Raw genomic sequence first — 72089 nt, 5'->3', positions numbered from 1 at the left:
CCCAGGTGGCTCCCACAGCCAGGGAGGTGACTGTAGTGGTGGCTCTTGGAGCACAGGGCACAGGGCTCCAGCATCAGGTCCGGGCACATAGATCTCAGTTTTGACAGGGCAGACATGCAAAGCCTCCTGCAGGGTGGAGCACCTGTCAAGTGGTTCTGGCTGGGTGGGGCATGGGGCATGCAACAGCTCTGGCAGTGTGAGGCGTGCAGTGTGTGTCTCTGGCAGGCAGAGCACAGAGCGTGAGGTACCATCAGGGTTGGGCACAGGGCCCTTGGTTCTAACAGGGTGGGGTGCGAAGCTCGCAAGCCTCCTCCCGCAGCTGTGCTGCACTTTCTCAGAGCCAAGCTTGACAGCCTCCCCCTGTTTGTCTGTACTACTGCTGGGCACACTATAACAGTGCAACTTTTCTACCAGGGCTCTTGCAGTGCCCTGACCTTGCAATGAACCGAAGACATTCCAGTCTCTGCAGGAGTTAGGTTTCTGGACCATCAAGTGAGGGAGGAAAGGTGGACTGGAAGTTCAAAATGGCAGGGAAAACGTTATCCCAACTTTCATGCCTGGCAAGAGAGTTCTCAGGGTCACAGTAGGGTCCCTCTGGAGAAGTAGTCCCCACTTCCTGCAACTCTCTCCCACAGGATGCAACAAGAGGTCCTCAGTTCACGGCTCACCTATTGAAAACCTACAGTAAGAAATAAACAGGAAAGAAAAGAAAGTAAGAAAAGAAAAACAACCCTCTTGGGGGTATGGATGGACACTTTTCCTTTGGGATGAGTTTTGTACCTGAAATTTGCTTTCTTGGAGTTGCAACCTGCCTCAGCAGAGGTGACATGCACTCTTCTCTCTCAGCTCGGCTCCCAGTCTTTAGCTTTATTGGTTACTTTCTGGTCATTATTATTCCCTCTGGAAGGGAGCTTCTGTTGAAATCTGGCTCCATTCAGCCATCTTGCCCCTCCTCCTCCATCGCATAGGTTTTAATCTGTTGTGTTTTCATTCTTGTTTGTTTCTAGAAATTTTAAATTCCTACTTAATCTCTTTATTGAGTTCATTATCATTCAGGATCATATTGTTTAATTTTCACGTGTTTGAACTATTTTCCACAGCTTCTCAGGCTATTGATTTCTAGTTGTATTCTATTGTGGTCGGATAAAATACTTGATGCAATTTCAATCTTTGAAAAGTTTGAGACTTGTTTTGTGGCCTAACATATGGTCTATTTGAGATTGATCCATGAGCTAAGGAGAAGGTGTATTTTGCAGCTGTTGGATGAAACCTGTAAATAATCTATCAGTTCCTTTAGTGCAGATTAAGTCCAATGGTTTTTGTTGTTTTTCTGTCTGGATAATTTGTCTAGTTCTCAAATAGGGTAGCAAGGTCTTCAGTGATTGCTGTATTGGGTTTCTTCTGTCTCTTTAGCTCTGATATTTACTTTTTTTATTTTTTATTTCAGATTAATATGAAGGTACAGCTGAATAGATTACATTGTTTGCTTTTAGGTTAAGTCCAAGCTGTAGTTTTGCCCCTCCCCCAGGAGGTGCACCATGTACCCTTAAATTGTGCCACTTAAGTAAATGCACACCAATTCCCCTTCCTCCTTGCCTCTTTCCCTTCTTCCCACTTACATTTAATTATTCTTTTCTCTTATATGGCCATGTATTTGTTCATTGATTGCTTTCATATTAGTAGGAAGTACATGCAATGCTTGCTTCTTCATTCTTGTGATACTTTACTAAGGAGAATGTTTTTCAACTCCATCCAGAGTAATAGAAATGGTTCAAGTGTCCATCTTTTTTATGACCGAATAGTATTTCATGTTATACATATACAATAGTTTGTTAATCCATTCATGGGTTATGGCCACGTGGGTTGATTGCACATCTTGGTGACTGTGAATTGAGCTACAATAAATATTCTAGTTCAAATGACCTTATAATAAAATGATTTTTTTTCTTCTAGGTAGATACCTAGTAATGGGATTGTGGGACCAAACGGAAGGTCTACTTTTAGCTCTTTGAGTATTCTTCATACTTCATCCAAAGAGGCTGTATTAATTTGCAATCCCACCCACAGTGTAAAACATCCCTTTTCTCCACACTCTTGCCAGCATCTTCAGCTTTGGGAATTTATGATGTGGGCTATTTCCACTGGGGTTAGGTGATATCTCAAGGTAACTTTGATTTGCATTTCTCTGATGATTAAGGACAATGAGCAGTTTTTCGTATGTTTATTGGCCATTTGTCTGTCTTCTTCAGAAAAGTCTCAGTTCATATAACTTATCCAAAAATAGATGATATTGTTTGCTCATTTTTGTTAATTTGACTTCTCTGTAGATTCTGTTTACCAATCTTTTCTCAGATTCGTAGCACGCAAATATCTTTTACCCTCTGAAAGTGTTCTGTTTTCTTTTATTGTTATGTCCTTAGACGTGCAGAAGCTTTTTAGCTTAAATAAATACCATTTTTTTATTGTTGTGATTGCCAATGGAGTCTTCTTCAAAAAATATTTCCCCATGCCAATATCATCAAGAGTTTTTCTCATTTTTTCCTCATGTTTATGTCATTTCATGTCTTAGATTAAAATCTTTTATCCATCATGAGTCAATCTTTGTAAGTGGTGAATGGTGTGGGTCCAGTTTCAGTCATTTACATGTGGTTATCCAGTTCTCCAAGCACTATTTGTTGCATAGGGATTCTTTTCCCCATTGTATGTTGTTATTTGTTTTGTCAAAGATCAGATGGTAATATGAAGCTGATTTTAGCTCTAGGTTTTCTATTCTGTTCCATAGATCTAGGTCTCTATTTTTGTGCCAATACCATGCTGTTTTGATCATTGTGGACTTGTAATATAACTTGAAGTTTTGTGAGTAATGCCTGTGGATTTGTTTTTATTACTAAGAATAGCCTTGGCTATACAGAGTTTTTCTGGTTCCATACAAAAGAAAGAATTACTTTTCTGAGTTCCTCAAAGTATGATGTTGATATTTTAATGGGGATTGCATTAAATATGTAGATTGCTTTGGTTAGAATGCACATTTGAAAAATGTTGATTCTTCCCAGCCAAAAGCATGATATATTCTCACATTTGTTGTTGTTTTCCGCTATTTATTTTCTAAGGGCTTCATAATTCTCTGTGTAGAGATCCTTCCTGTCCTTTGTTAGATATATTCCCATGTATTTAATTTTCTTTGAAGCTACTGTGAAGGTTATTGTGCTTGTGATTTCCTTATTGGTTTGATTGTTATTGGTGTATACAAAGACTACTGATTTGTAGACATTGATATTTACTTTTTATATCCAGGTGCTCCTATATTAGATGCATATATATTTAGAATTGCTTCACTAAGGAATCAATCTCTACCTGAATTGACTCCTGTATTATTAAATAATAATCTTTTATGTCTCAGTTTTGTCTTAAAATAAATGTATTTGGTAGAATCATAGCTATTTATGTTCTTTTGTGAGTTCTATTTGCATGGAATATATATTTCCATCCCTTCATTCTCAGTCCACATGCATCTTTATAGATGAAGTGCACTTCTTGCAGATAATGCATACATAAATTTTTGCCTCCTTTTCTTTTGTATACACTCAGCCACTCCATGTATTTTGATTAGAAAGCTTAGTATATTCATATTCAATGTTGTCATTGATAGGTTAGTGCCATGTTGTTATATTATTTGTGGTTGTTTAAAGTCTTTCCATCTTCCTTCCTGTCTTCCTTTGTTAAAAGTGATTTTCTCTGGAAATGTGTTTTAACTTCTTGTATTTTGGGGGTTATGTGTGTGTCTTTATCTGTTATAGGTTTTTTGATTTGATGTTATCATAAACGTGGTAAAAATATTTTATTACCAATTATTTTAAACATAGGACATCTCTGCTTATAAACAAACAAGCAACAAGAAATCTAACAGAATGTACCCTTCAACTCCGTGCCTCACCAATATTTTAACTTCTTATTGTGTCCATCTGTACCTTTTTCTACTATCTATCTCTAACAAAATTATTGTTGTGTTTGTCTTTTCATCTTTCTGCTTTAGATATAAGTGATTTATGCACAATCATTACAACAATAAAAGGTTATGTATTTGTGAACTTACTGTTAACCATATGTTGTATACCTTTAGATGATTTATTTTCTTCATTAACATCTTTTTCTTTCAGATTGAAGAACTCCTTTTTAGCATTTCTTGTACAGTAGGTCTCATGGTGAGGAAGTATCTCTACTTTTTGTTTGTCTGGGTAAATCTTTATTTCTCCCTCATAGTTGAAGGATATTTTTTCAAAATATAATATTCTAGTATTAAGGTTCTTTTCCTTCATCACTTTGAATATGACAACCTAGTCTCTCCAGGCCTGTAAGGTTTCTGCTGAGAAGTGTGCTACCAGATGTATCAGAGCTCCTTTATATGTCATTTTTTTCTTCCCTTAGAATCTATTCTTTATTTATGACCTTTGGGAGCTTTGTTATTCAGTGCCTTGAGCGAGCCTTGTTTGATTTAAATCTGCTTGGTGTACTATGATCTTGAGGGACCTGAACATTTGTATTTTTCTGTAGGTTTGAAAAGTTCTCTGCAATTATTCTTTTGAATACACTTTCTACAACACTATCACTGTCTATCTCCTATATAAGGCCAATAATTCTTAGATTTGCACATTGCAGGCTATTTTGTAGATCTTGTAGACATGTTTGATTTTTATGTATTCCCTTATCTTCTTTCTCTTCTGACTATGTATTTTCAAATAGCCTGTCTAGAAGTTCACTATTTTTTTTCTTTCTTCTTGGTCAAGTCTGCTGTTGAGAGTATCTGATAAACTTCTCAGCATGTCAATTTAATTCTTCAGCTCAATTTAATTCTTCAGCATTTTTTCAGAATTTCTGTTTGATTTTTTTTTATTAAATCAAAGCTGTGTACATTAATGTGATCATGGGGCACCATACACTGGTTTCATAGACCGTTTGACAGATTTTCAACACACTGGTTAACATAACCTTCCTGGCATTTGCTTAGTTGTTGTGCTAAGACATTTAAATTCCACATTTACTTAGTTTCACATATACCCTTGAAGATGCACCGCAGGGGTAATCAAACCAATCTCCCTCCATCTGCCCACCTCCTCCCTCCCTCCCCTAAATTTCCCCTTCCCCCTATTCTTAGGTTGTAACTGGGTTATATCTTTCATGTGAAAGCCATAAATTAGTTTCACAGTAGGGATGAGTACATTGGGTACTTTTTCTTCCATTCTTGAGACACTTTACTAAGAAGAATATGTTTCAGCTCCATCCATATAAACATGAAAGAGGTAAAGACTCCATCTTTGTTTAAGGCTGCATAATATTCCATGGTGTACATATACCACAATTTATTAATGTATTCGTGGATCGATGGGTACTTGGGCTTTTTCCATGACTTAGCAATTATGAACAGGGCTACAATAAACATTCTGGTACAAACATCTTTCTTATGATGTGATTTTTGGTCTTCTGGGTATATGCCTAGTAAAGGAATTATAGGATTGAATGGCAGATCTATTTTTAGATCTCTAGGTGTTCTTCAAACATCTTTCCAAAAGGAATGTATTAATTTGCATTCCCACCAGCAGTGTAGAAGTGTTCCATTTTCTCCACATCCACGCCAACATCTCTGGTCTTGGGATTTTGTGACATAGGCTAATCTTACTGGAGTTAGATGATATCTCAAAGCAGTTTTGATTTGCATTTCTCTGATGATTAAAGATGATGAGCATTTTTTCATATGTCTGTAGGCCATGCACCTGTCTTTTTCAGAGAAGTTTCTCTTCAAGCCCTTGCTTAGCCTGTGATGGGATCACTTGTTATTTTCTTGCTTATACGTTTGACTTCTCTATGGATTCTGGTTATTAAACCTTTGTCGGAGACATAGCCTGCAGATATTTTCTCCCATTCTGAGGGCTGTTTGCTTGCTTTACTTACTGTGTTCTTGGCTATGAAGAAGCTTTTTAGTTTGATCAGGTCCCAGTAGTGTAGTAGTGAAGTAGTGAAGCTGCTTCAATTGCCCGGAGGGTCCTCCTCATAAAATACTCGCCCAGACAGATTTCTTCAAGGGATTTCCCGGCACTCTCTTCTAGTATTTTTATAGTTTCTTGTCTTAAATTTAAATCTTTAATCCAGTGAGAGTCTATCTTAGTTAATGCAGAAAGGTGTGGGTCCACTTTCAGTCTTTTACAGGTTGCCAGCCCGTTCACCCAGCACCATTTGTTAAATAGGGAACCTTTTGCCAATGAATGTTTTTAATTGGCTTGTCAAAGATTAAATAACGGTAAGTAGCTGGATTCATCTCTTGGTTCTCTATTCTTTTCCAACATCTACTTCTCTGTTTTGTGTCAGTACCATGCTGTTTTGATCACTATCGATTTGTAATATAGTGTGAGGTCTGGTAGCGTTATTCCTCCTTCTTTGTTTTTATTTCTGAGTAATGTTTGGATATTCGAGGTTTTTTTTCTGATTCCATATAAAATGAAGTATTGCTTTTTCAAGATCTTTGAAGTATGACAGTGGAACTTTAATAGGGATTGCATTAAAATTATATATTGCTTTGGGTAGTATGGACATTTTAACAATGTTGATTCTTCCCAGCCATGAGCATGGTATATTTTTTCCATTTGTTAACATTCGCAGCTATTTCTTTTCTTAGAGTTTCATAGTTCTCTTTATAGAAATCTTTCACGTCCTTTGTTAGATAAACTCCCAAATATTTCATCTTCTTTGGCACTACTGTGAATGATGGTATAGAGTCCTTAACTGTTTTTTCAGCTTGGCTATTGTTGGTATATATAAAGGCTACGGATTTATGAATGTTGATTTTGTAACCTGAGACGCTGCTGTATTCCTGGATCACTTCTAAGAGTTTTGTAGTGGAATCCCTGCTGTTTTCCAGATATACAATTATATCATCTGCAAAGAGCAAAAGTTTGATCTCTTCTGACCCTATATGGATACCCTTGATCACCTTTTCTTTGCTAATTGCAGTGGCTAAAGGATCTATTACAATGTTAAAGAGCAATGAAGTCAATGGGCAACCTTGCCTGGTTCCTGATCTATGTGGAAATGATTTCAATTTAACTCCATTCAATATGATATTAGCTGTGGGTTTGCTGTAAAGGGCCTCTATCACTTTGAGAAATGTCCCTTCTATACCAATTTTCTTAAGTGTTCTGATCCTGAAGGGATGCTGTATATTACCAAAATATTTTTCTGCATCAATTGAGAGAATCATATGGTCTTTGTTTTTTAATTTGTTTATGTGGGAGGCAGAGCATGAGGGCAGACAGGACGGACGTGTAGCCCACCTCTCCCAAGCCATCAGGTGAGAGGAAAGGGGGTCTGGACCTTCCCTGTGTGTGGATTATTGGAGTGGACAGACAGCTGGAGATGCCCAACGAACTGGCGGATTGCTATATATGAGGGATAATTTAAAACCACAGACTCTGTTGTAGAGATTCTTCCCTGCTTGGCCATGCCGGCCAGTAGGCCCCTCCCGTACAGAGGTCAGCAGCTTGTAAATGCTGACAAAACCCAATTGACAAATATTTATTCCTGAACTGAGGGAGGCATCCGAAAGGAGAGCTACTCAAAACCACTGGGAGCTGGGCAAACTGTTGGACAATTGAAGGGAAGGGATCCTCCCCGGGGAAACAGACATTTTGAACTACCCAAAAGGGCAGGCACGTTTCCTCCAGGTGTTGGAGGGGGCTGGCTGTTCACTCTGCACGGCGAACTGGTGGGTGCTGATCCAAAAGGGAAACTCTGAACCATAAAACTCAGAATAAGTTCCCCAAATGCTGCAACCACAGGAACTAGCTACAGGTGCTGAAGCCACGAACTTGGCTTCAGCCCCGGGAACCAGCTACAGCAGCTAAAACTGCAAACCCGCCAGAGAACGAGCGAACTCAGCATCACTCCCCCCACAGCCAATTGCAGTCACCAGTTTGCAGGAGAACCTGGGAACAGAGTGGAAAGACTTAAGAAGCGTGGACACCTGCACTGAGTGGGAAGGCCAGTCGCAAGTCCTGTCTGGAAAAGAACAGCTGAGGTTACATAATTCTTAGGCGACAAACTTTTACAGAAATTCCAAAATGGTGATCGGCCATGGAAGGTGGTTACCACGGTAACAGTATAAACTATAAATCAGTTATAAGCCTCGGAACCACTCACAGCGCCACCTGTTGTCCAGAAAGTATATTGCAGTATGAATAAATTCCTACGAAAGTTGATCCCTACAGCAGAGATATAGATATATATAGCTATATTTCTACAAGCAAGAATATTTTTGTATTTGGTGAGTTTTTTTGTTTTGTTTTGTTTTGTTTTTGTTTGTTTGTTTTGTTTTGGTCTGTTTTTTCCTCACCATTTTCTTGGAGGAGATTTTGATAATTTTTTATTATCACTTTTTATATAGATATATTTTTATTTCTATGTTTTGTAATTTTAATTTCTTCTTTCTTCTCTTTTAACATTTCTACTAACACCACTTTTTTCTCTCTTTTTCTTCTTTCTTTCAATTATTTTATGATTATCACTATTTTTATTGCAGTTGTTCTTATATTGCTGTTGTTGTGGCTGTTGCCTGTATGTCTATGTGTTTCCGTCTGTCTCTGTATCTATGGGCCTGTGTGCCTGGTAACCTTTGCATCTGTTTATTTGTTCATTTGGTGTCAATGGGCTTGGTGTTACGATCTGCAACTCTGAGCTCCTAGCACTCCCCTCCACTCTCACTCCGTGATCTGGAGACCTGCCCCCCCAGGAGTCCAGATTCTTGGGTGAACTCTCGAGAGGGGTAGACAGGACCTGGACTGCAGCTGGCCAGTGCTGAGTCTGCAGCAAAGGAGCAATAAGACGACGGTCAGCTAAGAGGGAATCACACTGGAGCGGTGGTGCCCTGAGGTGCAGAGCAGCAGCCGTCTTCAGCAATAACAAAGCCCACCCCCAGATATCCCATAGCCTCTCCTCCTGTCTTCCTGGGCAACCAGATGAGACTGAGCATCTTCTCAGATGGCAACCACCATGGAAAAGACCTGGGACTGAAACACAGGCCCCGTGAGTAAAGGGATTGCCTGAGGCGGCACTGTCCTGGGTGGAACACGGGACTAGAAAACACACCCGCAGAGTGGGGAAATTCCCAGGGTGGAGCTGATCCAGAGAACTGCTTTACTGAGCCTAAGATGCAGCTGGCCCTCAGGGGATCACCAGCCTATAGACAAAGGAGGCCAAGAGGCTACAATTGACAACTAATCGTGCTGCAAATACAAACCCACAGGACTAAAGACAGGGCCTGAGGCACAGGTTCTGGGAACTCAAATCAGCCTCTCCTCTGCAGAGGAATCTAGCAGGGTCAGAAACAAACTCCCACAGGGTTGTTCTGTTCACCCAGTAACATAAACTAAGGGTGAGGCTGGAACTAAGTGAACACCTTCAGCCTCCATCAAGTGCCCGAGGTTGACAGGCCACACCACACTGTGCTGGATAAAGACAGAGACTAAGTGGCCTAGAGGAGCATACACAGACTACCCTGTGACTTAGGCAGGTGCAAACATCTCGAGTATCTGCTTACTGCAAACAACTGACTGAGTCATAGCCCTGTGGAGCTAGCAGCGATTGGGTGTGACACAGCTTCAAGGTGGGGAAGGAGGCATCAATCTTCTCAGACTGATCTATTTACTGGGTGGCTCCTCCTGACTACACGCAGCACTGGAGCAAGCCATATTAGAGCAGTCACCAGTCCCCTGTGACCCAGTTCCCAGGGACCTCTTGAACTCTCCCACCCGAGGCAGCTGCTGACTGAGACAATTGACTTGGACCTTTTGAACTGAGTCACTCACCTGGGGAATATCCAGGTGGTGCCCTGGGTGTGTGGTTGTAGGAAGGTTTGATTTTCCTTTTCCATTTGTTGCCTGTGGTGGGTGGGGTGACTTAATTGCTGGTATTTCTCCACAGCTGAGACTTCAACCCAGAGTAACTGTTTCACTAGGGTCACATAGAAACCAGCTGAAAACAAGTCAGAACCACTTAGCCCCTCTACACCAAACAGGGTCCCAGTTTCTCAGGCCACGGCACTGTATGGGTCCTCGACAAAACACCAGAGGAAAATCAAAGGGAGTAAAACAATCATGGGGCGGAATCAGCGGAAAAACTCTGGTAACATGAATAACCAGAATAGATCAACCCCTCCAAGGAAAGATACGGCAGATGTAATTGAAGATCCCATTCACAAACAACTGGCTGAGATGTCAGAAATCGAATTCAGAATTTGTATGGCAAACAAGATTAACAAAATGGAACTAGGAATTCGTGGAGAAATTCAAAAGCTGTCTCAAGAATTTAACGAATTTAAAGACAAAACCACGAAAGACTTAGACACACTGAAGCAAGAATTTGCAGCCCTCAAACATATGAAAAATACAGTAGAATCCCTTAGCAACAGAATGGACCAAGCAGAAAAAGGATTTCTGACATTGAAGATAAAGCCTTTGAATGCTCCCAAACTCTCAAAGATAAAGAGAAATGGAGAGCAAAAATGGATCATTCTGTCAGCGAGCTCTGGGATAACTCGAAGAAGGCAAATATCCAACTCATAGGAATTCCTGAAACAAATGAGTGGCCTCACTGGGCACAGAGACCCTTCTCTATGAAATTGTGAAAGAGAATTTTCCAGACATGCCTAGAGAACCTGAAATTCAGATAGAAGATAGCTTCACAACCCCAGCATGACTCAACCCCAATAAGACATCCCCCAGGCATATCATAGTTAACTTCACTAAAGTTAATATGAAGGAGAAAATCCTCAAAGAGGCCAGGTGAAAGAAAACTATTACCTTCAAGGGGAAGCAGTAGAATGACTTCAGATCTCTCTGCTGAAACTTTTGAAGCCAGAAGAGGGTGGTCATCAACTTTTAATCTCCTAAAGCAAAATAACTTTCAACCCCGGATCTTGTACCCAGCTAAACTGAGTATCATTTATGAGGGAGAAATTAAATACTTTAATGACATTCATATGCTGAAGAAATTTGTCATAACCAAAGCAGCTGTTCAGGATATTCTAAGACCTATCCTCCATAATAACGAACCCAATCATCTACTACAAAAGTAAACTCACTCAGAAACTTCTGATCAAACTCCAACTTCCACAATGGCAAAAGTATTAAAAATGTTCACTGGACTTTTGAAAAACTCAATGCCCAAAATGTCACCAAACTTATCAATACTCTCCATTAATGTGAATGGCTTAAACTGCCATCTAAAGAGACATAGGTTAGCTGACTGGATACAAAAACTCAAACCAGATATTTGTTGCATACAAGAGTCACATCTTAACTTAAAAGACAAATACAGACTCAGGGTGAAAAGATGGTCATCCATATTTCAGGTAAATGGTAACCAGAAAAAAGCAGGTGTTGCAATTTTATTTGCGGATACAATAGGCTATAACCAAAAAAAGTAAGGAAGGACAAGAAAGGTCACTTCATATTTGTTAAGGGTAATACTCAATATGATGAGATTTCAATTATTAATATCTATGCACCCAACTAGAATGCACCTCAATTTATAAGAGAAACTCTAACAAACATGAGCAACTTGATTTCCTCCAACTCCATAATAGTCGGAGATTTTAACACTCCTTTGGCAGTGATGGATTGATCCTAAAACGAAAAGCTAAGTAAAGAAATTCTAGATTTAAATCTAACCATCCAGCATTTAGATTTAGCAGACATCTACAGAACATTTCATCCCAACAAAACTGAATACACATACTTCTCATCAGCCCACGGACTTAATCCAAAATCGATCACATCTTAGGTCACAAGTCTAATCTCAGTAAATTTAAAGGAATAGAAATTATTCCATGCATCTTCTCGGACCATCATGGAATAAAACTTGAGCTGAGTAACAACAGGAATCTCATACTCATACAAAAACATGGAAGTTAAATAACCTTATGCTGAATGATAGCTGGTAAGAGACAAGATCAAGAAGGAAATTGCCAAATTTTTGGAACAAAACAACAATGAAGACACGAACTATCATAACCACTGGGACACCACAAAGGCAATTCTAAGAGGAAAATTTAAAGCACTGGAAGCCTTCCTCAGGAGAATGGGAAGAGAGGAAGTAAGCAACTTAATGGGACATCTCAAGAGACTGGAAATGGAAGAACACTCCAACCCCAAATCCAGTAGAAGAAAAGAAATAACCAAAATCAGAGCATAACTAAATAAAATTGAAAACAAAAGAATAATACAACAGATAAATAAAACAAAAAGCTAGTTTTTTGAAAAGGTCAAAAAAATAGATAAACCTTTGGCCAACCTAATCAGGAAAAAAAAGAGTAAAATCTCTAATCTCATCAATCAGAAATAACAAAGACGAAATAACAACAGACTCCTTAGAAAACAAAAAAAATCCTTAATAACTATTACAAGAAACTTTAGTCTCAGAAATATGAAAATCTGAAGGATATTGACCGTTACTTGGAAGCACATCACCTTCCAAGATTTAACCAAAATCAAGTGGAAATGTTGAAAGGCCCATATCAAGTTCGGAAATAACATCAACCATACAAAATTTCCCCAAAAAGAATAGCCCGGGACCAGATGATTTTACGTCAGAATTCTACCAAACCTTTAAAGAGGAATTAGTACCTATATTACTCAACCTGTTCCAAAAGGTAGAAAAAGAAGGAAGACTACCCAACACGTTCTATGAAGCAAACATCACCCTGATCCCCCAACCAGGAAAAGACCCAAAAAGAAAAGAAAATTATAGACCAATATCACTAATGAATATAGATGCAAAAATATTCAACAAGATAATAACAAACAGAATACAGCAACATATTAAACAAATCACACATCATGACCGAGTCAGTTTTATCCTAGGGTCTCAAAGCTGGTTCAATATACGTAAATCTATAAATGTAATTCAGCACATAAACAAATTAAAAAACAAAGACCATATGATTCTCTCAATCGATGCAGAAAAAGCTTTTGATAACATCCAACATTCCCTCATGATCAGAACACTTAAGAAATTGGTATAGAAGGGACATTTCTTAAACTGATAGAGGCCATCTACAGCAAACCCACAGCCAATATCATATTGAATGGAGTTAAATTGGAATCATTTCCACTCAGATCAGGAACCAGACAAGGCTGCTCATTGTCTCCATTGCTCTTTAACATTCTAATGGAAGTTTTAGCCACAGCAATTAGGGAATAAAAGGCGATAAAGTGTATCCACTTAGGGTCAGAAGAGATCAAACTTTCGCTCTTCGCAGATGATATGATTCTATATCAGGAAAACACTAGGGACTCTACTACAAAACTCCTAGAAGTGATCAAGGAATACAGCAGCGTCTCAGGTTACAAAACCAACATTCATAAATCGGTAGCCTTTATATATACCAACAATAGTCAAGTTGAAAAAACAATTCAGGACTCTATCCCATTCACAGTAGTGCCAAAGAAGATGAAATACTTGGGAGTTTATCTAACAAAGGACTTGAAAGATCTATGTAAAGAGAACTATGAAACTCTAAGAAAAGAGATATCTGAGACTGTTAACAAATGGAAAAATATACCATGCTCATGGTTGGGAGAATCAACATTGTTAAAATGTCCATACTACCCAAAGCAATATATAACTTCAACGCAATCCATTAAAGCTGCTCCACTGTCATATTTTAAAGATCTTGAAAAAACAATACTTCATTTTATATGGAATCAGAAAAAACCTCGAATAGCCAAGACATTATTCAAAAATAAAAACAAAGCAGGAGGAATCATGCTACCAGACCTCAGACTGTACTACAAATCAATAGTGATCAAAACAGCATGGTACTGGCACAAAAACTGAGAAGTAGATGTCTTGAACAGAATAGATAACCAAGAGAAGAATCCACCTAATTACCGTTATTTAATCTTTGACAAGCCAATTAAAAAGATTCAGTGGGGAGATGATTCCCTATTTAACAAATGGTGCTGGGTGAACTGGCTGGCAGCCTGTAGAAGACTGAAACTGGACCCACACCTTTCAACATTAACCAAGATAGACTCTCACTGGATTAAAGATTTAAACCTAAGACATGAAAATATAAAAATACTAGAATAGAGTGCAGGGAAAACCCTTGAGGAAATTGGGTTGGGCGAGTTTTTTATGAGAAGGACCCCCCGGGCAATTGAAGCTGCTTCAAAAATACACTATTGGGACTTCATCAAACTAAAAAGCTTCTGCACATCCAAGAACACAATAAATGAAGCAAACAAACAGACCTCAGAATGGGAAAAGATATTTGCAGGTTATGTCTCCGACAAAGGTTTAATAACCGGAATCCACAGAGATGTCAAACGCATTAGCAAGAAAAGAACAAGGGATCCCATCACAGGCTGGGCAAGGGATTTGAAGAGAAACTTCTCTGAAGTAGACAGGTGCACAGTCTTCAGACATATGAAAAAATGCTCATCATCTTTAATCATCAGAGAAATGCAAATCAAAACTAGTTTGAGATAGCATCTAAATCCAGTAAGACTAGCCTACATCACAAAATCCCAAGACCAGAGATTTTGGCGCGGATGTGGAGAAAAGGGAATACTTTTTCACTGCTGGTGGGAATGCAAATTAATACATTCCTTTTGGAAAGAGATATGGAGAACACTTAGAGATCTAAAAATAGATCTGCCATTCAATCCTGTAATCCCCCTACTGGGCATATACCCAGAAGACCAAAAATCACATCATAACAAAGATATTTGTATCAGAATATTTATTGCAGCCCTATTCATAATTGCTAAGTCATGGAAAATGCCCAGGTTCCCATCAATCCAGGAATGAATTAATAAATTGTGGTATATGTACACCATGGAATATTATGGAGTCTTAAAGGAAGATGGAGACTTTACCTCATTCATGTTTATATGGATGGAGCTTGAACATATTCTTCTTAGTAAAGTGTCTCAAGACTGGAACAAAAAGTACCCAATGTACTCACCCTTATTATGAAACTAATGTAGGATTTTCACATGAAAGCTATAACCCAGTTACAACCTAAGAATAGGGAGAAGGGGGAAAGGGAGGGGAGGGAGGGGGATTAATGGGATTACACCTGTGGTGCATCTTACAAGGGTATATGTGAATCTTAGTAAATGTGGAATGTAAAGGTCTTTGCAAAACATCTAAGAAAATGCCAGGATAGCTATGTTAACTAGTGTGATGAAAATGTGTCAAACGGTCTTTGAACCAAGTGTATGGTGCCCCATGATCATACTAATGTACACAGCTATGATTTAATAAAAAATAAATAAATAAAATAAAAAAAAGAATGAGCAGTAACCAATGTTGAGCCAATTTCAGAGCCAGTGAGATTAAATGGTGGGATTTTTGCTCACACACACAAAAAATAATAATAATTTGTTTATGTGCTGAATTATACTTATAGATTTACGGATATTGAACCATCCTTGAGACCCTGGGATAAAATCAACTTGGTCATGATGTATAATTTGTTTGATGTGTTGCTGGATTCTGTTTGTTAGGATCTTGTTGAATATTTTTGCATCTGTATCATTAGTGATATTGGTCTATAATTTTCTTTTCTTGGAGATGTGGGTGATGTTTGCTTCATAGAACGTGCTGGGTAGTCTTCCTGCTTTTTCTACATTTTGGAACAGGTTGAGTAATATAGGTACTAGTTCCTCTGTAAAGTTTTGGTAGAATTCTGACGTGAAACCATCTGGTCCCAGGCTTTTCTTTTTAGGGAGGTTTCGTATGGTTGATGCTATTTCTGAACTTGAAATGGGCCTGTTCAACATTTCCACTTGATTCTGGCTAAGTCTTGGAAGGTGATGTGCTTCCAAGTATTGGTCAATTTCCTTCAGGTTTTCATGTTTCTTAGAATAAAGTTTCTTGTAATATTCATTAAGGATTTTTTTAATTTCTGAGGACTCTGTTGTTATTTCATCTTTGTTGATTCTGATTGATAAGATTAGAGATTTTACTCTTTTTTTCCTGACTAGGTTGGTCAGTGGTTTATTTATTTTATTGAACTTTCGAAAAATCAACTTCTTTATTTATTGTTCTGTTGTATAATTCTTTTGTTTTCAATTTCAATTAATTCTGCTCTAATTTTGGTTATTTCTTTTCTTCTACTGGGTTTGGGGTTGGAATATTCTTCCTTTTCTAGTTGCTTGAGATGTCCCATTAAGTTGTTAACTTCCTGTGTTTTCATTCTCTTGAGGAAGGCTTGAAGTGCTATAAATTTCCCTGTTAGGACTGCCTTTGTTGTATCCCAGAGGTTCTGATAATTCGTGTCTTCATTGTTGTTTTGTTCCAAAAATTTGGCAATTTCCTTCTTAATCTCATCTGTGACCCAGCTATCATTCAGCATAAGATTATTTAACTTCCATATTTTTGTATGAGTATGCAGATTCCTATTGTAACTGAGCTCTATTTTTATTACATGGTGGTCTGACAAGATGCAAGGTATAATTTCTATTCCTTTAAATTTACTGAAGTTAGACTTGTGACCTAAGATCTGATCGATTTTGGAGTATGTTCCATGGGCTGATGATAATTATGTGTATTCAGTTTTGTTAGGATGAATTGATATGTAGATGTCTGCTAAATTCTAATGTTGGATGGTTAGGTTTAAATCTAAAATCTCTTTGCTCAACTTCTTATTGGAGGATCGATCCAACACTACCAAATTAGTGTTGAAATCTCCGACTATTATGGATCTGGAAGAAATCAAGTTGCTCATGTCTGTTAGAATTTCTCTTATAAATTGAGGTGCATTCTGGTTGGATGCATAGATATTAATAATTGAAATCTCATCATATTGAATATTTCTCTTAAGAAATATGAAGTGAACATTCTTATCCTTCCTTACTTTTGTTGGTTTAAAGCCTATTGTATCTGCAAATAAAATTGCAACCCCTGCTTTTTTCTGATTACCATTTGCCTGAAATATGGATGACCATCTTTTCACCCTGAGTCTATATTTGTTTTTTAAGCTAAGATGTGACTCTTTTATGCAACAAATATCTGGCCTGAGTTTTTGTATCCAGTCATCTAACCTATGCCTCTTTAGAGGACAGTTTAAATCATTCCCATTAATGGAAAATATTGATAAGTCAGGTAAGATTTTTGGTGTCAAGTTTTTCAAAAGTCCAGTGAACATTTTTAATCCTTTCACCATTGTGTAAATTGGAGTTGAATCCAAAGTTTCTGAGTGAGTTTACTTTTGTGGTAGAGGATTGGGTTGGTCATTATGGAGGATAGGTCTGAGAATATTTTGAAGAACTGGTTTAGTTATGGCAAATTTCTTCAACATATGAATATCGTTAAAGTATTTAATTTCTCCATCATAAATGAAACTCAGTTTAGCTGGATACAGGATCCGGGGTTGAAAGTTATTTTGCTTTAGGAGAGTAAAAGTTGATGACCGCCCTCTTCTAGGTTGAAAAGTTTCAGCAGAGACATCTGCAGTCATTCTAGTAGTCTTACCTTTGTAGGTAATCTCTTTCTTCCATCTGGCTGCTTTGATAAGTTTCTCCTTCATATTAACTTTAGTGAAGTTAATTATTATATGTCTGGGGGATGTCCTATTGGGGTTGAGTCATACTGGGGTTCTGAAGACTCCTGCTATCTGAATTTCAAAATCTCTAGGCATTTCTGGAAAATTCTCTTTCATAGTTTCATGGAGACGGTCCTCTGTGCCTAGCAAGGCTACTTCATCGGTTTCAGGGATTTCAATGAGTTGAATATTAACCTTCTTTGAATTATCCCAGAATTCTCTGAGAGAATGATCCATTTTTGCTCTCTTCATTTCTCTTCCTCTTTGAGAGTTTGGGAGCATTGAAAGGCTTTGTCTTCAATGTCAGAAATTCTTTCTTCTACCTGTTCCACTCTGTTACTGAGGGATTCTACTGTATTTTTCAGATCTTTGAGGGCTGCAAATTCTTGCTTTAGTGTGTCTAAATCTTTGGTGGTTTTGTCTTTAAATTCGTTAAATTCTTGAGCCAACTGTTGAATTTCTCCTCGAATTCCTAATTCTGACTTTTGAATTGCTGCTTGAATTTCTAATTCCAAACTTTCCTCCACTTTATTAAGCTTGTTTGCAATTCAAATTCTGAATTCGATTTCTGACATCTGGGCCAGTTGTTTATGAATGGTATCTTCAGACACTTCTGCCATATGTTTCCTTGAGGGGGTTTGCTCTATTCTGGTTATTCATGTTACCAGAGTTTATCAGCTGATTCCGCCCCATGATTTTTTTACACCCTTTGATTCTTCCCCTGGAGCTTTGTCAAGGCCCTGTACAGTGCTATGGCCTGACAAACTGGGGCCCTGTTTAGTGTGGTGGGGCTAAGTGGTTCTGTCTTGTTTTCAGCTGGTTTCTGTTAAACCCTAGTGAAACAGTTACTCTCCGTTGAATGCTCAGCTGTGGAGAAATACCAGCAATTATGTCACCCCACCTACCACAGGCAACAGTTGAAAAAGGAAAATCAAACCTTCCTAAAACCACACACCAAGGGCTCCACCTGAATAGTCCTCAGGCATTTGTCTCAGTTCAAACAGTCCAAATCAATTGTCTCTGTCAGCACCTGTCTTGGGTGCAAGCGTTTAAGAGGTCTCTGAAAACTGAATCACAGGGGTCTGGTGACTACTCTGACATGGCTTGCTCCAGTGCTGCATGGAGTCAGGAGGAGCCACCCAGCAAATAGATCAGTCTGGGAAGGTTGATGCCTCCTTCCCTACCTTGCACCTCTTTCACACCCAGTCTCTGATAGCCCTGCAGTTGACTGACCCGGTTGCCTGTAGTGAACAGATACTCCAGGGCTTTGCACCTGCCTTAATCACAAGGAAATCTATTTCTGTTCAGTCATGCTGCTGCGCTCTGCCTCTACCTAGCAGGAAGAGGTTAGACCTGCCAACCTCAGGCACTTGATGAAGGCTGGGGGGTGTTCACTCAGTTCCAGCCCTGCCCCTGATTGATGTTACTGACAGAACAGAACAGAACAACTTTGCGGGGGTTTTATTTCTGTTCCTGCTATATTCCCCTGCAGAAGGGAAGCTGTTTTGAGTTTCCAGAGCCTGCGCCTCAGGCCCTGTCTTTGCTCCTGCAGGTTTGTATTTGGTTACTTGTCAGTTCTATCCTGCTGCCTTCCTTTGTCTATAGGCTGACGATCCCCTCAGGGTGAGGTGCGTCTTAGGCTCAGTAAAGTGTTCCTCTGGGTCAGCCCCACCCTGGGAACTTCCAGGGCCTGAGAGTGTGTTTCTAGTCCCTGTGCTCCACCCAGGTTGGTACCGCCTCAGGCAAATCCTTTACTCACTGGGCCTGCTTTTCCATCCCAGATCTGTTCGTGGTGGTTGCCGGCTTCCTCTGGTTGCCCAGGGAGACCGGGGTTGTGGCTTCAGAATATCTGGGAGTGAGCCATATTGTTGCTAAAAGACGGCTGCTGCTCTGTGCCTCAAGGAACTGCTGCTCTGGTGTGGTTCCCTCTCAGCCGACCATCCTCTCCTCGCTCCCATGCCCCAGAGTCAGCAGTGACCAGCTGCAGTTTAGGCACTGTCCACACCCCTCAAGAAATCACCCAAGAATCTGGAGTCCTGTGGGACAGGCCTCCGGCCCTCAGAGTGAGAGTGGAGGGGAGTGCTGGGAACTGCGAATTGCAGGTAGAGAATATATACAGTTTTATACAGTTTTATGCCTGGCAGGAGAATGCTGTGGCACCCTAGTAGGGGAGGTAGGTCCAGTTTTTAGAGGGTCTCTCCTGTGGAGTGTAGTGGGAGGACCTTTGAACTCTGCCCATTCGTTTGTGGGGCACTCCAAGGCATTCTCATGGGGGAGGGAACTCCTGTCCACTTAGTGATGGATTTTGTACCTTTTGTTTGTATCCTTGTGGTTGCAGCTCGCCTCAGCGGGGTTGATGTGCGTTCTTCAACCTTCTCTCTTGGTGCAGCTCAAATCCACCAGGTTACTTGCTAAATTTCTGTCCTTTAACTCTCCTTCTGGACGAGAGCCTCTGTGGAAAGCTGGCTTCAGTCAGCCATCTTGTCTCTGCCCCCTGATTTTTTAAATTGTTTCTATCTCTCCTAAATTTCTCTGATAGCTTCTGAATTCCTTCTCTATGTTGCCATGATTTTCATTGAGCTTTTTCAGGATAGCTATTTTGAACTATTTGTCTGAAAGATTACCTATCTCCAAAGCTCCAGGATACAGTACCTGATATAGGCAATTTGGTGAGGTCGTGTCTTCCTGGATATTCTTTATCCTTGTGGATATGCATCAATGTTTGAGCATAAAGAGTTATGTAATTATTTTAATATTTTCAGTCTGGGTTTATTTGAACCTATCCTTCTTCAGAGGGTTTTCCAGATATTCAAATAATATTGATTATTGTGATCTAAGTTGTTGGTCACTGCAACCATATCAGCATTGGGTTTGTCTCAAGCCAAGTAATGATGTGACTCTTACAGACTCCCAGGGGGTACTGCCTTAATGGACTTGTATAAGATATTGGAGATGTCCCTGGATTACTGCGCAATGTCTCTCACTCTCTGACTTTAGCTGCTGGAGTTTATGGAGTAGTGATAGTGTAGCCCCTCATTACCACCAGTTCCTTGTTACACCTTAAGCCAGCCCGTTTTTACCCCAAGCCAGTGGTGACTGTTGCCTGGCTTCCTTTCATGTTTATTCAGAGCCCAAATATTCTTTAGTCAGCAGATGGTGAATTCTGTCAGGACTCCGTCTTTCCCGTCAGGGCAACATGTTTCTTTCTGGCATATGGTGGGTCCCTTCAAGAAGTGAGGCCTAGACTCAGGAGCTTCAGGTTTCTGCTTGGTACTTTGTGTTATTATGACAGATCTGGTACTAAAGTTGCTAAACAAAGTCCTCTGAGCTCTTCCCTTTCATTTCCCCAAGTGGAATAAGACTCTGTCTGAGCTGTACTGCCAATAGTTGGGGTATGGGTGACACTGGCACTGGCTTGGCTACAGCTGGTGGTGTCTCACTGGTCACTTGCACCCCAACTTCATTGTCTCTAAACCAGAATAGCTTTGAAAATTTCCCAAGGGCTCCAGCCCTTGTGGCTCTACTGCCTCATGAATTTAGCCCAGGACTTATGCTGCTCTTTGTCAGCCTGTATTGGGGCTAGGCACAACTCAGATTTTAGAGCAGAAGACTTCCCTGTGGCTGGGCTTGTCTAAGTGTTCTCTCTGTGGGCATCAAGAGAAGTCTTCCTTGTGCTGTGTTCCTCTTTGCCAGGGAAGCCCTGAGTTTCAATACAAAGCTCCACTGTCACTTTGTTCTTCTTTCTCACAAGCATGTAGGTTTTCTCTTTACTGGATGCACTGGCATGGTACTGCCTGGGGATGGAGGAGGGGTGATACAGGCAATGCAAGCTTGTCTTTTCTGCATATTCAGTGTCTCTTTCCTTGATAGAATGTTAAACCCAGATAGTATTATCACTCACTTGACTTTGAGTTCTCTGACAGAGAACTTTCATAGTTGTTAAATTTGATGTATGTGTGGATGGACCATTGCTAGAGGTTTCTTATTTCACCTTTTCTCCTGTGTAAGCAGTCTTTATTGACTTTCAATCTAATAAGATTAGATAATCAATTGCAGAAAAACAATAAGCAATTAAAACCCACATATTTAATATTTCTTTCTTTCAAAACTATTTCAATAACAACATCTATATTAACAAAGTGTCTATTACAGAAATGAACCAATAGGTATATTATTAATAAACTTATGGAAAAGAATTGGCTTACATAATTATGAAGCTGTCTAAGAAAGCATAAAATCTATATGACAGGCCACTAAGAAATGTATATCTCAGGCAGGAGGTAAAACTATTATTCCTAGGTGGAATTCTTCTTCAAAAAGCCTCAAGTCTGTTCTTTAGGGTTTTCAGCTCATTGAATCACATTCACCCAGACAACTTAGGATAATTTCCTTTACATAAAATCAACTGACTATGGGCTTTATCCAGAAGTTTCCAAAACACATTCATAGCAACACCCATATTTGTGTGGATTAAATAACTAGAGGAAGTAACATACCAAACTGGATATGTAATGCTGATTATAACTGATCTCTTCTTGGGAATATTAGAGTAAAAATATCAAAAGACAAAAACAAAGAAATACTTGACAGCAGGAAAGTAAACTACTTCTCACCTTCAAGGGACCTATTAACAGCTGCTTCTCATCAGAAACAATGGAAGTCAGAGACAGTGAGATGATATATCAAAAATGCTTATAGAAAAATATCGTCAATCAATAACCTTATATCCAGAAAAAAATATATTTCAAAAAAGTGAAGGTGAAACAAAGACATTCCAATATAAACAAAAACAGAGTGTTTGTTACCAGTTGGCAATTCATTCATAAAAAAATGAAGTTTTTCATATTGAAAGGCAGTAACTTCAGACAGCAATATGAATGAAAAGAAAAATCAAGAGCACTAATAAAGGTAATTCTTTAATTATAAAATGTAGTATACATGCATATTTTATTTCCTTTTCTATCTTAATTTAGAATGAATTGCATAATATAGTATGCATATGATTATAATGTTGGACCTATAATGTAAAAATGTAATATATTTGCCAATAACAAAACAAAGATAGCAAGTAAAAGCAAAGATGTATTGGTGTAAGAAGATGGTAACTTGAATCCACAGAAAGAAATGAAAAGTGCCAGAAATGCTAAAAGAAAGGGAGAGTTAAATTTAGAAAACTGTATAAATACATACTTGTTCCTCTTTGTGTCACTGGCTTCTTCAAAAGACATAAAATTATGTAAAGTAATAATTATAACAATGTGTTGCTGGGTTTTAAAATGTATGGATATAAAACATAAAGGAATGATATCACCAAAAGGAAGAAGAGAAAATAGAGTTGTATGGGAGTATAATTTCTACTTCTCACAGGAATAAAATTAGTATAAATCTGAAGAAGGTCTGATAAGTTAAAATGTATTTGGTAAACCCCAGAGCAAATTATAAAAAAAAATACTCAAAAATATAATGAAAAAATTATTAAAGAAATTAAAATGTTACATCAGAAAATATTCACTAATAAAAAAGACAGATGTAAAGAAGGGATAGAAGAAAAAACACATAAAATCTATTTTAAATAAAGTTCAATGTTGTATGTAAATTCCACTCTATAATAACATTAAACATGAATAGATTAATCAATCCAATCCAAAGGTAGAGATTGTCAAACTAGATAAGGAAGCAAAATGCAAGTATATTTTATCTATGAGAGTCACACTTTAAACTCGAAGATATAAATAAGTTTAAACAATCATAAGGATGGGGGGGCAGAATAAGATGGAAGAGCTGAAGAATCATTTGACTGAACTCTCCTAGCATTACCAGGGAAAGAAAGAGAATCGAGACATACCTGGTGTGGGGACCTTACCCAGAGATGTAGCTTGGGGTGTGCAGTCAGATGGCGGTGTATAGGAGACAGCTTGTGATCTGGAGCAGTGGAGACCTGAAACAATAGGTAAGTGATTTGGAGCTGGAGAGAACAGCTGGCCCCCCACAGAGATCTGGGCATGGGAGGAAGACTTTCTGCGATTTTTTGATTCTTGGGGGAAGCTGCACATCGAGTGGAAAGCTTGGAAGAATGGGTGGACTTGAAAAATATACAGCAGCCACATTTGAGTGCTGATTGGAATGGATTTTCCATCAGTTTGGTGGCAAGTGGGGCAGCCATACTGGGAAGGTCGCAGCTGCCAGGGGGCCACCATTGTGAGAAGGTCATGAGAAGGTCATAACGGTGGGCCTCTTACCAAGGGGGCTTAACACATAGCTGTCTTTGTTCTGCCTGCAGAGATCAGAATCCCACTCTTTGGAAAGGCTCAGTGGCTTGTAAACCCCACAGGAACTGTTCTCACAGGGCACTAGAGAGAACTGCCTCTGAAGGATTCTGGAGAGCTTTAGGATACCAAGCCAGTGGGGTCTGAATTCTGAGAAAAAATCAGGCAATCACCAAGGGCAACTAAGTTGGGAAACAGGACCATGCCTGGGAACTAGAAAGAGGTTGCAGGCTGTATTCTCCATCCCCTAAAAAACACAGTAGGACAGGGTGTACTGACAACATATTGCAACATATATATATATATATATATATATATATATATATATATATATTTCTATTAAAGTTGGTCCTTTCATATATGTATATGTATATATATACATATATTTTAGTATTTTTTTTTGTCTTCTCTTAGTTGTGGAGGTTGATGTACTTTTTGTCTATTAGAGTTTTTTGTTTTATTTTAATTTTTTTTGGCTAATTTGTTTTGTTGGTTCTATTCTTAACTTCTTTTTTTTATTTTTGGGAATTCATTGACAGTATAAGAAACCAGGTTACGCTGATTGCATTTGTTAGGTAAAGTCCCTCTTACAATTGTGTCTTGTCCCCAAAAGGTGTGGCGAACACCAAGGTCCGACCCCGTTCCCTCCTTTCCTCTCTCTGCTCTTCCTTTCCCCACCTCTCCCTCCTTCTTTCTCTCTCTGCTCTCCCCTTCCCCCACCCAACCATGACCTTAATTTTCCTCATATCAAAATTGAGTACATAGGATTCATGCTTCTACATTCTTGTGATGCTTTACTAAGAATAATGTCTTCCACTTCCATCCAGGTTAATACAAAGGATGTAAAGTCTCCATTTTTTTAAATGGCTGAATAGTATTCCATGGTGTACATATACCACAGCTTGTTAATACATTCCTGGGTTGGCGGGCATTTAGGCTCTTTCCACAATTTGGCAATTGTAAATTTAGCTGCAATAAACAGTCTAGTGTAAGTGTCCTTATGATAAAAGGATTTCTTTCTTCTGGGTAGATGCCCAGTAATGGAATTGCAGGATTAAATGTGAAGTCTAGCTTGAGTTCTTTGAGATTTCTCCATACTGCCTTCAAAAAAGGTTGTATTAGTTTGCAGTTCCACCAGGGAGTGCATCAATAAACTTACAAGCTGTCTTATGGAATTGGAAAAAGAAGAATAATCTAAGCCTAAACCCAGTAGAAGAAAATAAATCTCCAAAATTAAATCAGAGATGAATGAAATTGAAAACAAAAGAATCATTCAGAAAATTAATGAAACAAGGAGTTGGTTTTTTGAAAAAATAAATAAAATAGATAAACCTTTGGCCAGATGAACTAAAAATAGAAAAAGTAAAATCTCTAGTAACCTCAATCAGAAATGATAAAGGGGAAATAACACCTGATGCCACAGATATACAAAAGATCATCTCTGAATACTACCAGAAACACTATGCCCAGAAATTTGACAATGTGAAGGAAATGGATCAATATTTGAAATCAAACCCTCCCCCTAGACTTAGCCAGGAACAAATAGAGCTACTGATCAGAACAATTTCATGCACTGATATTAAAGAAACAATAAAAAAGCTTCCCTCAAAAATGCCATGGTGCAGATGGCTTCACACTAGAATTCTATCAAATCCCCGGAAAAGATTATTCCTTTATTACAGAAATTATTCCAAAAAATTGAGGAGGAAGGAATCTTCCCCAGTACGTTCTATGAAGCAAACATCACCCTGATAGCAAAACCAGAGAAGGACCCAACTAAAAAGGAGAATTTCAGACCAATTTTATTAATGAATACAGATGCAAAAATTCTCAACAAAATTTTAGCCAATAAATTACAGCTTATTATCAAAAAAGTCATACATCATGATCAAGTAGGATTTATCCCAGGGATGCAAGGCTGGTTTAACATACACAAGTCCATAAATGCTATCCACCATATTAAAAGAAGCAAAAACAAAGATTATATGATCCTCTCAATAGATGCAGAAAAAGCATTCGATAAAATCCAGCATCCTTTTCTAATTAGAATACTGAAGAGTATAGGCATGTTTGGCACATTTCTTAAACTGATCAAGGCTACCTACGACAAACCCACAGCTAATATTTTACTGAATGGAGTAAAACTGAAAGCTTTTCCTCTTAGAACTGGAACCAGACAAGGTTGTCCTCTGTCACCATTACTTTTCAACATAGTGCTGGAATTTCTAGCCAATACAATTAGGCAAGGCAAAGAAATAAAGGGAATCAAAATAGGAGCAGAGGAGGTCAAACTCTCCCTCTTTGCTGTTGACATGATTTTATACTCAGAGAACCCCAAAGACTCAACCACAAGACTCCTGGAAGTTATCAATAAAATACAGTAATGTCTCAGGATACAAAATCAATGTCCACAAATCAGTTACCTTTGTATATGCCAATAACAGTCAAGGTGAGAGGCTAATTAAGAACACACCTCCCTTCAAAGGAGATGAAATACCTAGGAATGTACATAACAAAGGAGTTGAAGGAAATCTATAAAGAAAATTATGAAATCCTAAGAAAGGAAATAACAGACAGTATTAACAAATGGAAGAACATACCATGCTCATGGCTGGGAAGAATCAATATTGTTAAAATGTCTATACTTCCAAAAGCAATCTACCTATCCAATGGCATTCCTATTAAAATACCAACATCGTACTTTCAAGATTTGGAAAAAATGATTGTGTGTTTTGTATGGAACCACAACAAAACACGTATAGCTAAGGCAGTTCTTAGTAATAAAAACAAAGATGGGGGCATCACCATACCAGATTTTAGGCTGTACTACAAATCTATAGGGGTCAAGACAGCATGGTAGTAGCACAAAAATAGTGACCTAGATATTTTGGATCAAATAGAAAATCAGGAAATGAAACTAACATCTTACAACCACCTAATCTTTAATAAACCTAACAAGATCATGCCTTGGGGGAAAGATTCCCTATTCAATATATGGTGCTGGGAGAACTGGATATCCACATGTAAAAGACTGAAACTGGACCCACACCTTTCTCCACTCACAAAAATTGATTCAAGATGGAGAAAGGACTTAAATTCAAGGCATAAAACATAAAAATCCTCAAGGAAAGCATAGGAAAAACACTGGAAGATATTGGCCTGGGGAAAGACTTCATGAAGAAGACTGCCATGGCAATTGCAACAACAACAAAAATAAACAAATGGGACTTAATTAAACTGAAAAGCTTCTGTACAGCTAAGGAGACACCAACCAAAACAAATAGACAACCTGCACAATGGGAAAGAATATTTGCATATTTTGCATAAGAAAAAAGCTTGATAACTAGAATCTATAGAGAACTCAAATTAATCTACATTTAAAAAGCCAGCAATCTCATATATCAATGGGCAAGAGACATGAATAGAACCTTCTCTAAAGAAGACAGAAAAATGGCTAACAAACATATGAAAAGTGTTCATCATCCCTATTTATTAGAGAAATGCAAATCAAAACCACCCTGATATCCCATCTAACCCCTGTGAGAATGGCCCACATCACAAAATCTCAAAACTGCAGATGCTGGAGTGGATGTGGAGAGAAAGGGAACACTATTCTTAACTTCTATTTTTACTTTCATCAAGAGAAAGGGCTTCTATATTTTGTGGTTATCATATTTTAGTCTCATTTATTCTCTCTCTTTATTTTACTCCTCTCCATTCTCTCTTTTGATACAGACTCTTCAACTTTTCTCACATTTCCCATAAAAATTGCCCATGCAACAACTAAGATAGCCCCTCTTTGGGGGGATGTCTTTCTTATTCTTTTTTATCTTCCTGTTCCTTCTCTTTCCATTATTTGACAGAACTGTATTTTTTTAATTTCCTTTTTCTATTCTTAGATTATTATTATTATTTTCTTTTTTTTCCTGAGAGCTGGAGTAGTACAGCTCTAGTATGGCAGGGAGGTCAGGACAGTAGTCTGGCTCAAGAAGGCCAAGGTAACATGGTCTAGGTAGCCTTTCTACCTTTGCTCTGGGAAGAAAGTATTGGCAAGTCCACACTGCAGAATTTTTCTATTTCTTTTTCAAACTTATTTAATTTTCCTTATTATTTCTGGTTGTTGCTCTTTTTTTCTTTTCCTTTGGGGGGGGAGAGGAAGAGTCTGGCTTTTCACAGGCTGGTAAGGATCTCATGAATTTTAGGAACCTACTCAGCCCCACCCCTTAAAATCCTTTAGTTATAGCCATGGCCTCAACACCATGCCAATCAATACCATTTCTTCTATCACTCTCATTCTCTTTACCCATCCTTCTTCTCTCCTGTTCTTCAATTCTTTTTGTCATTCTTCTGTTTTTTATTTATATTTTCTTTTTCTATTTCTTTCTTTTTTCTTCTTTCTTTATTTTCCTTTTGTTTCTACCTCCTTGCTGTTTACACTTCTCTTTTCTTTGGTCTTATATCAAGAATCCACTTCAACACCTAGGCTCTGATACAAGGTAATTTGAATAAAAAGAAGAAGTGAGAAGGAAGAATGAGGACAAGGAAGTGAACAAGAAGAAAATACACATGAAGAGGAACCAACAGAAAAATTTGGGCACCATGAAAAACAGAACTCCTCCATGAGATCATGAGGCAGTTAATAAATAAGTCAGCTTCATCCATTTTTGCTGGAACATATTCTTCTTAGTAAAGTATCTCAAGAATGGAAGAAAAAGTACCCAATGTACTCAGACCTACTATTAAACTAATTTAGGGTTTGCACATGAAAGCTATAACCCAGTTACAACCTAAGAATAGGGGGAAGGGGGAAAGGGAGGGGAGGGAGGGGGGAGGTGAGTAGAGGGAAGGGGATTGGTGGGATTACACCAGCGGTGCATCTTACAAGGGTATATGTGAAACTTGGTAAACGGTCTGTAAAGCTAGTGAATGATGCCCCCTGATCATATCAATGTACACAGCTATGATTTAATAAAAAAAAAAGAAGTCAATACATATAAAGAACTAATTGGTTTTACAGAAAGGGAATTTAAAATATGTATGATAAAAAAATAAATGGAATGGATGAAAAAATGGAAAGACAGAACCAAAGGATGGATGAGAGATGTGTAGAATAGAGAAAGGATATGGCAGAGTTTAAGGGATTGAAGGAGACAATAAGGAAATGTAAAGATGCAGTGGAAAGTATCAACAATAAATTAGACTATGGAGAAGAAAGAACCTCAGAGCTAGAGGATAAAGTTTTCTAGTTAACCTGCATAGTTAAACAGGCAGAAAAAAAGAGAGAGAAGAACTGTTGGTCAGAGGACTATGAGACTTCATGAAGCATTCAAACATATGAATAACAGGGATCCATAAAGGGAAAGAATACTGTCCCAAAGGAATGGAAGCCCTACTGGAAAGTATCATAAATGAAAACTTCTCAGGTTTAGTAAAGATCCCGACACACTATTTTCAGATGGATATCAAACCACGGGTCATCTCAACTCAAACAAAGCCTCTCCAAAACACATTGTAATGAACCTGTCCAAAGTCAAGATGAAAGAAAAATTCTCCAAGCATCCAAGAGTACGTGCCAATTGACCTATGGGACAGAGCCATCAGGATGATAGCAGACTTGTTAACTCAAACTTTCCAAGGGAAAAGAGAATGATCATCCACCTTCAACATTCTTAGACAAAACAATTTTTAGCTCAGAATTCTGTATCCCGCTAAACTAAGCTTCAAAATTGATAGAGAAATCAAATCTTTTGTGGATTTACAAACACTGAGTAACCTCACCACAAGAAGACCAGCTTGACAGGAAATACTTAGACCTATTCTCAACACTGACCATCAAAAAGGACCACCAGCAAACTAAACACTCAGAAGCTGAAGGTCAAAACTCAGCTTCTGCAAATTGCACAAAAGGTAAAAGTACACAATAAACTTTCACAAAGTAAGATGAATAGAATTCCACCACACATAACAATTCTTTCTTTCTTTCTTTCTTTCTTTCTTTCTTTCTTTCTTTCTTTCTTTCTTTCTTTCTTTCTTTCTTTCTTTCTTTCTTTTTCTTTTTTTGAGACAGAATCTCACTATGCCGCCCTCGAAAGAGTGCTGTGGTGTCACAGCTCACAGCAACCTCAAACTGTTTGGCTTAAATGATTCTCTTGCTTCAGCCTCCCAAATAGCTGGGACTACAGGTGCCTGCTATAACACCTGACTATTTTTTGTTACAGTTGGTATTGTTCTTTAGAAGGCCCGGGCTGGGTTCAAACCTGCTAGCCCCAGTGTATGTGGCTGGTCCTGCAACCACTGTGCTATGGATACTGGGCCAGCAATTCTTTCAATAAATATCAAGTTATTGAATTCACCACTGAAGATGCACAGGATGGCAGATACAATAGAGAAGCATAAACCATCCACATGCTGCCTACAAGAAACACACTTAGCCTTAAAGGACAAATCAAGACTCAAGGTTGAGAGATGAAAAACAATATTTTAAGCAAATAGAAATCAGAAGAAAGGATGAGTTACAATTTTATTCTCATATATAAGATGATTTAAGCAACTAAATTCAAGAAAGACAAAGATGTATACTTCATACTGGTCAAGGGAATAATACAACAAGAAGATATATCAATTTTAAGTATTTATGTATCCCAACATAAATGATCCCAGATTTATGAACCAGACCTTGATGAGTCTGAGCAATATTATATCCCATAACACCAGAATAGTTGGGGACATTAACACCCCTCTGACAGAACTGGACAGACCCTCTAAACAGAAGCTAAACAAAGATAAGAAGGACTTAAATATAACCCTAGAACAAATAGGATTAATAGATATATACAGAGGTGACACCTGTGGCTCAGTGAGTAGGGTGCTGGCCCCATATACCGAAGGTGGTGGGTTTGAAACAGGCCTAGGCCAAACTGCAACAAAAAAATAGCCAGGCATTGTGGCAGATGCCTGTAGTCCCAGCTATTTGGGAGGCTGAGGCAAGAAAATCACCTAAGCCTAGGAGTTGGAGGTTGCTGTGAGCTGTGATGCCATAGCACTCTACCGAGGGCAACAAAGTAAGACTCTGTCTCAAAAAAAAAAAAAATATATATATATATATACACACACAGAGAGAGAGAGAGAGAGAGAGAGAGAACACACCATCTCAAAACTAAGGAAAATACATTTTTCTCATCACCCCATGGAACCTGCTCCAAAATTGATCAAATCCTAGGTACAAATCAAACCCAAACCTTAGCAAAATTAAAAGAATACAAATTATAATTCATATCTTTCAGACCACAAGGCAATAAAAGTGGAACTCAACTTCAACATAAACATTCATCCCCACACAGAGACATGGAAATTAAAAAAAACCTTATGTTGAATGATAGTTGAGTTCAGAAAGAGATAAAAGCAGAAATTGATAAATTCCCCAATCATAACAACAATGAAGACACAAATTACTAAAACCTGTGGGATACAGCAAAAACAGTCATAAGAGGGGAATTTATCACATTAGATGCCTACATTTGAAAAGAAGAATGAAACGTCATCAACAAAATCATGAACCATCTTATGGAATAGTAAAAAAAAGAAAAATCTAATCCAAAATCCAGCAGAAGAAAAGAACTAACTAATATTAAATCAGAGTTTAATAAAATTGAAAACAAAAGAACAATCAGAAAATTAACAAAACAAAAAGTTAGTCCTTCAATAAATAAATAAAATTGATAACCTTTTGGTCAGAATAACTAGAAATAGAAAAGTACAATCTCTAATAACCTCAATTAGAAACGATAAAGGTGAAATAACAGATGCCACAGAGCTACAAGAGATTATCTCTGAATACTGCCAGAAACTATACCCCCTGAAAATTGACATTGTGGAGGAAATGAATCAATACCTGAAATCACAACTTCTCCCTAGACTTAGACTTAACCAAGAAGAAATAGATCTCCTGAACAGACCAAGTATAAACACTGAGATTGAAGAAACAACAACAAAAAAATTCTAACAAAAAAAGGAGTGGTCCAGATAGATGGCTTCACATCATCAAAATCATATTAAAACTTCAAAGAAGAGCTTACAGCCATACTGCAGAAATTATTCCAAAAAATTGAGAAAGAAGGAATCTTCCCAATACTTTCTTTTTTTTTTATTAAATCATAACTGTATACATTGATATGATCATGGGGTATCATACACTCGCTTCATAAACCATTTGACACATTTTTATCACAGTGGTTAACATAGCCTTTCCGGTTTTATCTCAGTTACTGTGCCAAAACATTTACATTCTACCTTTACCAAGTTTCGCAAATACCCCTGTAATATGCACCACAGGTGTGATCCCACCGATCCCCCCCCTCTACCCACCCCCCTCCCTTTCCCACTTCCCCCTATTGTTAAGTTGTAGCTGGGTTATAGCTTTCATGTGAGAGTCCCAAATTAGTTTCATAGTAGGGCTGTGTACATTGGGTACTTTTTCTTCCATTCTTGAGATACTTTACTAAGAAGAATATGTTCCAGCTCCATCCATGTAAACATGAAAGAGGTAAAGTCTCCATCTTTCTTTAAGGCTGCATAGTATTCCATGGCATACATATACCACAATTTATTAATCCATTCGTGGATCGATGGGCACTTGGGCTTTTTCCATGACTTAGCTATTATGAATTGGGCTGCAATAAACATTCTGGTACAAATATTTTTGTTACGTTGTGATTTTTGGTCTTCTGGGTATATGCCCAGCAGAGGAATTACAGGATTGAATGGCAGATCTATTTTTAGATCTCTGAGTGTTCTCCATATATCTTTCCAAAAGGAATGTATTAATTTGCATTCCCACCAGCAGTGCAGAAGTGTTCCCTTTTCTCTGCATCCACGCCAACATCTCTGGTTTTGAGATTTTGTGATATAGGCTAGTCTCATTGGAGTTAGATGATATGTCAAAGTAGTTTTGATTTGCATTTCTCTGATGATTAAAGATAATGAGCATTTTTTGATATGTCTGAAGGCCGTGCTCCTGTCTTCTTCAGAGAAGTTTCTCTTCAAATCCCTTGCCCAGCCTGCGATGGGATCCCTTGTTTTTTTCTTGCTGATGCGTTTGAGTTCTCTGTGGATTCTGGTTATTAAACCTTTGTCAGAGATATACCCTGCAAATATCTTCTCCCATTCTGAGGGCTGTCTGCTTGCTTTGCTTACTGTGTTCTTAGCTGTGCAGAAGCTTTTTAGTTTGATCAAGTCCCAGTAGTGTATTTTTGAAGCTGCTTCAATTGCCCGGGGGGTTCTCCTTATGAAATACTCACCCAGACCAATTTCTTCAAGGGTTTTCCCTGCATTCTCCTCTAGTATGTTTATAGTTTCTATGAAGTAAACATTATCCTTAGGCTAAAACCAGGAAAAGACCTAACTAAAAGGGGAACTTCAGACCAGATCAATTTCGTTAATGAATATAGATGCAAAAATACTCAATAAGATGCTAGCCGATAGATTACAGCTTCACATTAGAAAAATCATAAACCACTATTAAGTAGATTTCATGCCAGAGATTCAAGGCTAGTTTAACATACACAAGTCCATAAATATAATTCAACACATCAACAGAAGCAAAAACAAAGATCGTATGATCCTCTCAATAGAAGTAGAAAAATCATTCGATAAAATTAAGCATACTTTTCTATTTAGAACACTTAGGAATATAGGAATGGGAGGCACATTTTTAAACTGATTGAATCCATCTATGACAAAACCAGTAAATATTATACTGAATGGAGTAAAACTGAAAGCTTTTCCGCTTAGAACTGGAACCAGACACGGTTGTCTTCTATTGCCAGTACTATTCAACATAGTACTGGAAGTACTAGCCAATACAATCAGGCAAGAGAAGGAAATAAAGGGCATCCAAATGGGGGCAGAGGAGGTCAAACTCTCAATCTTTGACGATGATATGTTCTTGTACTTAGAGAACCCTCACAACTCAACCACAAGATTCATGGAAATGATCAAAAAATACAGTAATGTCTCAGGATTTAAAAATTAATTTCCACAAGTCAATAGCCTTTATTTATGTCAACAACAGCCAAGTTGAGTGGCTAATCAAGGACATAGTTCCCTTCATGGTAGCTTCTAAACAATGAAATGCCTAGGAATATACCTAAGAAAAGAGGTGAAGTATATTTATAAAGAAAATTAAAAAACCCTAGGAAAAGAAATAGCAGACAATATTAACAAATGTAAGAACATATCATGAGGCTCCAAAGAATCAACACTGTTAAAATGCCTATACTAACGAAAGTAATCTACAGATTCAATGCAATCCTCATTAAAACACCAACATCATACTTTCAATATCTGGAAAAAAAATAATTCTTCATTTTGTACAGAACCAGAAAAAACACCTGTATAGCCAAGGCAATTCCTAGTAATAAAAACAAAGACGGTGGCATGATCCTGTCAGACTTTATGGTATACTACAAGGTCATAATAATCAAAACAATATGGTATTGGCACAAAAATGGAGACATAGATATTTGGAACCAAATAGAAAACCAGGAGATGAAACTGACATCTTACAGCCACCTAATCTTTGATAAACCAAACAATGGCGTAAACTGGGAGAAAGAATTCGTATTCAATAAATGGTGCTGGGAGAACTAGGTAACCACATGTAAAAGACTTAAACTGGACCCACACCTTTCACCACTTACATAAATTGATTCAAGATGGATGAAAGATTTAATTCTAAGGCATGTAACAATAAAAATCCGTGAAGAAAGTGTGGAGAAAACACTTGAAGATATTGGCCTGGGAAAAGATTTTATAAAGAAGACTTACATGGCAATTGCAACAACAAAAATAAACAAATGGGACTTAATTAAACTTAGTAGCTTCTGTACAGCTAGGGAGACAAAAACCAAGGCAAATAGACAACCTTCAGAACTGCAAAAGATATTTGCATGATATGAATCAGACAAAAGCTTGATAACTAGGATCTACAGAGAACTCAAGTTAATCAACAAAAAAGATCCAACAATCCCACATATGACTGGGAAAAGGCCTTGAATATAACCTTCTCTAAAGAAGACAAGTGGCTAATAAACATTTGGAAAAATGCTCATCATCTTCATCATCAGAGAAATGCAAATCAAATCCACCCTGATATATCACCTAATCGCAGTGAGAATGGTCCACATCACAAAGTCTCAAAGCTGTAGATGCTGGTGTGGATGTGGATAGAAGGAAACAGTTTTACACTGCTGGTGGGATTGCAAACTAATACAGTCTTTTCAGAAGGAATTATTTTTTGATCTGTATTTTTTGATCACTTCTATGAATTTGGAGAATCCTTGGAGAACTCAAATTAAACCTCCCATTTGATCCTGCAATCCTATTACTAGGCATGCAGCTAGAATAAAAAAAAAAATTCTTTTATCATAAGTACATTTGCACCAGACTGTTTATTGCAGCTTAATTTACAATCGCCAAAATGGGGAAACAACCTAAATGCCCACCAACCCAGGAATGAATTAACAAGCTGTGGTATATGTATACCTTACAAAACTACTCAGCCATTAAAGAGATAGAGACTTTACATCTTTTATATTAACCTAGATTGGGGTGGAACGGGAACACAATCTTCTTAGTAAAGCATCACAGGAATGGAGAAGCAAGAATCCAACTCATTCAATTCTTATATGAAGGCAGTAAATGACCTAATACATGGTGGAGGGTAGAGGAATGAGGGAGTGGGAAGAGGGAAGGAGAAAAGGGGTTGGTGTGTGGCATTGTATGGCACACCTCTTGAGGGAGGGACACAATTACAAGAGGGACTTTATTTAACCAATGTAATCAGTTTAACCTAATCCTTTGTACCCTCAATGAATTCCAAACAATAGAAAAGGAAAAAAAAAACTCATAAGGAGAGTGACTACACTAATATCATACAAAATAGATTTTCAAATTATTTTTTCTTATCTTTGTTGGTTTAAAACCTATTGTATCTTCAAATAAAATTTCAACCACTGCTTTTTTTATGATTTCCGTTTGCCTGCATTATAGATGTCCATCCCTTCATCCTGAGTCTTTTTTTATCCTTTAAAGGTAAGATGAGTCTTTTGTATGCAACAGATATGAGGTCTGAGTTTCTTATGTCTAGTCATTCAACCTGTGCCTCTTTAGAGGACAATGTAAGCATTTCACATTAATTGAGAGAATTGATAGGTATGGTGGTGCTTTGGGTGTCATTTTTTTCAAAGGTCCAGTGAACAGTTTTAATACTTTCACCATTGTGGAAGTTAGATCATGTTCAATAATTTTTATGTGAGTCTATTTTGGTAGTAGATCACTGTGATGGTCATTGTGAAAAATGAGTCTGAGTATAAAATTAAAAGAATATTGTTGAATATAAAGAGAGAGTCAATAAAAGTTTTAACATCATAGAAAAATGTAACAATAAATATATATTCATCTAACAACACAACCTTAAAACAAATGAAATAAAAACTAAAACAAATAAATGGAAAGATATACCCTTTTACAATAATAATGAGAAACTTCAATTCATGATTTTCAGTAATGAGTAGGTATAATTACCATGCAGAGATCAAAAGAAAAAACTTGAACATTATAAACCACATAGACAAAATGAATATCTAGAGAAAAACCCAACAAACAAAACGGAACAACATTTTTTGCAACTGCACATGGAACATTATTCAGAGTCAACCATATTTCAAAGCTTTACATAAGTCAAATAAATTAAGTTAACTGAAATTATCCAACATATATTCTTCCAATATAATGAAATAAAATTAGAAATCAAATATATGGAAGTTAAATAACATGCTCATAAATAACTAATAAGTCAAAACAGAAACCACAGGGGAAATTGTGAAATGCTTTGAGATGAATGAAAATGAAAACACAGAGCAGGGGCAAGATATCCTACTGGAGCCAGCTTTCAACAGAATCTCCCGTCCAGAGGGAAGGATAATGACCAGAAAGTACCCAATAAAGCTGAAGACTGGCAGTCAAGCTGAGAGAGAAGAGTGATAACTGCACGTCACCTCTGCTGAGGCAAGCTGTGACTCCAAGAAAGCCTATTTAGGTACAAAACTCATCCCTAAGGAAAAGTATCCATCCCCTCCACCAAGAGAGTTTTGTTGTTGTTGTTTGTTTGTTTGCTTTCTTGCTTGCTTGCTGTGTGTTTTCTGGTTTTCTACATGCAAGCAGTGAACTGAGGACCTCTTGTCTCACCCCATGGGAGAGATTTGCAGGAAGTGGGGACTACTTCTCCAGGGGGATCCTGCTGTGACCCTGAGCATTCTCTTGCCAGGCATGAAAGTTGAACTAACATTTTCCCTGCCATTTTGAACTTTCAGTCCACCCTTCCCACCTCACCTGATGGTCCAGAAGCCTAATCCCTGCAAAGCCTGGAATGTCTTCAGTTCATTGCCAGGTCCAAGCACTGTAAGGGCCATGGTAGAAAAGTTGCACTGCAACAGTGAGCCCAGCAGCGGTGCAAACAAAGGGGGGAGGTTGTCTGGCTTGGCTCTGCGCAAGTGCAAACCAGCTGCAGGGGGAGGCTTGCAAGCCACGCACTCTGCCCTGCCAGAGCCTCGTACCCCACACCCACCAAGCAAGAGCCACTCACTGTGCACCCTGCCCTGCCAGAGCTACGTGCTGTGCATCCTGCACTGCCAGAACCACAAAACACCCCCTCCTGCCAGAGCCTCATACCCCATCTCCCACTCATCCAGAGCCTCTTGGTGTGTGCCCCACAATGCCAGAGCCACTGCACAACCACCCTACCATAGCCACAGGCCATGCACCCCACCATGGTGAAGCTGCCACATGGCTCACCTGCCAAAGCCAGGCTCTGAGCACCTACCCTGCCAGAACCACAAGATGCATGCTCTACTCTTCTGCTGCAGCCACGGCCCGCACTCCTGGAGCTGCAACTACAGCTACCTCCCTAGCCATAGGAGACACCTGGGTGCTGCAAAGGGACACCTCCCACGAAGATTCAGCAATAGTACAGTGATCCCACCAGGGTCTAATTGCACAGAGACACCTCCTCAACTCTGAGGACTGCCAGAGGAAGCCAGACTTCACCCTATAGGGATATCAGTGCTGCAGAGCAACTGGGGAAAGGTGTGGTTTCTGAGGGAAAAAATAATTTGCTGACTTGTTATCCTCAGGTTCAGACTGAGCTCGGGTGGAACACTTCCCAGTTGCCACTGAGTACCTGAGGCAGGCAGGCCTCAGCTCCCTCAGCTACCTGGTAGCAGAGGGTGGTGGGTGGGTGAGGAGGCACTGACTTTCCTTTGACTCTGGCAGGTGCAAATCCCTGAAATATCTGCTTATTGGATGGAGCAGGACCACAGCTCCATGAGGTTACCAGTGACTGGGTATGAAAGAGGTGCAAGGTGGGGAAAGAGATACCAGCTCCCTGGTCCAAGTCTGTTACTGGGTGGGGCTTTTTGACTCCACAGAGAATGGGAGCACCACATTTGAGCAGCCAGTAGACCTCTGCTATCTAGTTGCTGGAGAACTCTCGAACTCTCCCACTTGAGAGGTGGTACTGACTGGGACAATTGGTTGGGAACTCCTAACCTGGGCTAATCACCCAAGGACCTTCTTGGGTACTACCCTGGTTGTGTGGCAATGGGAAGGGTTGATTTTCCTCTTCCAGTTGTCACCCATGGGGAGCGGGGTGTCTTAGTTGCTTGTATTTCTCCACAGCTGAGACTTCAACCCAGACTCACTGATCTACTGGGATCAGACAAAGACAAGACAGAGCCACCTAGCCTCACCACACCAAGCAGGTCCCCAGAGCCTCAGACTGTAATACTGTACAGGTTCTTTGCAAAGCTTTAGGGGAAAAAGCTACAGTCACCAGTTCCATATCCTTGGCAAAGGTCTGGTTAACCACAACTCCAGGAGCCCCCAATCCAATTTTACCTTACCTGCCCATCTAGCCGAATGGTGAAAAATAATCACAGGGTGGAATAAGTGGAAAAACTCTGGCAACATTAATAATCAGAGTAGATCAACTCCCCCAAGAAATGATAAAACAGACACACCAGATGATCCTAATCATAAGCAAATGGCTGAGATGTCAGAAATCAAGTTCAGAATTTGGATGGCAAATAAGATCAACAGACTGGAGGTAAAGAGGGAATTAGAATTTCAAGGAGTATTTTAAATGTTGTCTCAAGAATTCAATGAATTCAAAGACAAAATCACCAAAGATTGTGACACATTTTGCCAAGAACTTGCAGCCCTCAAAGATCTGAGAAATACAGTAGAAAGCCTAAGTAACAGAATGGAGCAGGCAGAAGAAATAATTTCTGACATTGAAGAAAAAGTTTTTGAATGCTCCCCAATACTCAAAGAGGAACAGAAGTGGAGAGCCAAAATGGACCATTCCCTGAGAGAATTGTGGGTCTACTTCAAAAGAGCAAACATTCACCTTATAAGAGTACATGAAGAGGTTGCTTCAAAAGGCCCAGATGCTCTACTCCAAGAGATAATAGAGGAGAACTTCCCAAACATAGTAAGAGATTCAGAAATCCAGATAGCAGTTTCAGAACTCCAGCATGACTCCATGCAAATAAAACATTTTCTAGACACATTATAATGAACTTTGCAAAAGTTAATATGAAGGAGAAAATTCTGTAAGCAGCCACACGTAAGAAAACCATAGGGGAAGAATATTACACTGACTGCAATCTCTCTACTGTAACTTTTCAAGCTAGAAGAAGATGGTCATCAACCTTTAACATCCTACAACGCAATAACTTTCAACCCAGGATCCTGTATGCAGCTAAACTGAGTTTCATTGATGATGGAGAAATTAAATACATTAATAACATTGACATGTTGAAGAAATTTGCCATAATTAAAGCAGCTCTCTAGGACATTCTTAGACCCAGCCTCCACAATGACAAACACAATGCTCCACCACCAAAGAAAACTCACTCAGAAACTTTTGATTAAACTCCAACTTCCACAGTGGCAAAAGGATTAAAAATGTCCACTGGACTTTTAAAGGACTCGATACCCAAAATACTACCAAGCTTATCAGTACTCTCAATTAATGTGAATGGCTTAAATTGTCCTCTAAAGAGGCACAGGTTGGCTGACTGGATACAAAAACTCAGGCCAGATATTGGCTGCATACAAGAGTGTCATCTTACCTTAAAAGGTAAATGTAGACTCAGGGTGAAGGGATGCTCATCTATAATTCAGGCAAATAAAAATAAGAAAAAAGCAGGTGTTATAATATTATTCACAGATACGATAGGCTTTAAACCAACAAAAATAAGGGAAGAAAAGAATGCTCATGTCATATTTGCTAAGGGCAACACTCAACATGATGAGACTTCAATTCTTAACATTTATGCATCCAACCAGAATGCACCTCAATTTATAAGACAGACTCTAACTGACACGAGTAACTTGATTTCCTCCAGCACCATAATACAATGAGATTTTAACACCTCTTCAGCAGTGTTGGATAGATCCTCCAATAAGAAACTAAGCAAGTAAATGTTAGACTTAAACTTAATAATTCAACAATTGGATTTAATGGACATCTACAGAATATTTCATCATAACAAAACTGAATACCCATTCTTCGCAGCAGCCCATCAATTTTGGAAAGTACTCCAAAATTGATGACATCTTAGGTCACAAGTCTCTAAACTCAGAAAACTTAAAAGAATAGAAATTATTCCTTGTATTGTCTCAGACCATCATGGAATAAAAGTTGAATTTAGTAACAACAGGAAGCTGCATACTTATACAAAATTATGGAGGCTAAATAACCTCATGCTGAATGATAGCTGGGTCACAGATGAGATTAAGAAGATTACCAAATTTTTGGAACAAAACAATAATGAAGATATGAATTAGCAGAGATTAAGAAGATTACCAAATTTTTGGAACAAAACAATAATGAAGACACAAATTAGCAGAACCACTGGGATACCACAAAAGCAGTAGTAAGAGAGAAACTTCTAGCATTGCAAGCCTTTCTCAAAAGAATGGAAAGAGAGGAAGTCAACAAGTTAATGCAACATCTCAAGCAACTGGAAAAGGAAGAACATTCTAACCCCAAACCCAGCAAAAGAAAAGAAATAACTAAAATTAGAGCATAATTTAATGAAATTGAAAACAAAAAAAATTATACAACAGATCAATCAAGCATAAAGTTGGTTTTTTGACAACATCAATAAAATAGATAAATCTTTGGCTAACCTAACCAGAAAAAAGAAAAAAGAGTAAAATTCCTAATTTCATCAGTCATAAATGATAAAGGCCAAATAATAACAGACTCCTCAGAAATAAAAGATATTCTTAATGAATATTATAAAAAAACTCTATTCTTAGAAGTATTAAAATCTGAAGGAAATAGATCGATACTTGGAAACATGCCTCCTTCCAAGATTTAGCTAGAAAGAAGTGGAAATGTTGATCAAGCCTATAACAAGTTCTGAAATAGCATCAACCATAAGAAATCTCCCACAAAAGAAAAGCCTGGGACCAGATGGCTTCACATCAGAATTCTACCAAACATTTAAAGAGGAAGTAGTTCCTATATTACTTAACCTTTTCCAAAACGTAGAAAAAGAAGGAATGCTAGCCAACACATTCTATGAAGCAAATATCACCCTGATCCCCAAACCAGGAATAGACACAACAAGAAAAGAAAATTATAGATCAATATCTCCAATGAATATTGATGCAAAAATATTCAATAATATCCTAGCAAACAGAATCCAGCAACCCATCAAACAAATTATACATCATGACGAGGTGGGTTTTATCCCAGGGTCCCAAGAATGGTCCAATATATGCAAATCTATAAATACCATACATCACATAAACAAAATAAAAAACAAAGACAATATGATTCTCTGATTGATGCATAAAAAGCTCTTGATAATACCCAGCATCCTTTCTTGATCAGAATGCTTAAAAAAATAGGTATAGAAAGAACATTTCTTAAACTGGATAGAGGCAATCCACAGCAAACCCACATCCAATATCGTATTCAACGAAGTTAAATTGAAATCATTTCCACTCAGATCAGGAACCAAGCAAGGTTGCCCATTGTCTCCACTGCTCTTTAACATTGTAATGGAAGTCTTAGCCATCACAATCAGGCAATAGAAGGCAATCAGTGGTATCCAAATAGGATCAGAGGAGATCAGACTGTCACTCTTCACAGATGATATGATTGTATATCTGGAAAACCCCAAGGACTCAACTACCAAACTCCTAGAAGTGATCAAGGAATACAGCAACATCTCAGGATACAAAATCAGTACTCACAAATCTGTAGCCTTTACATATACCAACAATAGTCAAGGTAAATAAACAATCAAGTGCTCTATTCCCTTTACAATATTGCCAAACTAGATGACATATCTGGAAGAGTACCTAATAAAGGACATGAAATATCTCTATAAAGATAACTATGAAACTCTGAAAATCAACATTATTAAAATGTCTATACTACCAAAAGCAATCTACAGATTAAATCATTCCCTATTAAAACACCTATGTCAGACTTTAAAGATCTGGAAAAATTAGTACTTTGTTTTATGTGGAAACAGAAAAAAACCTGAAATAGCCAAGATATTACTTAGAAATAAAAAGAAATCAGGAGGAATCGTGTTACCAGACTTCAGACTATACTATAAATCTTGAGTGATCAAACACCATGGTACTGGCACAAAAATAGAGGGGTAGATGTATGAAACAGAATTTAAAAACAAAAGATGAACCCAACAGTTATCGTCATTTGATCTTTGATCAACCTATCAAAACTATAAATTGGGAGAAAGATTCCCTATTTAAAAAATGGTGCTGGACGAATCAGCTGGTGACTTGTAGAAGACTGGGCCCACACCTTTCTCCTCTAACAAAAATTGACTCTCACTGGTTAAAGGACTTAAACTTAAGACATGAAACTATAAAGATTCTTGGAGAGAGTGCAGGGAAAACACTTGAAAAAATTGGCCTGGCAGAATAATTTATGAGAAGGACCCCCCATGGCTACTGAAGCAACATAAAAAATACGTTACTGGGATCTGATCACTGTAAAAAGCTACTGCACTGCCAAGAACACAGTGGGCAAAGCAAGTAGACAGCCCTCAGAATGGGAGAAGATTTTTTCAGTTTGTATTTCTGACAAAGGTCTAATAACCAGAATCCACAGAGAACACAAACTTATTAATAGGAAAAGAACAAGTTATTCCATTTCACTATTGGGAAGCAGTGTGAACAGAAGCTTCTCTGAAGAAGACAGGCACATGGTCTACAGACACATGAAAAAATGCTCATCATCTTTAATCATCAGAGAAATGCAATCCAAAAGCACTTTGAAATATCATCTAACTTCAGTAAGAGTAGCCCACATCACAAAATCCCAAAACTACAGATGTTGGCGTGGATGTGGAGAAAAGGGAACAATTCTGAACTGCTGGCAGGAATACAAGTTAGTATGTTCCTTTTGGAAAGAAGTTTGGAGAACTTACAGGGATGTAAATGTAGACCTGCCATTTGATTCTGTAATTCCTCTACTAGGTGTATATCCAAAAACCCCAAAATCACTTGGCAAACAAAGATATTTGCACCAGATTGTTCTTCGCAGCTCAATTCATAACTGCCAAGTCATGGAAAAAGCCCAAATGCCCATTGACTCATCAATGAACTAATAAATTGTGGTATATATATATATATATATATATATATATATATATATATATATATATATATATATATACCATAGAATACTATGCAGCATTACAAAAATGGAGACTTTATCACTTTTATTTTTACATAGATGGAGCTGGAAAAATATTCTTTTTTTGGGGGGGAGTGAGACTATTATCATTTTTATTTTTTTATTAAGTCATACACATAGATCATGAATACATTTATGTATATGTGGGGTACAATGTGTTGTTTTTAATACAATCTGATGTACTTACAACATATCTTTCGCCTCCTTTACTTGATTATTGTGTTAAGACATATATGTTCTACACTTGACAGATTTGACTTGTACCCTTACAATATGTTCCATAGGTGTGGTTCTTCCTTTTACCCTCCCTCTGTCAAACCTCTCCCTTCCTCTTCCTTCCCACTCCATTTCTCTCCATCATCCTGGGCTATAGTTGTGTTCTATATTTCATAAGAAAGTATGAGTAAATATAAGTTAGTTTCATAGAAGTACTGAGATTATTTTATGAACAGGATTTCTCCAAACTCATCCAGCCAACAAGGCTGCATCACACATGGAATTCCACGGAATAAAAAAATAATAATAATATTTTTTTTATTACTTTATTTTTTTATTTTTTTATATTGGTGCCCCGTGATTATACTAATATACACAGCTATGATTTAATAGAAAAATATTCTTAGTAAAGTATCTCAGGAATGGAAAAAAACATCCAATGTACTCCGTACTACTATGAAACCAATTTATAATCACTCACACTTTCATATGAAAGATGAATCACAACTATAACCCAGGATGAATCAGGGAAGGGGATGGGGATGGGAAGGGAGGGGAGTGGTTCAATAGAGGGAAGGTTAATGGTAGGGACCACACCTATGGAGCATATTGCAAGGGTACAAGTCAAATCTATCAAGTATAGAACACAAATGTCTTAACACCATGATTAAGTAAATGAGGTAAAAGCTATGTTAATTAGTAGGATGTAAGTGCTCCACTTTGGACAAATAATCAACACATTGAACCTACAAAGGCAGAAATGTATTCATGATCTATGTATATATGACTTAATAAAAAAATGAAAACACAATATTCCAAACTTATGGGATGCAGTTAAATCAGTGCTTAGAGGACAATTTATAGTCATAAATTATGTATTAAATAATTAAAAATTTCATTACAATAACTTAAAGTATTTTCCAACTGAACTTATTAGGACTATTTTGCTCTGATAACAAAATCAAATGATACATCACAAAAAAAGAAAACTATAGAACAATCTTATGAGTGTTCAGGGGTCCTCAAACTACAGCCTGCGGGCCACATAAGGCTGTGTGATTGTATTCGTTCCCATTTTGTTTTTTTTTACTTCAAAATAGGGTATGTGCAGTGTGCATAAGAATTTTTTCATAGTTTTTTTTTTTTTGTTTTTTTAACTATGCTCTGGCCCTCCAACGGTCTGAGGGACAGTGAACTGGCCCCCTGTTTAAAAGTTTGAGGACCCCTGGTGTAGACATACATATACACTCAACATTTGTTGAAGAAAAATTGTCAAGAAAATGGTAGCAAAACTCAGAGTAATTTCAGCAACATGGTAGGATAAGAACTTTTATTTTCCACACAAACACATCTATTTTCAGCAACAATTTAGGACCCAATTTCCTTTGTGAGAAGTCAAAAACAAATTGGAAGATTTATACAGGAAAATTCCAGGGTAACATGGATTCAGTCTCATTAAAACCAGTAAGAAAGATTGGAAAGGTTTAAAGACCTCTTGTCAGAGACCCTGACCTCAATGCAACAGCATATGATCAAGAATTGAACCCGTAGTTCCCAGCTTCATCCAGGAAAGGAAAGTGGTTTGTTAATATATCCGGTGCTGGTGCAGTTTAGCCAACTGAGTGACAATGGAGATAGTGACACAAGCTGGTAGATATCCTTTATCTTATTCCTCCCTAAAATAAAGGAAGAAGACAAAAATTGAACCTCTCAGCTTCCCTCTAGGAAGGGAAAGAGTTGATCTGTTCTGTCAGTGAAAGCCAGGGATCGATGACTTCACTGGTTAATTCCATCAAACACTTCAAGAAGAATTAATGTCAATTCTTATTCAACTCTAAAACTGAGAAGAAAGAAAAACTTGAATACTGATTTTATGAGTGCAAAATTACTTTGATATCAAAGCTGGAAAGGATATAACAAGTAAAAAAATCTATAGGCCCAAATCATGAATAAACATACACCTCCAAATCCCCAATAAAATGCTAGCAATCTAAATTCAACAACACCATAAAAGATTCATATACCATGACCAAGTGGGATTTATCCTTGAGATGTAAAGATTATTTGATATATGAAAACCAATTAATCAGATACATCACATTAATACAATAAAGGACTGTCTTTATTGTATTATTACATGACTGTTTTTATTACATATTACATGAGTGTCTCATGAGATGCAGAAAAAGCTTTTGACCAAATTAAGCAACATTTAATGATAAAAATGTTCAACAAACTAGGAATATAAAAAATATTCTCTGTGTAATAAAGATCATATATGATGAACCTACAGGTGACATCTTATTCAGTGGTAGAGATCTGAAAGTGTCCTGTAAAATCAGGAGCAAGGCAGGAATGCCCACTCTGACCACCTTATTCAACATAGTCTTGGAAGTGCTAACCAGAATAATTAAGAAAAAGAAAGAAACAAGGAGCAAAAAAATTGGAAAGGAAGAAGTAATATTGTCCCTGTTTGCAGATAAAATGATCTAATATATAGAAAACCCTAAAGATGCCACCAAAAAAACAGTAGAATTGAAAAACAAACTCTGTAGTTACATGATATAAAATCAAAATAGAAATGTAAGTTGTGTTTCTTTTCACTAACAATAAACTCTTTGAAAGGAAATTAGAATCACAATCCCATTTACAACATCATCAGAAAGAATAAAATACCTAGCAATAAACTTAAATAAGAAAGTGAAAGACTTATACATTGAGATCTAGAAAACATCAATAAAATAAATTAAACAAGACACAAATGGAAAGACTTTCAATGTTTATGTGTGAAAAGATTTAATATTATTAAAATGTCCATACTACCAAAGGAAACTATAGATTTAATACTATCCTTGGAAAAATCCCAATGTCATTTTTTTTTAGAAATAAACCATTCTAAAATTCATATGTAACCAAGAAAGATTCCAAATAATCTAAGAAATGTTAAGAAATTAGAACAAACTTGGAAGCATGATAATTTCTGATTTTAAATATGTTTTAAAGCTATAGTTAACAAAACAGTATGCACTGTCTAGAGACAGACATGGAGAACAATATAATGGAATAGGGACCCTAGAAATAAACCTATGCTTATATGGTTGTCTTATTCAATTTTGTGTTGCTATAACTGAATAACACAGACTGGGTAATCTATAATCTATTTTTTTTAGTTTGTTTCTTACATTTCTGGAGGCTTGGAAGTCCAAAGTCAAGGGGCACTCATTTGGTACAGGCTTTTTTTTTACTCTATCTTTCTATTGCAGGCATTTTTCTCTCTGGATGGGTCTTTCATCAGGAGGTTAAAGAATGAAACCCCAGACCATGTGAGTAAGTGACAGGACAAATTTTGTTTTATATAAAAGGACATAGAAGGGTAACAAAGTGTCCAGCAGCAGAAGGCGGGAATTCTCAAATGGGAAGACCTGAAGGGGTCTTTAGGGGTTCAAATACTGCTTGCCAGCAGAGGCACTCCTGGAAAGTTTTGTTACAGTTGGTGAGGAGCTGGCAGCCAAAAAACATCCCATCCAAATTGATTAGAGAATGAATGTATTAGCAAATGAACGAGGTCCTCTTAGTTCCTCTTCTAGGCAAAGCAGCAGGGTGTACACTTTCCACTCCAGGAGGGGCCACCCTGATGAAATCCTGCTTGCATGCAGAAACTGCCAAAAGGTTTATTTACTTAGGCCTAGAAAATGGGGGTCTCTGTCTAGCCCTGAAGTGGGAACCCTGTATCAATCATATGGAAGAAGGTGGAAGAACAAGAGAGTACAAGAGAGCAAGAGGAGGCCAAATTTAATTTTATAACAATCCCATTCTTACAATGACTAAACAATTCCAATGATAAGGACATTAACCCATTCATTAAGCAGAGCCCTCATTGCCTTATCACTTTTCATTAGGCTTCACCTCCTAACACCATTGCATTAGCAGTTAAATTTCTCACACATGAACTTTGGGCGGATACATTCAAATCATAGTAATTGTCAACTGATATTTGATGAAGATGCCAAGAATACACAATAGGAAACGAATAGTCTTTTCAATAAATGGTGTTGAGAAAACAGAATATCTTAATACAAAAGAATAAAAGTGGCTCATTATAGGGCGACGCATGTGGCTCAAAGGAGTAGGGCCCTATATGCCGGAGGTGGTGGGTTCAAGCCCAGCCCCGGCCAGAAACTGCCAAAAAAAAAAAAAAGGTGGCTCATTATATTCCTTACACAAAAATCAACTGAAAATAGTTTAAAGAATTAAACATAAGATCTCAAACTGTGAAACATTCAGAAGAAAACATAAGAGAAAAGCTTCATGATATTGATATTTACAATGATTTCGTGAATATAACACCAAAGTAACAGACAACAGAAATAAAAATAAACAAGCGGGACTACATCAAACTAAACTGGTTTCTGCCAAGCAAAGAAAACAATCAACAGAGTGAAAAGGCAAACTACAGAATAAGAGAAAATATTTGCAAACCATATATCTGGTAAGGGGTTAATCTATAAAAACTAATATTTAAGAAATGCCTAGAACTCAATTGTAAAAGAACATATAACATAATGAAAAATGGGCTAAGACATTGAATATATGTTTCTCCAAAGAAGACATACAATTGGCCAAGAGATATATGAAAAGGTATTCAACATCACTAATCATCTGTGAAATGCAAGTCAAAACCACAATGAAATATCACCTCACAAATGTCAGGATGGCTATTATCAAAAAATAAAAGATAGCAATATTGGAAAGGATATAAAGGAAAGGAACCTCTTACACACAGTTGGTGGAAATGCGAAATGGTATGGCTGCTATGGAAAATACTATGGAAGCTTCTCACAAGATTGAAAATAGAACTACTGTATGATCCAGCAATTCTACTTGTGACATTTTTCCAAAAGAACTGAAATCAGGATCTCTTGGAGATGTTAACACTCCTGTGTTCATTGCAGAACTATTCATAATAGCCTTAATGTGAGAACAACCTTAATGTCCATCAAAGGATGAATGGATAAAGAAAATAATATCTATATCTACAATGGGATACTATACAGACTTTAAAAAGAATAAAATTCTACAATATGTGACAATGTGGATGAATTCTGAGGACATCACACTAAGTGAAATAAGTCAGTTATGTAAATACTTCATGATTATATGAGCTATTGATAACAGTCAGATTAATAGAATCACAAAGTGATATGGTTGTTACCAAAAGCTAAGGTGGAGATGAGGAATGGGCATAAAATCTCAGTCAAGCAGGATGAATAAGTTATAGAGATGTGTTTGCATAAAATTGTACCTAGTGTCAACAATAATGTATTATACACTTAACATTTTGTTAAGAGGGTAGAACTCAAGTGTTCTCACTATAAATTAAAAAACTTTTTTTCAGAAAATGTGATATATATATAATACAACAGAATATTATTCAACCTTAAAAATGAAATTCTGATACATGCTACAACATGAATGAACCTTGAAGATATCATGATAAGTGACATAAGCCAGACATAAAAACATATTTTATGGTTCCACTTATATGAGTTATCTAGACTAGTCAATTCATTCATATAGAAAGCAGAATAGTGGTTATCAGGGGCTGGGGTTGTGAAAGGAATGAACAGTTATTTTTTAGTGGGCACAGAGTTTCAGTTTAGGGAGATAAAAAAGTTGTGGAGATGTATATGATGAAGTTGGACAACACTGTGAATGTACATAATGTTACTGAACTCAAAAATGATTAAAATGGTAAATTTTGTGTTATTATATTTTACCACAATAATTTTTATGTGAAAATGCTATAAAACTGAATTCAATAATATGTAAAGAAGATTAAACAACGTTACCAAATAGAACTTGTCCAAGGAATGCAATGTTATTTTCATATCTGACAATTACTTTTTGTAATGTACCAGATTGATAGAATGAAGGGGAAAAAATCCAAGAAGATTCTCTTAAAAGATTCATAAAAAGCATTTAGAAAATACAATCTTCTTTCATAATAAAAACACTCAATAATTTAGGAATACATGAGAATTTCCTCAATCTGTAAAAGGAATCTACAAGATACCCACAGCTAGTATCATACTTGATGGTGAAAGAATAAATGCTTTTCCTGCTGACATCAGGAATAAGACATGGATATTCATTTTCACCATTTCAATTTAACACTGTATTTGAAGGTTCTATCCAGGGTGAATAGGCAAGAAAATTAAATGAAAGGCATCCATATTCGAAGGAAAGAACTAAAACAACTTTTATCCACAAATAATGAGATCTTTTTTCTTCAGCTTCACTGATATGTCTAGTATATGATAAATTAACTATAGTCACCATTCTGTACATTGTCTCCAAAACTTACTCATCTTATAAGTGATAGGTAAAAACTGAAAAGGAGCAGATCAGAACACTCAAGACCAAAGTATAGCAAGGCAGCATGATTTATTTTGACCCTTGGGTGCAAAGTGGCTAATAAGATCTAAAGGATGTTAGCCACGGTCTAGGAAGGGAGACAGGTCTTACATAGTTGGCCAAAGGGGAGCTGGTTTCTATCAAAGACCACCAAACTGTTGTTCTTATCAAGACTTCAAAGTCGTTATCTCATTATCAGGACTCTCCTGGCAGATTCTTCTTATCAGCATGTCAGCAAATTTCTCTCAGGTGGGTCTATATTGAGCTAATTGGGCTAATATGTAATTGGATCAGTGCAAGGATGACCCTGAAGCATGTCTCTCCCATCTGAGTTATGTCCACTTGTAACAGAGTCACACAGAATGGCTTTTCAAGATAGAGTTACTTTGGCCAACATAACAATAAATATAAGTTTGTACCCTTTGGTCAACATTTCCCATTTCCTTCACTCTCTAACTTCTGGTAACCACTCCTTTCTTTTTATGAATTTTATTTTATTTTATTAATTCCATATATAAATGACATATGCAGTATTCGTCTTTTGGTATCTGGATTATTTCACTTAGTATGTTTTCCAGGTTCATCCATATTGTTGCAAATGGCGAAATTTTCTTTTTTCAGAAAACTGAATGCAGTTTACAGAAGCTACTTCTTCCAGATAGTGATTTTATTCTCCTTGGATATATACCCAGAAGTGGGATTGCTAGATCATATGATAGCTGTTTTTTTCATTTTTTGAGGAAACTCCATATTGTTTCCCATAGTTATTGTACAAGTTTTCATTCTCACCAATGTGTAAGGGTTCCCTTTTATCTGTAGCCTCAACATCCATTGTCTTCTACCCTTTTTGATTATAGTCATCCTAATTGGTGTGAGGTGATAGTTCATTGTAATGTTGACTTTTTGTAATTTCCATGATGCTGAAAATTAGTGATATTGAGCACTTTTTCCTGTTGTTTTAGGCATTTATATGTCTTCTTTGGAAAAATGTCTATCTAGGTCTTTTGCTGATTTTTTGATGAGGTTATTATTTTTTTTATTTATTTTTTACTATTAAATTATGTGAGTTTCTTCTACATACATATTTTAGATATTAACCTCTTACTGGATATATGAATTTCAAATATTTTTCATTCCATAGGTTTCCTTTCCATTTTTCATTGTTTGCTTTGCAGAAATTTTTAAATTTTATCCAGTTCCACTTGTTTCTTTTTGCTTTCATTGACTGTGCTTTTGGCGTTATATGCATGAAATTATTCACAAAACCAATGTTATGAAGATCTTACCCTGGATTTCCACAGTGGCTCAGGCCTGTAATCCTAACACTTTTCAGAGGATGAGGTGGGATGATCGCTGATCTCAGGAGTTCAAAACCAGCCTGATCAAGAGTAAGATCCAATCTCTAGTAAAATATAGAAAAATTAGCTAGATTTTATGGTAGGTGCCTGTAGTCCCAGAGACTCTGAAGGCTAAGGTAAGAGGATCACTTGAACCCAAGACTGTGACTTAGGTTGAGACCATGGCACTGTAGCTTGGGCAACAGAGTGAGATTCTGTTTCAAAAAAAAAAAAAAAAAAAGATTTTATAGATTTTATACCATGTTTTCTTCCAGAAGTTGCATGGCTTTGGATCTTACATTTAAATCTTTAATCCATTTTGAGTTGTTTTTAACTATTGTATAAAATAAGAATCCAATTCTATTTTTCTCTGAATTTAAATATCTAGTTTCCCCAGCACCACTTATCAAAGAGATTATTTTTTTTTTTCTGTTGTGTATTGTTTCCAACTTCGTTGAAGATTATTTAACCATATTTGCCTGGGCTTATTTATGGGATTTCTATTTTGTTTCATAGGTCTGAGTGTCTGTCTTTTTGTCAGTCCCACACTGTTTTAATTACTATACCTTTGTAATAATATGTCTTTTTATATAGAAAATTGTAGGGACTCCACCAAGATTAGTGGTGGACATAAAGTTCATGTGCTAGTGCTGTTGCACATAGTTTGACATAGTAAATTGAACACAAACTTTATGCCTACCCTGTATATTGGAACTAAATTCAGTAATGTTGCAGAGTACAAGATCATTATTACAGAAATTTATTATATTTCTATATATAGTGATAAGAAAACAAAAAATGAAATTAGGAAAAAATTATACATATTGATTATATCATAAAGTTACTTAAGAAATTCACATAATAAAAATTGCTCTTCTGAAAATGAAAAAAAGAACATTGCTGAAAGAAAGAATATCTATTTAAAAGGAAAGGTATCCCATATTCATGAATTAGAAAACTAAGTATTTTAATGATCATATTACCCACATTCATCTGTATACTTTACACAATCCCTATCAGAGATCCAGTTGACTTCTTTATAGAAATCAACAAAATTATTTGACTTTCCTTCTCATTACTCAGCTTATTTTCCCAGTGATGATGAGAGAGATTTTGTCCTGATTGAATCAAAGCTAAGAGCACCAGATCTCTCTTTGTGCTGAACATGGATTCTTTGTGTCATACCAATAGCTGTTCACAATGGTAATGGGGGATTATTTCTGAGCTCTTTATATAGTGACTTAAACAAATAAAATAAAATATGATATACTTTCTATGAAAAAATAATATTAATAACAATCCATATCTTATAAGAACGGGTTCTAAGAACAAAGGTTTCTTTGCCTTCAGTCTTTGTCAAACTTCCAAACCTGCTTTTAACTAAATGGAAGGTCTGCATGATAGTACTAAATAGCATACCTTAGCTTGTTTCTTCTACCAAGGCAGGGGCTTTATTAGCTTTACAGAGCGTGTAAAAAATGTTTTAATTATGAAAGATTCTCATTTTCTCCTTTTGGAATTAATATTTCTGATGCTTGTCTTTAAGTGTTAATTCACAGCCTATGCAAAGCAAAGGAAGAAAAAATGCTTTTCCCTAGTTTGGGAAAACAATTCATGGACAAAATTATTCACCATAGATTTGTGTTTAATGGAGAAATCTTGGGAACTATTTTAATATCCATAATGGGGAAACTCTTAAAAAAATTCTAGTCCCATTCAGTGATGGTTTCAGGAGTGAATGAATAGCCATAGATATTTTAGGTGTGTTTACATTATACTGAAAAGCAAATTATGACAAAATATGTTCAGTGTGACTCTATAATTGTTTTAAATGATTATGGATGGATGTGAAATCTGACATAGAAAATATTCTAAAAGATTTTTGTATCTATATTTTAATGTGCTAGATCTTCTTTTTCAAAATGCACCTGTGAAAGGAAATAAAATTTTACAAGCTATTGTAATTTCATAAAATTTCAAACAATTGATAAATTTAAGATAATGATATGTATACTTTTCTACACTACTAACAGATATATAAGCTTTAAGGCAGAAAGACTTGATAACAGATCAAGAAAAATTTTGACATGTCAAATATTACAATACTTGTTAATATTACAGAGTGGTATTACTTATCATTATGTAATTCCACTAGTGATATTATTTATCACTCTGTAATTCCACTAGAAAGGAATGAAAACATCTAGATATTCTGAGATACTCAGGTACAAAGTCATTCATCATGGAATTAATCTTACAAGGAACCATATCATAGCCATTTTAAATATACTCCAAGGGCACTTGGTTGCAGAAATTGTAGCTGAACCCTGTGATGGAATATTGTACAACAAAAGAATTGCAGGAAAATATTTAGTGATTTAGAAAGGTGGTCTCAAGAACAGTTACAGTGAAATATCCTCAAATTATACAATGCATATTATATTATGAATATAAAGGTATGTAGATACCTAGTTATTAAAAATTTGTTTTGTCAAGTAGTATTAGGAGTGGTATTAGGATTTCAACATTATTTCTTACTTTAAAAACTTTTATAAAATATTTTCTATTATAATTGGGTACAATCTATGTAAAAATAAATATTTATAATAAATAAAACAAAAAGTTTCTGCTTCTTTGATAAAATATTGGGAAAGTGCAGAATTTACTGTAGTACCGAGTACAAAAAATTGTCCAGGTAACCATGTCTCCTCACAACACAAGTCAACCAAATGAAGATAAACTTTATTATCTTACTGTCTTCATGAATGGGCATTTAATTATGCAATCCTCACCCCCAAAAGATGAAAACAGCTCCAATTCGTTGACACATCAATTCTTATTTAACAATGATTATTCAGGAAATAAACTTGAATATCAGCAAATATTTGCACTATGATCTATCTTCTTGGCAGCTTTGGCTTGCATAAAGAAACATCAGAAAAAACCTAGATGTTCAACAATAAGGAAAAAATAAAAATGAACCGTATGCATGCACTCACACATAAACACAAAAAATATATATAGAAAGAGAAACATGGATATATGTGTACATCTACCTACCTATCTCTCCCCTAGCCACAAATTAAATATTAATAGCCAAAGAAAATGTTTTCAAAGTATCTTTAATGACATGAAACGCACTTCAAGAGTATCTGTGTGAAAAGCAGATATAAAAACAGTATGTACACTATAATTTTTATGACATATGCATGAGAAAAATACTAGACTTAAAGCCAAAAATGTTGCATATAGTTCTTGCAAATATCAGATAGGTACCCATGACAACGTTTCAGAAATGTATGGGTGATCACTAGAATTCATTACTGACAACATAAGTTTTCTTCTGTTATCTTGTTCCTGCAAAGAAGAGGAATTATATTTCTGTGAACAGGGAAAATGAAAGGAAGTGGGCATAGGGGAAAGGGGTCATAAATAGTATTTAATATCAGCAAAACAACCAAGAACAGGAAATACCATTTGCACCCCATCAGGCTGGTCAAGGCACACAACACACGCAAACACGCACACAAGTTGTAATGACTAACAGGTTGCTCAGGGAAAGTAGGCAGACTCTTTTCACTAGCTGCACGGGCTGGCACAAGTGCAAAACTGTAAAATTCTAACAAAGGGGTCTTTTAGGATCACACCAGAAAAGACTTTAAAATACGTATATGTGGATCCTGCAAGTCCACAGTTAAGACAACCATTGGGATGCTAGCAAAGATTTGGCTTGACAAGGAAGGACTCACTCATCAGAGCACACACAGTGTTGGTTTTAAACACAGGGAAAGAACCAGGCACCACCTGAATGTCCAAACAATGCAGGATAGGTTACAGAAACATTAAGGTCCATGGATAAGCTGGAGCACTCTGCAGGCACTGAAGATGACGTTTCATAAGCCTGTTGAATAACATGGAAAGAAGTTCAATGGGTTGATTTTCGTTTGGCTTTAGTTGCTGAAAAAGCAGGCTAAGAAACACCACATACATGAACCATTCTATAACAGTGTGTTAAAAGGGAAGGTGGGGTGGGGGTGAGAAAGGGAGCGCAAGAGAGGGAGAGTAGAGAGCCTGGAAAAGCAGCACACCAATAGGGTAAAAGAATTCTCTCTGGGTAGTAGGATTATGGTAATCAAGTATTCTCTTGGTTTTCCCAAATCAAATTCAAGCTCCTTTCTGATGTTTCTACCAGGAAATATGTATCACCTGTGTGGTAAACAAACAAAGAACGAAAATGCTTTTTAAGTCAAACCACAGGGAGAAGCAGCAGTTTTAACTCACAAATGGTGCAGATTATTAAGACTATTCCCAATGCCCTTGGTGAGGGGACTGGGGTGGATGGTGGGAGGGAGGTGGTGGGTGGGTAGAGGGAGAGAAGGAAAAGAAGAGGGGAAGAGGAGAGGGAGAAGAGGAGGGAAGAAGAGGGAGGAGGGAGTGGGAATAGAGAGACCTACACTCCCAATACAATACACTGCTGGTGGGTTGGTGGGGAGGGGATGGTTGTAAACCGGGCGGGAGCCAAGGTTTGGCTCTGCTGGCTGGCTAGCTCCTGGGATGTCTTCATCGAAAGGTGGCCTCCTCATCGGTGTCTTCCTCGAAATCCTTGACATCAGCACTGGTCGACTGTTTGGCCCAGGCTCCCCTTTCCGCCTCTCGTTCTTTATGCGACTTGAATCTCCCGACGAAAATTTTGCGGTAGTTGAGGAACATGCCATTCATCGCATCGATGGCCCGCTCCGCAGACTCCTGCTTCTGGAAGTGCACGAACCCGTAGCCCTTGGGCCCCTTTTCATCGCAGGCCACTTTGCAGGAGAGGATGTTGCCGAACGCCGAGAAGATGTTGTACAGCGCCTTGTTGTCAATGGTCTTGCCCAGGTTCTTGATGAAGACGTTCCCCACTCCGCTTTTGCGGAGTGAGGGGTCCCTCTGGGACCACATGATGCGCACTGGCCTGCCCTTTATGACATCAAAGTTCAGAGTCTCCAGGGCTCGCTTGGCATCCACCGGTTGCTGGTAGTTGACATACGCATAGCCTAATGATCGGCGGGTGATCTTGTCTCTACAAATGCGTATGGAGAGAATGGGCCCGGCTGGGCTGAACTTCTCATACAGCATGGCCTCGGTCACCTCGGGGTGCAGGTCGCCCACGTACAGTGAAGCCATGGGAAAGTCTGGGTTCCCCTCGCAGCCCCCGCGCGTCTCTGCATCCGCATCTGCATCAGCTGCGGCTGCGGCTGCGGCCGCTGCCGCCAGGGCCGCAGCCACCGCGGCCGCCACCTCTTCATCGGCATCTAATATCGCCTCCCCCAAGGGGGGCGCCACAGCCTCCGCTGCGGTGGTGGCTTGGGCCGCGCTGGGCTCCGCCACTGCCACCACTGCTGCCGCCTGGGCGGCCTCCACCTCCTCCCCCGCCAGGGAGGCCTCTTCCTCCCCCAGGATGGCCTCTGCGGCTGCCTCCTCTACTGAGGTCTCGGCCTCCACTTCAGCCTCCACCTCTGCTTCCACCTCCGCCACGGAGGCCTCAGCCACCGCCTCTGCCACCGTCGCCGCAGCAGCCTCAGCCGCCGCCGCCGCCGCCGCCGCCGCAGCCGCCGCCGCCACCGCCGCCGCCACTGTCGCTGCTGTCGCCACGGTCGCCGCTGCCTACAGGCCGCTGCCGCGACCTCCTTTCCCGCGAGCTGGAGGATAAAGAGGCAGGGGAGGGCAAGAGGGCCGGTGGGTGCCGGAACAGGGGACGCGGCGCCCTACGAGTTGGAGAGCCCAAATCACCAGGGATGGTGAACGCTGCCAAGAGTGCAGCGGTGCCAGTTGCCGCAGCCTGCAGCCTGCAGCTTGCAGCCTGCTGCCGTTGCCGTTGCCGCCGCCGCCGCCGCCGCCGCCGCCGCCGCCGGGGCTCGGTTGTGGGCTAGTGTGCAGGGCGCAGGCGGACCGATGGGCGGCGTGTGGTGGGGGGGTGGGCGGGGGGTGTTGGCGTCTGTGGTCCGGGCAGCTGGGAAGGCTTCTGTCTCTTTGGTTCCCCCTGTGGCTGCTACGGGGCTGCCGGGCTTTGAACGGTGGGAGGAGGTGGGAGCCCAAGGCTGGGAGTGGAGGGGTGTGAGTGCTCAGCCTCTCGTGTCGCCTGGATATTTATGAAGAGGACACCAGGGAAAGGGTTCCACTGTGGACCGAGGGAATAAGGGTTCAATTTGGAGGGGGGAGGTATTTTTATCCCCCCATATCCCCCTAACGGAATGTTTAAATGATTAAATTAAGTGCTTGGAAAGAGAGGGTAGGATGGCTTTGAGGATACACTTGCCTGATCCAAACAAAGCCAAGGAAAATCATTTTCTCACATCCAGCGTTTCTCTCTCCCCACCCCCACCCCCGACTAAAAGAGCACACGCACTCCCCAACATCACCACCACCAATGAAACAACTCCTATTCTGAGCCTCCCAAGCACCCCTACTCAGCCTGCTGATGCATTTTCTGAGAGATCTCTCCCCCTTTTCCAGCTCTTTCCCTTCCTCTGCAACACTGGCAAAAGAGAATACATGTACTCATTCATAATGCCCTACCACAGATATTTACGAAGCTGGTGCCAATTTCTAGGGATACAGGGCTCTGGGAGACAGGAGGGCATAGACTAGTTTTGAGTTTGTCCTTGGGAGCAGACAATCTGGACTTGCTCCATACTATGGGAGAACTATGGAACAGAGGTTCTGCACACCTCCAACTCCCTTCCTGCACCACAGCCTCAGTACCAGCAGCCTGGAAGTGGGTGCATCAAGAGCACTCTGTGGCCAGGACTGTCCTCAATGACAAGGTGAGAAAAACCAAACTGAGCGTTGGGAACAGGGCCTGGTCCAGAGGCAGGCACTTGTCTATTCTTGGCTCTGCCCTTGAGGTGCCGAGGTTCGTAACCTGGACCAAGAAATACACATCCGGGTTCAAAGGAAAACCAAAACAAAAATTGAAATTTCTCTCTAGAATGAGGTGCCTTGTCCCAGTTTATCAGCTAATATTAGCAAGTACTTGGCACAGAGGTTTGGGGGTGGAAATGTGGTAAGAGAGTCATGAGCGTTGATGTGTCAGAGGTGTGGGGTGGAGGGAGAAGAGGTGAGCAGTGTGCATGGTGGGAGCAGAGAGGCCACACGGGGCCAAATGCTGAGGGGATAGACAGGGGAGCAACCATTAGAGTAGAGTGTAGCAGAGGCTAGAGTTCCACTTCCTCCAGAAAGGAGGACCAGCCACTAACTCTTCCTAGTAGGAATCAAGTGAGGCAGCACCAAAGATGGAACCCCCTTGGATGAGCTTTAAAAGATAAGGAGCAGTCTACCATGTTGAGGCAGGAGTGAAGGCATTCCGAGCAGAGGGATCATTCTGTGCCCAAGGCCCTTTGAAGTGTGAGAACACACACATGGTCTCTTCTGGTCATGCCTCATGATCCAGCGAGGACAGAACTCATAGTCTCCAAGAACACATGGTAGAAGATGAGGCTGGAAGTTTTGTGGGGCCCTGAGAGGCAACGTAAGGTGGTTGGACTCTGGACTCTACATCCAAGGTCAGGGGTACTATTCAGAAAGTTCAAGGGGGGAAGTAGTATAATCAGAACTTCAGAAAGAGTACAAATTAAACACCAATACACATGTATAAGTGTGCATGCACAATGCACACACTCACAAAACCAAGACAAGGTTGATAGAACAAAAAGAAGAAAGTCAGATGTGACCAGTTCCAAAAGAGTCAGAACAACTCTTTCCTCTGTCCTTCTTTTTGTTCCATAAACAGCTGTCTCACAGTTACCATGAACCAGTGGGGTCAGATATTTAAAGTAACCAAACCACAGTGCCTTCCCTTAGAGCAGTGGTTCTCAACCTTCCTATTGCGGCGAACCTTTAATACAGTCCAAAGGGGTCGCGACCCACAGGTTGAGAACCGCTGCCTTAGAGGATGTCTTCATTCTGCTAAATGTCAGGCTGCTGCTACAGAAAACAGAAATGCCAGCAGAGTGCTATAAGTGCTATGTGATTGGACTTAGGAGGTCATGGAATTTCACCAGTCCAGCACATATTCTCCCCACCGCCACCTTCTGTGGGTAAATAAAATTCTTTTCTGTGTTGTCAGTGTTGGCTGGACCTGGGCTGTCACAAACGATAGAACAACCATGAACCCGAGGAAGTGACTGAGTCACTGTAGTGCTGAGTGCAAGACAATGAGAACTTTCCATCACTGACTAGAAAGCATCCCAAGATGGCTGAGAAGCAGACACACAGACATGTACCTCACCAGCTTGCAAAGTCCAGCAGCAAGTCCAGTCCGGCTCTTCCCCTAGGCAGGTCTAGTGCCACCAAAGGCAAGGGATGGAGACCTAGGAAAAGCCTGCCATGTAGCCTGTATCTGACCAAGGTGATCACTGTGACCACAGTTAGGAGCCATCTCTTGGAAGTCTAGGTTGCTTGCAGGCAGGGGGCTGATGAGCCGTATCTCATCGTCCAAGGGGCCTGCAAAGGCAGGGACTAGGGCGCAAGCCCTGATTACAGAGGGGTAGAGAAGATAGTGATGGTGAGAAGAGTTCTCAGCCCGTTGTTGGGAGACCAAAATGCCAAGGAAGACCAACTGGGGATCAAGTTGAGGACTAGGACTCAACAAGATCTCTTTCTCCAGCTTTGGCTTCCAGCCCAAAGAGCCAACAGAAATCAGTGAAATAGCAGGGGAAAGAGGTTCAGAGAAGTCATGCTGTGGACAAGAAATCCCCAAACCTGAAGAAACTCTCTGGGATCCTGAACCCAATGGGAACAGTATGACTAAAGTGACCAGGATGCAACTGAGGATTGCCCCCCAAGTCCTCTCTTAGGGGCTTTCATGGAGTTCCCTCCCCCATTTTTTACTTTGTGGTCAGTTTCTTCCACCCACTATTGAACATGTTCTGACTGCTACACACTGTGACAGGAGCAAAAATAGAGCCCTGTGGAGTGCCAGTGGAAGGAGGCGAAGGTCCCTCTCTTGTGGGAGGAAGTGCTATTGATCTCATTAAATCAAAGATTCAACAAGAACTTATGGATTTATGGGGAGCCATCTATATACCAAGTATTCTTCCAGCCAGAAGGTGCCTGTACTTAGGTAGCGGAGAGGCAGGCAATAGGTCAGAAAGTACAAAAACACATAAAGTTTGCTATGAATGCTCTCAGGGAAACAAACAAGATGATTTGGTGCATATAGCCATTTGTCAAGGCACAAAGGAAAGCAGGGAGAACCCCAGAGAATTAGCTAAGAAGGAGATAAGAAATTCAGGGAAGACCTTTCTGAGGACAACAATAAGCTGCCAGTCATGCAAGGAACTGGGCTAAAAGCCTGCCCAGCAGTGGGACCTGGAATTCCCTTGGCCCTGCAGCCAAAAGGAATGGTGTGGAAGGGACAGAAAGGATGCCAGAGTGACTGGAGCCCAGTGTGAGGGGATAGAGGGAAGGAGCAGAGGAAAGTGCAGTGGTGGGTGGAGCCATGATGAAGAGTTTGGTTCTCATTCAGAGAATGCTCTGTGGAGCCAGAGCGAGGATCCAAGCAGGGGTCTGCCATAGTCTGATTTACATTCAATGATTTTTTTTTTTTCCTCCTGGCTACTCTCTGTGGAAAATATTGCAAGTGTCAGGGCACAAAGGAAAGAAGGGAGACCCGTTAGGAGGCTCTTGCAATAGTCTAGTTGAGAGACTGCAGTGTCTTGGCCCAGACTGGAAGCATGAATTTGGATAAGAATGAAAGGATTCATACAGAATTTTGGAAATAAATGAAAGAGACAGCCCTTGCTGATGGGTTAAAGGCAGTCAGTAAACTTATGAAATGAATGATTACTATCAGTGTGTTTTCTCACATGACTCAGTTATGGAGGTGTTATGTTTGGTCATAGGCAATATGAAGATTGGGTGTGTTTGATTTAGAGAAGGGGGAAAGGTAATGTGCTGGGTTTCAAGTGTTCCTATTTGCACATGTAAAGTTTCTGAAGTCTATTTGTCATCTACAGAGTCGGGAAAGACAGAATTATCAACACAACAGGATACAGATAGTGTTTAAAGCCACGAGACTGAGCGGGATCACCTAGAGAGAGTATGGCCAGGAGAAGAAGATGCATAGCTAGTTACTCCCTGAGACACTCCGACATTTAGAAGTTCGGTTAAGAAGCAGAAGCCAGCGATCGAGATTCAGGAGGACTGGGCAGTGGACAGACCTTCCGTCCAAGGTCTCACATGTCCAACTCCCCCCTTCTCTCCAAGGCTTTGCATTGTCCAGCCTCAAGGTCCTCACTCAGGTGCGTCAGTGGTCCTAGCTGTGTGTGCATGGGAGTTGCTTTAGAATGGGACAGCACCAACTTTGTGTGCTAGTGTTTGGACTTCTCTTTCTGATCATTTCTCAGTGGAGCTTTGAAAAGAGAGAAGTTCAGAAACAGCTCGTCAAAGAATGGGGTAGGCATTGCTCTGCTTTTTCATGTGGCCCACCTCCTTCTTCCTATCAGGAGAGAGAAATCAGAAAGAATAGGGATGCAGTTCAGACAGCGGAGGAAAATGTAAAAAAGAATGGAAGAAGGAAGCGTTTGGGGGCACCAGCGGGGAGAGATCAACTGTACACAAAAGTGAATCAAAACAATGAAAACAGGGGTCTGCTTAAAGAAGCCTCTTCCCACGACTTGCTCACTGCCATAGGCGCAGCAAAGGGTGCTTAGAAGCATTGAAAATGAAAGCACAACTGTGTTTTGGAGTAGGGAAATTATTTCTGTCAATTCACATTGAATTTCCCCCCAATTCCTCCAAATAAAGATAATTATGGGATATAGCCCGGCGAAAAAGTCAGCCTTAGGCTGTTATTTAGAGAGAATTGGAAAATGTCTGGATATGCCCCTGGTATTTAACAACAACAATTATTAAGCTGTCTTAAACAAATATAACATATGTAGCAAATGGCCCTTCAGATCCTTATCAAGTGGGGAGTTAAGGAAGCCAGATTATGTACCTGGAGCAGGGATGGAATGGGAATCAGTTCTATAGAAATAAGAGCCCCAGGACATAAGTACAAGCATGTTTATAACCAAAAAAACTTATACTGGGAAAACTAGGATACCAAACAAGTATCCATCAGTTGAGGAATGGCTGATATGTTGCGGTGTAGCCATTCCTAGATTACTATGCAACCGTTAACAAGCATACGTTACACTTATATGGGCTGATTTAGGGGTAGCTCCAAAATGTGCTATTACTAGATGAGCAAAAAAGAAAAGGGAACAGTATATGGTGCCATCATGGCCGGGGTTGGGGATAAATGAAGTGGTGAGCTCATACTTACTTGATTATTTGCCATCTCCACCTGGATATCTCATAGGCATTTCATCCTTAAACTGGCAACTTTGTGCCTCCCACAGTAGTCTTCCCTGAGGACAATCAATAAGCATCCATCCTGGTACTACATTGAAATTGAAAGAAAGAGTCACTCTTATTTCCTACCTCTCCATGTGTTTCTCTGGCCACCATAGCATCTTTCAGCAATTCCTATCACTTCTACCTCCCAGACACCACCTGAACCTCTTAAACTCCTCTGGAATCCACCACTGTGTCTCCATATGTTACCACCATCGCTAACTGGTCTCCATATGTTACCACCATCCTAACTGGTCAACTACTTCCACCAAACTCCCTTTTCTATCCAGCAGCCAGGCTGATCTTTCCGAAAGATGAATCATATCTTTCGCCTCCCCTACTATGCTCCCAGATGGGGCCCTGCATTTCACTTCAACTAAAGTGCAAATTCCTCAGTATGGCTTAAATATGATGAGCTGCATGATGCGGCCCTTACCAACTTCGTTCTTCTCGTTTCTCTAGGTACTGGCCAATGTGGGGCTTCTCAGAATGTTTTGACTACTCCAAATTCCAAGCTTCAAGCTTGAGCCTTCCTGGGGGCTTCTATCTACCTAAAACCTCTTAAAAATGTGAACAAGTTTTTAAAAATACAGAAATTACAGCTAGCCATGGAACACATACCCACGTACACATCACTCAGGATGGAGGGAAAAAAGTATCATTTTGTTCTACTCTTAGTTCAGATGTTTAGAGTTTTAGGGCCATAAGACAACACAAACTATAGCTACTGTCCTTTTTGGAGCCCTCTCCACCCCATTCCTCTCTTTCTCTCCCTGTAGAGATGTACCTAGGTCGATTCTGAGGGTGATTAAAGCCAGGAGACAAACAAGATCTAAGTTTCTTTCTCTCGGATTTCTTTGCTCTCTGTGTGTCCCTTTTCCTTCACCCGTTACCTGAAGTTGAAAGTCTCTTTGACCCTTTTCTCTTTGTCTCTCAGAAGCAGACAGGATCTGTAGAAGGTATCACAATTGGTGATATTTGAACTCAGGAGGGTCATGAGGAATAAAGAAACCTATAGTCGTAGCAGTTCTCTTGTATTCATTCCTATATTCATGGGCCTGGCTTGGTGCAAACAAAAGGGGCCTTGGAGTGAAATTGGCTCTTAGGCAGAATTCCAGGGCAAAACCCTTAAACCAGTCTGAGCCTCCTTGTGTATTTGGAGTTTGAATTTCAGAAGCCCTAATTAAGGATCTTAGGAATTTCCTTTACGACAAGTAGTTTTGTCCCAGCCCTGATTAGGAATGAAGGAGCTAAGGAAATTTTGCCCCAGAATATGATTCCTTGGTATAAAGAATATTTTGAATTAGGGTGGCGCCTGTGGCTCAAAGGGGTAGGGCGCCGGCCCCATATGCTGGAGGTGGCGGGTTCAAACCCAGCCCTGGCTAAAAAGAAAAGAAAAAAGAATATCTTGAATTAAAGGTCATTCATGATCAGGAAGCATTGGAAGAGGCCTTTCTTCTATCTCCATAAAACCTGAGTAACCTGATTGAGAATCAAAAAGGGGCTACTGTCTTTCTTATTACATGCTAATAGACCTGGCCACAGGGTCATTTGAAGCAGGAGACCTGTCTCTCAGGTTAATCTAAAAATAAATTTGTATTTTCACCCATCTACAATCATTCCCCCTAGCAACCACTTGCTTCACATATACTTTCCACATTCTACCCCCTCTCTCATCCAAAACACATCTATAAAAGTCTCTGACCATCACTGAGACTTTGGGTAATCGTTCTTGTGGTTCCCCTCATGCACATGGTATTTGAAAAGAAACCTTTCTCTTATCTCTTATTAATCTACCATAATTTGAGTTGATCTTTCAGCGAACCAGAAACCAAGGGGAAAGGGCAGGTTTTGCCCTCATCCCTACAGGAACCATGAAAAGGCAGCTGTCTTGAGGGATGATTTTTACATAGCATTACAGACATTTGTCTCCCTGAGAATCAATTCACCTTCCATCACATGCTAATGGTGGAACTAATGTTCTTCTTTGTCATAAGTGCATACAGTTTACAGAAGTGATCTTATAACAACATACCTACAGATACACCCCAGGCCAGGATTTACCATTTGTGCTCACCTTGGTCAAGTTGCTTTTGTTTTCTGTTTTATTAGCTTTGAAGTTCTCACCTACGCAAAGGGATATTTATAAGTTTGAGAAGTTATAATGTGTGGTAAATACTTTCACAGTGCTTGGCATGCCTTCATTTCCCTCTGTCCTGGGAATGTGCTTGTTCCACTAATCTTTGAAGCCCCAGCATTTTTTTTTTCTTCATGGTGCCATGGGAAGCCTGGAATTTTCTCTCTAACCAAGAGCAAAGCACCAGGGAGGCAGACAGGGTGCCCTTGGGGTCCATTCCAGGTTACAGTTGGATTTTACTCCAGGCAGCTGCCTGATTCTTCAGCCTGAACTCATTTAACTTACACCTTCGTTCAGGTTTCTGGGCTTCTCCCAACCATGAGACCTTGGTATGATCCATTCTATTTATTTTCTGGAGGTCCAAGAATCTTGAAAATTAACACAAATGAAGCATGGCATTTTCTGCACTCACCCAGAAAACCACCCAGAAGATTTGATAATACTATCTCAAGGGAATGGGGTTTTGAGTCAGGAGTGAATTTTGTCTCAATTGCTATTCATCATTTTGATCAACATTTTGGGGGCCATTTTGGAGACAGCTTACTGTAAGCTAATACCCTCCTTCAACTTCTTCACTGCAGGCTACTGAATATGTCTTGATGCCTTGTGACATCTTTGGATCAATATCACCAACATTCACCATTGTGACTTGACACATTCATGAATTACTCAAGCATGAGTGGCTGACCTTCAGTACCCCAGTTGCTGAGCAATTTAGGTCTTCACTCCATTTAATAGGTGAAAGGGTGGCACTCGACCAGCAGAGATCTCACAGACCACCAAGGCTTGTATGAAAGGTCTTTATTGGCAAGGGAGGGATGTTGCAGAGCAGCACCAAGGAGGAGAAAAGAGAAGAGAAGAGAGAGAGAGAGAGAAGAGAGAGAAGAGAGAGAAGAGAGAGGAGAAAGAATAGAAAAGAGAGAACCAAAAGAAAAGTGTACCCGTATATAAGTTTAGTTAGGGGAAGTTTTAGGATGGTGATGGGGTGGTAGAATAGCCAATAAGGAGTTACTGCTCTGGCGGGAAGAGAGCTTAGGGGCAGGCCATAAGTTTGAAATTTTCAGCGGGTAATTGGGATAGGGAGTTGAAGTAGGTTTTGTGACTGGAGAAATTACCTAACCATAGGTATAAAATAAAAACTCCTTGGACATGGTAAGATCTTGCTAAAGTCCTGGTGATTAACCTTGGGGAAAAAAAAAGTCCCACCCGTGGTAAATATAATGATGATAGGAAAGTACAAAGGCATTTATGATGAAAAGCAAAGATTCAAGGTCCCATCACTTCCTACTCCCCAGTTGTGCTTTCCAGAGTAGACCATTTTAATAATGCCTGCTTGCATTGTTGTGGCATTTTCCCCCTTACTTCTACATACAATTCCGAATACTGTGTTTCAGTATTTTGTACAGTTCAGACACCATCAAGTAACCACATTTCACTGGAGAGGAGGCTTTAACTCACTCACACAGTCTTTGTTCTGTCCTCTTTCTTTTTCTCAACTTTTATGCCTTCTTCTGAGTTTTAGCTCCTCTATTGGTGACACTAGTAATTTTAAATGGTATACTTAATTCTCAGTTTCTTACATACAACTTAGAAAATTCCCCTCGCTTTTCCATAAAATGAGGATATCATCACTCCTTTCCTTCCCTTCCCTCAACCGCTCCTCCTCCTTTCTAGATCTTCTTTTACTTCCACTTCTGGAAAACCTAATCAAATTCTTCTTGCTTTGAAGAAGCAACATGGGCCTTTTACCTTTTAATGAATTTCCAATATCATTGGCCACAGGGCTGCATTGTTTTCCCCTGAGTGTAGCCTGGATCACTAAAGGGAGATTAATCCAAGTACCAAGTATGGTACCCAAATCTCCTAGTCTGCATTCCAGGAACTTCTGAAATTTCTGCTGCATTTATATTGGACTTATGCATCAGACACACACTCTATGTCTCACACACATGCAGGCACTTATAATGGCACAAAGGCAATTGATTATTAAACCTCTTAATCCTATAACAACCCATGAGATAAGTGTTATTATAATCTCCATTTTACTCATGGGAAAACTTTGGTCCTGAGCAGTTAAGTAAACTTTTCAAGGTCTCACATATAATAAGTGGCGGAGTCTGGGTTGTAATTCAAAGTAAGGCAATCTTGTTCCAGAATTTGTCCTGGTGATCACTATGTTATTCCACACTAAGCTTCCCTCTTTTGGTTTATCAGAATCTGTAAGTATTACCAAATTTGTTGAAACAGATAGAAAAATGCACGGATATGTAAAAAATGCTTAACAAATCCCCAGACTATTGCAACCCCCCCCCAAATATCAGATACCTGAGGCTACAGAGAGCACAATTATCTGTTTTGTTTCTATTTTCCTCAAGCCCATACAAATACAACCACACCTTTTTACTGCACGTCACTTCACTGCACTTTGCAGATATTGCATTTTTCATAAATTGAAGGATTGTAGCAACCAAGTGCCTAGCAAGTCTATCAGAGCCATTTTTCCAACAGCTCGTGCTCATTTTGTGTCTCTGCGCCACATTTTGGTAATTCCTACAATATTTCAAACATTTTTACTCCTATTACATCTGTTATGGCGATCTGTGATCAGTGATCTTTGATTTTTCTATTATAATTGCTTTGGGGCACCACAAACTGTGCCCATATAAGATGAAAAATTAAAATGATAAATGTTGTGTGAGTTCTAACTGCTCCATGGACTGGCACTTCTCCCATCTCTCCTCCTCCCCTCAGGCCTCCCTATTCCTTGAGACACAACAATATTTAAATTAGGCCTACTAACCCTACAATGGACTCTGAGTGTTCAAGTGAAATGAGGAGTCCCATGCCTCACACTTTAAATCAAAAGCCAGACATGATTAAGCTTAGTGGGGAAGGCATATTGAAATCCAAGAGAGGCAGAAAGTCAGGCCTCTTGTGCCAAACAGTTAGGTAGGTTGTCAATGTAGAGGAAGACTTCTTGATGGAAATTAAAAGTGCTACTCCAGGATGGTGCCTGTGGCTCAAAGGAGTAGGGCGCCAGCCCCATATACCGGAGGTGGTGGGTTCAAACCTGGCCCCAGCCAAAAACCACAAGAAACAAACAAAAAAGTGCTACACCAGTGAACACATAAACGAATGATAAGAAAGTGAAACAGCCTTATTGCTAATATGGAGAAAGTTTTAGTGGTCTCGATAGAAGATCGAACCAGACACAACAATTCCATGAAGGCTGAGATGTGAGGAAGTTGCAGGAAAAAAGTCTGAAGCTAGCAGGGGTTGGTTTGTGAGGTTTATGGAGAGAAGCCATGTCCATAACACAAAAGTGCAAGCAAATACAGATGTATGAATTTCAACAAGTTGCCCAGAAGATCTACCTAAGATCATTGATGAAGATGGCCACACTAAATAACATATTTTCAAGGTAAACAAAGTAGCCTTATACTGGAAGAGGATGTCATCTAAGACTTTCATAAACAGAGAAGAGAAGTCAATATCTGGCTTCAAAGTTTCAAACGACAGGCTGAATCTCTCCTTGGGGGCATTTGCTGGTGACTGTAAGGTGAAACCAATGCTCATTTGCTAATTTTAAAAAAATTAGGGCCCTGTCTTGGTTTTTTCTCTGCTACTTTTATTAGAACACTTGAAGCTGGGTCATTGTTCTAGAAAAGGAATTTTATTTCTTGTAAACTGTAGTTAGGGAGGCTGAAAAGTCCATGGTCAAGGGGCAGCATCTGTTGAAGGCTTTCTTGTGGGGGAACCTGCAGAGTCCTGAGGCAATACAGTGCAGCGAATCACATGATAAAGGGGCTGAATGTGTTAGCTGGAGACTCTCCTCTAAATACATGTCTCATTCCCATAACAATCCATCAATCCAGTAACTGATTAATCTGTAGATCCATTAATCCATGAATAAATGAATCCATTCATCAAGATGGACCCCTCATGACCCAATCACCTTAACAGTCCCCACCTCTCCATACAGCCACCTTGTATTGGGGACTAACTTTCAGTTCGAGTTTTGAAGAAGACAAGCATTCAAACCATCGCAGGCCCTCAGGAATTTTGCAAAATCTGCTCTCTCAATAAAATAGCAAAGCCTGGATGTTAGCCTACTGGTTTATAGCGTGGTTTACTGTTGAGGCCTCCTGATCACAGAAAAAGATTCCTTTAAAAATATCTCTGCTCATTGACAATGCACCTCGTCATCCAACAACTCTGATGGAGATAGGGAGATTAATGTCATTTTCAGCTCTGCTAACACAACACCCATTCTGCAGCCCCTTCATCGAGAAGTAATTTCAACTTAAAAGTCTTACAATTTGAGAAGGACATTTTAACAGGCTATAGCTGTGGTAGGTAGTCATTCCTCTGATGCATCTGAGTAAATTGAAAACTCTCTGGAAAGATTTCTCCATTCTAGATACCATTAAGAACATTCATGACTCATGGGAGGAGGTCCAAACATTTAACAGGAGTTTAGAAGAAGTGAATTCCACCCCTCACGGATGACTTTGAGGGGTTCAAGACATCGGTGGAGGAGTCACTGCAGTTGTGGTGAAAATAGCAAGACAACTAGAATTAGAAGTGGAGTCTGAAAACATGACTGAAGTGCTGCAATCTGATGATAAAACTTGAATGAATGAGGAGTGATTTCTTACGGATGAACCAAGTAAGTAGTTTTTTGAGAAAGACTACACCTGGTGAAGATGCCGTGAACATTGTTGAAATGACAAGGACTTTAGAATAGTGTATAAACTGGTAACATCTCTAAGTTCCATAAATCTGTCTCTATTTTGTGCCAAAACCGTGCTGTTTTGATTGCTGTAGACTTGTAGTATAACCTGAAGTCTGGTAAAGTGATGCCTCCAGATTTATGTTTTTTTTTTTTTTTTTTGAAGGATTGTGGTGGCTATTCAGGGTACTTTCTGGTTCCATACAAAACAAAGAACTATTTTTTCAAGTTCTTTGAAGCATGACATTGGTGCTTTAATGCAGATTGGTGTTATATCTGTAGATTGCTTTGGGTAGTAGAGACATTTTAAAAATGTTGATTCTTCCCAGCCACGGGCATGATAGGCACTTCCATTTGTATATGTCTTCTGCTCTTTCTTCTCCTAGGATTTTGTAGTTCTTTCTAGAGAGATCCTTCGCACCCTTTGTTTTGTATTCATCTGGGTAGAATTGGAGAACATTCTCTTTAGTAAAGTATCACAAGAATGGAAAAGGAAGTATCCAATGTATCCAATACTAATATGAAGCCAGTAGATGAACTAATACACACTCACACAAGAGAAAAATTCCATTATATTCCAGAGTATTTCATTTTCTTTGATGTGGCTGTGAAGAATATTGTGTCTTTAATTTGATTCTTAGCTTGATTGTTGTCATATACAAAGGCTACTGATTCATAGACATTGATTTCATATCCTGAGATGTTACTGTATTTCTTGATCACTTCCAGGAGTCTAGTGGTTGAGTCTTTGGGGTTTTCTAAGATCATATCATCTGTAAAATGGCAAAGTTTCAAGTCCTATGTCTCCACTGGATGCAGTTGATATCTTTCTCTTGCCTGATTGCATTGTCTAGGACTTCCATCATTGTGTAGAATAGTGGTTACGATAGTGGAAATCCTTGTCTGATTCCAGTTCTAAGTGGAAATCCTTTCAGTTTTGCTCCATTCTGTATGATATTGGCTGTGGGTTTTACATAGATGGCTCTCCATCAGTTTAATATGCCATCTATGCCCATTTTCTTAAGTGTTCTTATCAAATAAGATGTTGAATTTTGTCAAATGCTTTTTCTGTGTCTATTGAGAGGATCATGTGCTCTTTGTTTTTACTTCTGTTTATGTGGTGGATAACATTTATGGATTTGCATATATTAAAACAGCTTTGCATCCCTGGGATGAAGCCAACTTGGTTTTGACGTATTTTTTTTTTTGACATATTGCTGAATTCTATTTGTGAGGAATTTGTTGAGAATTTTTGTGTCAATATTCATTAATGATATTGGTCTGCAGTTTTCTTTTCCTTTTTTTTTTCTTTTTTAGGCAGCCTCACTTATGACACCCTCAGTAGAGTGCTATGGCATCACAGCTCACAGCAACCTCAAACTCTTGGGCTTAAGCGATTGCCTTGCCTCAGCCTCCCACATAGCTGTGACTACAGGTGCCCGCCACAACACCCAGCTATGTTTTTTATTGTATTTGTCAATTTTTTTTTTTTTTTTAGCAGGCCCAGGCCAGATTCTCCAGCCCCAGTGTATGTGGCCAGCACCCTAACCACTGAACTACAGGTGCTAAGACAGCAGTTTTCTTTTTTGTTGAGCCTTTTCCTACTTTTGGTATCAGGGTGATATTTGCTTCATAGAAAAATCTGGGTTAGGTTCCTTCCTTCTCATTGCTTTAGAGTAGATTCACCTATCCAGGTATGATGAGCTCTTCTTTGAAGGTTTGGTAGAATTCTGGTGTGAGACCATCTGGTCTAGGACTTTTATTTGTTGGTGGCATTTTCATTTTTATTTCCACTTTGGTGCTTGATATTGGTCTGTTCAAGAGTTTTATTTCTTCCTGGTTGAGTGTAGTGATAGTGAGAGATAGTGATTCCAGTAATTTGTTCATTTCCTCCACATTTTCAAATTGCTGAGCAAAGAATTTTTTGTAGTATTCAGTGATGACTTTTTTTGTTTGTTTGCTTGTTTTTTTGCAGTTTCTGGCCTGGTCTGGGTTTAAACCCTCCACCTCTGGCATATGGGGCCGATGCCCTACTCCTTTGAGCCACAGGTGCTGCCCAGTGATGACCTTTTTTAATCTCTGTAGTAAGTGCTGCTATTTCATCTTTTTCATTTATTTGTGATATATTGTTCCCTTGAACAGTATATGGTGTCCAACTTTGCCTTTCTTTACTTTTGTTGCTTTAATGCCAAATATATGTGCAAA

The 72089-nt window shown here is 38.9% G+C and overlaps 1 protein-coding gene across 1 annotated transcript; it reads right to left on the bottom strand.

Annotated features, from left to right (window-relative positions):
• Positions 1-54550: 54550 nt before the first annotated feature.
• LOC128577658 (polyadenylate-binding protein 1-like 2) lies at positions 54551-57279 on the bottom strand. Its single transcript, XM_053579933.1, has one exon. The coding sequence runs from the start codon at positions 56797-56799 to the stop codon at positions 56197-56199; it is 603 nt and encodes a 200-aa protein (XP_053435908.1). The 5' UTR covers positions 56800-57279; the 3' UTR covers positions 54551-56196.
• Positions 57280-72089: the final 14810 nt, after the last annotated feature.

The sequence above is a fragment of the Nycticebus coucang genome, chromosome X, assembly GCF_027406575.1.
Source record: "Nycticebus coucang isolate mNycCou1 chromosome X, mNycCou1.pri, whole genome shotgun sequence".
Lineage (NCBI taxonomy): Eukaryota > Metazoa > Chordata > Mammalia > Primates > Lorisidae > Nycticebus > Nycticebus coucang.
Note: the sequence above shows the minus strand (reverse complement) of the source record. Positions and strands in the feature narration are given on the sequence as shown.

Bases quoted from the DNA above. Each gene is read 5' to 3' on its own strand.
- LOC128577658 (XM_053579933.1), bottom strand. From the start codon at position 56,799: ATGGCTTCACTGTACGTGGGCGACCTGCACCCCGAGGTGACCGAGGCC.